Source organism: Macaca fascicularis, chromosome 4 (assembly GCF_037993035.2).
Source record: "Macaca fascicularis isolate 582-1 chromosome 4, T2T-MFA8v1.1".
In the NCBI taxonomy this organism is placed as follows: Eukaryota; Metazoa; Chordata; class Mammalia; order Primates; family Cercopithecidae; genus Macaca; species Macaca fascicularis.
Window position 1 is genome coordinate 158,602,569 of NC_088378.1, and position 72,089 is coordinate 158,674,657.

A 72,089-nucleotide genomic window follows, 5' to 3' on the forward strand; every position below is an offset into this window, starting at 1 on the left:
CTCTAGACAAAGCCTCATAACAATGTGCCCAGACTTCCAAGTTGTAGGAAAAGAAAGGTGACAATCCCAGCTTTCTTTGTTTGCTATAGAAAAACCATAACCAGGTGGCCAAGTGCGGTGGCTCAAGCCTGTAATCCCAGCACTTTGGGAGGCCGAGACAGGCGGATCATGAGGTCAGGAGATCGAGACCATCCTGGCTAACACGGTGAAACCCCGTCTCTACTAAAAAATACAAAAAACTAGCCAGGCGAGGTGGCGGGTGCCTGTAGTCCCAGCTACTCGGGAGGCTGAGGCAGGAGAATGGCGTAAACCCGGGAGGCGGAGCTTGCAGTGAGCTGAGATCCGGCCACTGCACTCCAGCCTGGGTGACAGAGCGAGACTCCGTCTCAACCAAAAAAAAAAAAAAAAAAAAAAAAAAGAAAAACCATAACCAGGTCAGGGAAGGAACAAAGATAATAACCAGCAAGATGGCACGGTGGGCTCAAGAGGCAGCTGCGGTAGGGAGAAAAGGTGAAACATCTCTTGGCCATAGTGGGCTTGGAAAGAAGGGGCTGTCGATGGGTAGTAGCCAACAGTCTACCACCATATCGAGTCAACTCTGACACTTTGAACAACCACACCTCCCTCCCGAATTAGCTTCCACTGACTCACTTGTCCATGGCTAAAGAAAGCTGCCGAGGAACAGAGTCCAAAATCAATACAGTAAAATCTTACTATTTTGAGAGATGGGAGATTGTAAGTCCCAATTGAATTAATTTTTATAAAACATTCAAACTCTAGGATGTGTTAAAAGAAACACCGATAATTATGTTACATGTTACAGATGCTATAAACTCAGAAATAAATGGGGTGCTAATAAGAAAAATTGGCTAAACGAACCTGAGATTACAATTTATAAAAACCCTGTGGCTTATGTATAGTGCTCATAAAAGTACAGATTTCTAAATTACAACTCTTCTTTCAAACTTCTCACCCAATACAATCTTTGTGTTGTAATTAATACAAATTCCAAAATGCTGGGCCCAATTAGGGAAATTTTACTATACAGCAAAGAATGAGGTGAGTCGTTGTAACGTTGTACTAATATGAAGAAAGACCTCTTAAAATAGTGGTATCAAAAAAAATTTTAAATCAGTAGGGGAAATTTTGTGCATATGCTGTATTGTGTCAGAAGTCCCTAATTGCCCTGGGACTACTTAACATTTTATTTACTGGCCCCTGAGTGCCTACCATGTAATCAAGTCTGTACATATGTGTATGGCCTAATCATTAAGGTGCTAGAGTCTCACATGCCTCTCACACACATAAATGTTGAACGCATATACAACACACAATCCACATTTTTCTATGGCCCCATTTTCCCTGGAGAGTGAGTTCTGGACTTGGACAGAGAGATAAACTATCCTACTGAAAGAAAGTGTAGGGAAGGAAGAAAGAATTTTCTCTCTACCCTTAGTTTTTAGTTGGAATGGACCCCTGTAACAAAAGACAAATTAACAAGAGAAAAACAAACAGAAGTTTATTAACATGTCTTTCAACTATGCATGGGAGATACCCAAGGAATGAATCATTTTCACAGAGAGCTTTGATTTTAGGCTTATATAGCCTCTTCGGCAAAGAATAGTCGACTTTTAAAGAAGTGGCAAGACAAAGGAAAAGAACCTTGAGTCTCTAGGGGCAGCAAATTGTGAGAAGGCAAATACAGTCATGCAGCATTTAGCGACAGAGATACATTCTGAGAAATGTGTCACTAGGCAATTCCCTGACTGTGCGAACATCATAGAAGGTACTTAATGCAGGCCGGGTGCGGTGGCTCAAGCCTGTAATCCCAGCACTTTGGGAGGCCGAGACAGGCGGATCACGAGGTCAGGAGATCGAGACCATCCTGGCTAACACGGTGAAACCCCGTCTCTACTAAAAAGTACAAAAAACTAGCCAGGCGAGGTGGCGGGCGCCTGTAGTCCCAGCTACTAGGGAGGCTGAGGCAGGAGAATGACGTAAACCCGAGAGGTGGAGCTTGCAGTGAGCCGAGGTTGCACCACTGCACTCCAGCCTGGGTGACAGAGCGAGACTCCGTCTCAAAAAAAGAGAAGGTACTCAATGCAAATGTAGATGGTAGAGCCTACTATGCACCCAGGCTGTACGATAGAGCCTATTGCTCCAGGCTACAAACCTGTACTGCTTGCTGCTGTACTGAATACTGTAGGCAACTGGAACACAACAGGCAGTATTTATGCATCTAAACATAGAAATGGTACAGTAAAAACACCATGTGAAAGATAAGAAATGGTACACCTGTATAAGGCAGCTCTATTATAATCTTATGGGATCACCATTATGTATGTGTTGACCAAGTATCATTATGGGGAGCATTACTATATATGGTAGCTGAAGGCTAGTTAGTGAAGTTTGTCATGTAGATTCCTCTAGTGGTGGTCTCCAGATAAGTGATCCTTATTTTTATCCTCTCATTGGTAAGGATCCAAAGTTGTCTTCAGTGATCAACCTTTATTCTTACTGGCAGTGAGGGCAGAAGGGACACTGTTGTCTTTATAAATGGATGTCCTGCTTTTAGGCAAATGGGGGAGGCAGAGAGATGTTCGTCTGCTTCTTCTCAATTGCTTTCAGCTCAAAATAATCCTTATGCCAAAGAGGCATCTTTTGGAGTGATCTTGTCTGCTATAGAAAGTAACAATGGGCCGGGCGCGGTGGCTCAAGCCTGTAATCCCAGCACTTTGGGAGGCCGAGACGGGCGGATTACGAGGTCAGGAGATCGAGACCATACTGGCTAATATGGTGAAACCCCGTCTCTACTAAAAACACAAAAAACTTAGCCGGGCGAGGTGGCCGGCGCCTGTAGTCCCAGCTACTTGGGAGGCTGAGGCAGGAGAATGGCGTAAACCTGGGAGGCGGAGCTTGCAGTGAGCTGAGATCAGGCCACTGCACTCCAGCCTGGGTGACAGAGCGAGACTCCGTCTCAAAAAAACAAACAAACAAAAAAGACAAAAGAAAGAAAGTAACAATGGCTTAGAATTCCCCCACCATCTCTCCAGGACCCAGTTTCTAGGAGAAATATCAAGGATGGGAAAATCAGGCTTTTGTAAACAGATAGATAGAACCTGAAGTATGCATCCATCAAGAAAGGCTCCAGCTTTGGCTGAAACAGCACACTGGGATCACAGATAATGGGAAAGAAAGGAATACAAGGGAGGAGGAGTATGAGGGTGAGAAAGAGAAAGAGAGAAAGGAAGGTGGAGAGAAAAACAGAGAAAGAGAGAGAAAAAACCAATGCTTTCCACGCTGGAACTTGCTTTTTAAAGTACCTTATTTTAATCATGTTAATTCTTTTAAACCAGTCTCAATTCCCAGCTTAATGATAAGGAAAGTTGAAGGATGGAGAAGGAGGACCCTCCTTGTATCCCCACTCCCAGGCCTGTGTCCTCCCGCACAGTTTATTTGCCCAGCGATCTGACCCACAAACCTCCTACGTAAGAAGGTGAGGCCCTTTCTACTGGGAACTGAAGGGAAGGAACAAATTGCTTAGTGTCCTCCAAACTACTTATGGAATTTTTCTAACAGTGATCAGAACTGTGCCTCCATCTCAGCCACAACTCTAACCCAGTGTTCTTGATAGGTTTTTCCACATATCTCAATTTGATGCCAAAAGTTTCTGATTATTTCCTATCTCTTACTTACAGGAGGCACTTTCTGCAGCTGGACAGATGAGCTAATTTCCCCTGTAGGTTTCATGGCTCCCAATTTCCCCTTCCTCTCCCCATAACCCTTTTCCTGCTTGTTGGCACCCACACAACTATTCTTCCCCATATTTGCAATACAATTTATTTGTTTTTTTCAGTGCATGACTTTATTCACCTATTCCTTAAACACACACCTATGAAACACCTATGGATGCCAAATTCTGCACGGGGTCCTATCCCCAAGTTGCTAAAACTCTGCAAGTGGATGGGTAGAGGTGTCATCAGCCTCAATACTGGGTGGGCTGACTGCAGATTCCTGTCTCTCCAGCTGTGCACAGTTGAAGCCATCCTCATGGAAGCCATCCTCAAGAATTCCGTACAGAAATATAGTAATAATTAAGCATTAATCTGGCTGCACTTTGACACACTTCCTTGTAACTGAAAGTCACAAGACACTAGATGCTGTCCATTTGCATCCCCATTGTTCCTATAGTTAGGATTTCTGACATGAGGATTATAGAGCTTTTGCTTAAGAATTGCTTAAACAGATTGTGAATTCCCACGGAACAGCTGACCCCAACCTGTTTGAAGATCCCTACAGAGAAACTGAATCAGCAAGAGGATATAGTTTCTTCATCTCCCATCCCAAGATGTCATCTTGCACTCTTCGGCCAATCAATGATACCACTCTTCAGCCCACTCCAAAACCCTTAAAATCCTTAGCTTCAAACTCTTCTGGGAGACAGTTTTGAGGTTTCCTCTTGTCTCCTCGTTTGGCAGCCCTACAATTAAATCTCTATCTCTGCTGCAACTTAGTGTCTCATTGTATTGATTTGCCATGCACACTGGACAACAGACCTATTATTAGAGAAAGGAAGGTAGAGAGAGAGACAGAGAAAGAGAGAGAGAGAACCAATACTTCAACTTTATATGGTAGAGGAAATCTCATAGTCTCCCTGAATTCTCTTTCCTCCTCTACTCATTGCACTTGGAATCAGAACACTTGAGTGTAAACCTGGATACCAGGTGACTTGAGCAAGTTATTTAACCCCGCTAATCTCAGTTTGCACCTCTGTAAAATGGGCATCTGCTAACACGTATCTGACAAGGCTGTTCTTACTAGTACATGTGATAACATGTGCCAAATTTGAGTTTTCTTTGAAGTTCAAAGATGCCTCCTTCTCTTTGTGAAAACACCTTTCTCTACCAAAACAGATATATAGACATGTAGACCAATGGAACAGAACAGAGGCCTCAGAAATAACACAACCCATCTACAGCCATCTGATCTTTGACAAACCTGACAGAAACAAGAAATGGGGAAAGGATTCCCTGTTTAATAAATGGTGCTGGAAAAACTGGCTAGCCATATGTAGAAAGCTGAAACTGGATCCCTTCCTTACACCTTAGACAAAAATTAATTCAAGATGGATTAAAGACTTAACCTAAAAGCGTAAAAATCCTAGAAGAAAACCTAGGCAGTACCATTCAGGACATAGGCATGGGCAAGGATTTCATGACTAAAACACCAAAAGCAATGGCAACAAAAGCCAAAATAGACAAACAGGATCTAATTAAACTAAAGAGCTTCTGCACGGCAAAAGAAACTACCATCAGAGTGAATAGGCAACCTACAGAATGGGAGGAAAATTTTGCAATCTACCCATCTGACAAAGGGGTAATATCCAGAATCTACAAAGAACTCAAACAAATTTACAAGAAAAAAACAACCCCATCAAAAAGTGGGCAAAGGATATGAAAAGGCACTTCTCAAAAGAACACATCTATGCAGGCAACAGACACATGACAAAATGCTCATCACCACTGGTCATCAGAGAAATGCAAATCAAAACCACAATGAGATACCGTCTCACACCAGTTAGAGTGGTGATCATTAAAAAGTCAGGAAACAACAGATGCTGGAGAGAATGTGGAGAAATAGGAACACTTTTACACTGTTGGTGGGACTGTAAATTAGTTCAACCATTGTGGAAGACAGTGTGGCAATTCCTCAAGGATCTAGAACTAGAAATACCATTTGATCCAGCAATCCCATATATAAAGACACATGCACACGTATGTTTATTGCGGCACTATTCACAATAGCAAAGACTTGCAACCAACCCAAAAGTCCATCAATGACAGACTGGAATAAGAAAATGTGGCACATATACACCATGGAATACTATGCAGCCATAAAAATAGGATTAGTTCATGTCCTTTGCAGGGACATGGATGAAGTTCGAAACCATTGTTCTCAGCAAACTATCACAAGGACAGAAAACCAAACATGCATGTTCTCACCCATAGGTGGGAATTGAACAATGAGATCACTTCGACACAGGGCGAGGAACATCACACACCGGGGCCTGTTGGGGGATAGGGGCCTGGGGGAGGGATAGCGTTAGGAGATATACCTAATGTAAATGACAAGTTGATGGGTGCAGCAAACCAACATGGCACACGTATACCTATGTATCAAACCTGCACATTGTGCACACGTACCCTAGAACTTAAAGTATAATAATAAAAAAATTAAAAATTAAAAATTAAAAAAATCTTTCCTAGCACTCCCTACTCTCTTCTTTCATCCCCCCATTTGTAATGGAGTTATTTATTTTAGTGCAAATGATTTTGTTTCCTTCCTCTATTCCTCCTCCTTCTTCATCTTCATCTTTATATTATTATTATTATTACTATTAACCAATGTCCAACATCACAGGTTAATTAATTTAAATAGAGACCTGGAAGAGGAAAAAGCAGTGGAGGACGTGAAGAAACAGAGAATCAGCAGCCAGTCAAAGGTGCAAATCAAATTGGTGCCAAGTTATTAGAAGTGAATACTGTTAAGATAAGTCAGCTTGAACCTTCTTTGGGACAAGTTAGTCACAATAAGAATGATGCATTACTTCTGCACTGGCTCTCAGCCAGGCCAGTCCTGGGAAGTGCGGTCAGTCTCTCTAACCGAACTTGGCTCCAGAAATAGAGTTAAACCTCTTTGACAGTAGGAAGTGTTTCCCCTGCCTATTACACTATTTGCAAAAGAAAAGAGAATGAGAAGTATAAATACTGGAAGATCATAAATACTACTAATAATAAATAATGCAGTCCTCTTCTGGTCTGCACACACATCCAGGTTCTTGAGCCTCCTTTCCTCCAGGCGTGGGGTAGCTGTGTGCAATTCGTTCCCTATGTCAGGGTGTGGCTGGGTGAGGGGTGGTAGAGTCAGCCCCTTCTGCACTCATCAAGCTGTTTGCATGTTGGGCTGCACCTACTAGGAAGAGGTACCATTTTCTAATTCATACAAAGGCATCATGGTGTGAGCTGGTGTTAGCCTACTCTTCCTCCATGTTTCGTGAAGGAAGCCTTTCAGAAACCACTTTCTCCTTGTGTATCCCTGGCATGCTTTAACCCATCTGGATATCAGTCCATCCTTTTTTCTTCCTTTCATACAGTGTTTGTGGTGGAGAAAGTGTGACTATTTGAAGTCAGACTAAACTCAGATTGAATCTCACATCTGGCCGGGCGCGGTGGCTCATGCCTGTAATCCCAGCACTTTGGGAGGCCAAGGCAGGAGGATCACGAGGTCAGGAAATCGAGACCATCCTGGCTAACCCGGTGAAACCCAGTCTCTACCAAAAATACAAAAAATTAGCTGGGCGTGGTGGCGGGCACCTGTAGTCCCAGCTACTCAAGAGGCTGAGGCAGGAGAATGGGGTGAACCCGGGAGGCGGAGCTTGCAGTGAGCCAAGATTGCGCCACTGCACTCCAGCCTGGGCGACAGAGCGACTCCGTCTCAAAAAAAAAAAAAAAAAAAGAAGAAGAAGAAGAATCTCACATCTGCTGCTTTCCATCCAAATGACCATGTTTGTATGCTGTACCTTCCCTAAGTTCCTATTTCCTCATCCATAAAATGGGTGCAACAATAGCTGTTCCTGAAGGATTTGTTTAAGAATTAGAAATGGTCTAATTTATATACTTGGCACAGAGTGAGTATAGACATGTAGTCAGTAAATCAACCAAGAAGAGAGAAATGCCTTCCTTCAAGTTTCTAGGAAAACAAAACAAAACAAAACTTTTGGGCCTGGCCCCTATCTTAAACAAACCATACCAACTGGAGTAGGTTTTGAAAAACTGTCTGCAGCTCATGCTAAAGTAATCTGAATGTATAAAAATACAGATTTACCAAACAGAAATATGTTGCATCCATTTTTTAATTCTCTCCTTGTAAAAATACAAGCTGCCTATTACATTGAAAGAAGGATTCAATTTGCAGTTCCTTGATTTGTTTATCGTTTTCCAAGGGAAACATATAGTTTGTAATTAAGTATACCTGTAGATTTTGGATGTGGGCATGTCTCTTACAGAATTGAATATAACTAATAATGACAAAGGTAAAGTGTCTGCAAATGACAAATGAATCAGGGGCAGAGAAACAAGCACAACAGATTAAGCAGTATATCACCGGGAGAACCTAGGACCTAGGATGAGAAACACAACTCAACACCTGAAACTTTCAAAATGGGTCTCAGGATTCACTTGTCTGGAAACAGGACTGAAATAAGGAACTCAAATGCATTGATGAAGTGCTGGAGATCAGAAGGACCTATACATGATACAGCCTAAACTTCCGGTGGCACAGATGGGGAACTAGGCCCAGGGAGTCATATCACTTATTTACTGGCAAAGTTAGTGCCACTACCCAGGTTTTCTGGCATGGCCACTGGAGAATTCTGTATTTCATCTGTAGTGATATCAAATAGTTTCCTAAAAGGCCCATCAATATTCTGATGGTATAGGAAAGAAATTTAGGTTTAATCTTCTCGGCCTACACTTGTCCAGGTTATGTGCTTCAGGAGGCAGCCCTAACAGAAGAGGAAATGCATGTAATGGGGAAGGGGGCTCACCCTCTAGTTTTCTGTGTGGCTCACCATGTCTCCATGCTAGCACGGTGCCTGACATACAGAAAGAATTTAGTGATTCTCGACTGAACCAATTTTGAGTGCACACTTTCAAATCTTGTTAGTGTAAACAAAGCAATGATCATGACCTTTTGCTAACTTTCAAAGAAAGAAAGCAAGGAAGTGGGGGAGGGTGGCTGATATAGCATTAAGTAGAAAGCTCAGGGTCTAGGCAGCCAGGAAGAATGGGTTCCCTATCGTGGCTTCACCACCTACCTATCCAATGACTCAGGACAAGCAGTTACTTGTCTTTTTTGAACTTTGTTTTTCTCAACTGTGAAATGGAATAAAATGTCTATTTCATGGAGTTTTATGCAGATTACATGATAATATTTATTAATTGCTTGGCATTGTACCCAGCATAGGCTAAGAGCTCAATAAATATAACTGAGACCAAAAAGAAAGGAGATACTGTGTAAACAGGGTCCTGTTGGGTTTTAAGTGCATGCGGAGAAGTAGCTTCATCTTACATTATATTCTGGCAAACTGTGGATGCCTCCCCACATCAATTCAAATCCAGCACATTTGCCCTTAGACCTAACAGGAGATGGTCTCCAGTCTCCACCATTTCTCCCTTTCTTTTGCTTCTTCTCAATTTTTGTTTTTTTTCAGGTTTTGGGTGCTCCATTGGCTCAGGTCTCTGAAAATCCATACAATCAGCAAAACTGAGAGTTGGTGGAGCCAAGGACCAGCCCTCTAGTCCCAAAGGGACAGCCATGGCTCTATCCTTTCAGCCCAGTGTGGATCTAGAAGCAAGGCCCTGAAGCTAGTTGTCTCCAGTAGGGACCCAGGCCAGGAAAGGCTCAGGGGGAAGGCTACAGTGCTGGAGCTCTGCTCGGAAGGCAGGCCCACTGGGGCAAACCTCTCAGCAGCTTGGTACTCCTTTCCCAGTGACCAGCGTAATACTTGAGGCACCAACCCCACCACAACTCTATCCCACCCACACCCCCAAGTGCCATCTTCTGCAACTGCTTGAACCATTTCCCTGTTTGCAAACATGGGTTCAAACAAGCAATTTAAAATCAAAACAGAGGGAACAGTTTGCAGCAGTGAGTGAGTCCACAGGGAAAGCCTGTCAGAAGAGTTATACCTGTGTAGCTCCTAGAAGGCAGAAGCCCGCTGCTTAACATGCATGCTTAGGGACGGTGCAAACTCAGGCTGCAAATGCACCCACCTGACCCTAGAAACCATGCGGCCTCCATGCTCCCATGTCTCCTTGGCACTTACAGTTTGACAAGCACTTTCACGGCCCCATTTGCACCTGAAGGAAGTATGATTCTTTCAGGCATTATTACTTCAATTTTACCATGAAAAAACCTGATGCTCAGAGAGGTAATGTGACTTGTCCACAGTCACGAATGACAGAGTGGCAAAATTTGACCTAGAACCAAGGTCTGTTAACTGCTAATTAGTCCAGAGCTCTTGACTCTACCCCTGTCAGTTCACGGAGGCTCCTCTGGAGTGCATAACCATGAGATTTGAAAAGGGGTGTTTACATTGCTGGACTGTTTTCAGTGAGATGGACCCAGAAAATTCCCTTCTAGCCAGCCTCTTTCTGAAATCTCACCTGTGGCTCCTAGAGTTCCTTGGTTGGTTTCATTTGTCTCTGTGGCCTCTCTTGGGAAGGAGGACATTGACAAGCAGGAGCAAGTGCACTTGATTCTCTTCCCTGTGAAGCTGGAAGACAGTCCCTGCCTTCTGACAGAATGACCATAGCAGGTGCTATTGCCTAAATATCTGTGGTCCTCCCAACATTCATATGTGGAAACCTAACCTTAAAGGTGATATTATCAAGAGGTGGGGCCTTTGGGAAGTGATTAGACACACGAAGGTGGAGGCCCCATAAATGGGATTAGTGCTCTTATAAAAGAGGCCCAAGAGATACTCATCAGCCCTTCCATCATGTGAGGACATAGCCAAAAGGCCATCTATGAACCAGGAAGAGGACTCTCACCAGACACCAAATACGCTGGTGCCTTGATTTTGGACTTCCCAGCCTCCAGAACCATGAGAAATACACTTTTGTTGATTACAAGCCACCTATGTATGGTATTTGCTTATAGCAGCACAAATGGATGATGACAGCAGGGTTCCCCACATTTTCTCTATGAGAAAATCCTTCCTTGCCTCTTCTAGTTGTCTGGTGGCTCCAGGCTTGCCTTGACTAGTGGCTTCACCACTCCAATCTTTGCTCTTAAGTGTCCTTATAAGAGGAAGGCAGAGAGTGTTGAGAGAACCATGGAAGAGACACACACACACACATAATGTGATGTGAAGATGGAGGCAAAGATTGGAGTGACATATCTACAAGTCAAGGCAACCTTGGAGCCATCAGACACTGGGAGAGGCAAGGAAGGATTTTCTCCTAGAGGCTCTAAGAGGGAGTATGGCCCTGTGGACACCTTGATTTTAGACTTCTAGCTTCCAGAACTAGAACCAGAGAATAGAATAGCTTCCAGATCTAGAGAATAAGTGACTGTTGTTTAAGCCACCCAGTTTGGTGTAATTTGTTACAGCAGCCTCAGGACACTAATGCCTCTGGGAAAGCTCATGGTTTCCATTCCTGTTTCCTATATGCTCTGGCCATGCTTGGCTTTCTCAGCCAGAGTCCAGGAATCATTGGGCTTCTAGTCTCAGCCAGATCCCTGGGGCCCCACTGTGCTGTCATTGGCTATGCTGCCTGCAAAGAAAGCTCCTGACAGCTGGTGCTGGCCCTGGCCCATCCATGAGGGCTGCTCTGGGATGCTGAGACCATACAGTCCTGGATTATATGTAGTTCACAGACTCCTCAGAGCCAACAGACCAGAAGAAAGGAGTCAATGGAGCCCAGAGGACAGGGACAGCATAGGATGGCTAGTGAGACCCTTCTGGATCCTTCAGGACTTGCAGAGCCTTTCCCTTCCTAGGGATGTGCACTTGGATGGGCTCCTGCTCTTTATTGCTTGGTGAGGTCACAGCAACAGAGTGAGGATTTTTCTGCAGGACAACACCCCAGAATCCAAGAGCTGCCTTGGGTTGCCAGTGGAATCCTTGCTGAAAGGATCCACAGCTCTTGGCAGATAAGTGCTGGAAACCTCAAAGGGAATGAGGCCCCTCAAAGCCAGAGCATTGTTATTTCTCAAAATCCACAAGGGAGCCCTGTTTTCAGACATGGGACTCAAGTGCCGGCTGCAGCTGAGCGTGGCCCAGTTCCCCAGCAACCCCATCAATCCCAGCCCTTGGGTCTGCGTTTCTTTGTGATGTGTATGCTTTATATGACCTTAGTTATAAGCATTTCTGTGCATTGGTAGGCAGAGGCTCTCCTTCCCTGATTTGGACTCATCTTTCCTCTTTAAAGCTTTCCCCTCCGCCCTGTGTGTTCTTCATTCAGACTAACAATAGCCCTGGCAATATCGAGGTGGCAGCAGGGAAGAGCTACAGTTTAATAAAGCCAGGGCCCAGCGGCCTCCCCCTACCCACACTAGGGCTCTAATAAAGCCCTTTCATCGTTCCAGGCTGCATTTCCACCCCAGTGTCTGCAAATGGCTTTCTCAACTGAAAGGATGCTTTGTTTGTACTTAGGATGCAGTTGAGAGTGGTCACAGATTTCAGCCACCCTTCGTGGGATGGAAAAGAGAGTCAGGTGTGGGACTGCATCCTGAGAACCCAGCTCCCATCTAATCAACTGACAGCACATCCAGGGACTTTTGCAGCATCTGGAAGGTTCTAGAAATGTCTAGCATAGATCATGTCCAAGTTCTCCTTTAGTCAAAAGTCCAGCTGGGCTACTTCCCTGCCTTAAAACATCGCTAACTTGTTCTCCAGACTTTCTTGTGTAGAGAAGCTGTCTTTTCACTCTCCTTTCTGAAATCATGCAATCAAACAGAAATGAAACCCTATTAGCTGTCTGCCCTTTTCCAAATTCCACCATTTGATAGCACTTTATAGAATGTGAGCCAAGAGCTTTCATCACCCTGGTATATTTACTCAGTGAATCCTTGTGCTATTACTACACTTGTGCTGTTGTTATAAAGTGTTACCTTTTTTTAAATCACAAAATCATACTTGACATTGGTGAAAAATTCAAGCATTCATGAAATGTATGATTTAGGAACTGAAAGACCACTGTAATCCTACCTTCCCAACACCTGTGTAATGTATGTGTGTGAGATTTTATTTTAGTTTTCCATCTTAGTCATGGGGAAAACAAAATGGTGGCTGCCTGGATGGGAAATCAACAGGAAATCCACAAATGGAATCAGGTACTTCTCCTCAGCACACCACACCGAGCCTCCTTCCCTGCAAATGGGGACAGTTTTAACCTCTGTAACAACTTTCTAAACTCAGAAAAATACCTACTTTCAGCAAGCAGCGTACCTAGGAATCTTGGCTGCTGTGGAAAAAGGACAAATGGGTCAGTGTGGGTCAGGGTATGTTCTGAAATGGGGTGCTATGGGCTGAACTGTGACTCTCACAAATTCCTGTGTTAAAGCATTGACTCTCCTACATTTTGAAATGGCTCCTTTATGGAAATAACTGAGGTTAACTAAGGTTATAAAGGTGGGGCTCTGATTCAATAGGATTAGTGTCCTTTTAAGGAGAGACAGGAGAGAGCTCACTCACTCGACCATATGAGGACACAGCAGGAAGGTGCATGTGAGGATACAGCAGGAAGGCGGCCATCTGAAAGCCAGGAAGAGAGCCCTCACCAGAAACTGACCATGCTGGCACCTTGATCTTGGACTTCCAGTTCCTAGAACTGTGCAAAAAATAAATTTCTATTGTTTAAACCATCCAGCCTGAGGTATTTTGTTATGGTAACACGAGCTGACTAATGAAGTGGTGAAGGAGTGGGGAGTATTGTACCAGGTCTAGCTGCCCCCCACCAATCCTTGCCTCTGCCCAATATTGATATATTCACATTTCTTTCCCTACTGTCACCCTACCGTCCCTACTGCCCTTAGAACTCTGAAAATGAAGGATGGGGTGGGGGTAATAGGAGTGTCCTCTTAGAGACATATGTGGCTGGACCTAGCCTCTTTCCTCACACTGGGACCTTTGCTTCTCCTTTCTCCTCTGCAGCTGGGGGCCAGTGCTGCTAAATTTGACAACAGTAGGAGAGAGAACTTTGGGCATACACTGGGCACCCTTGAATCACATTGACAGTGGATTTTGAGCTCTCAGTCATCTTACCTCAGAAACAAATCTGCTCACCAAAGCCAAATACCTCTGATGTCCTCAATTTAAAAGTTTGAAAGTTCTCCTTCCATTCTTGCAAGTTCCTAGCCTTCTCTAAGTGAAAATAATTGCATTACTGATGCTTTAGCTTCTTGCTCTCCCTGTTTTGCCCACGGACCCTACGTGTGGTCTCCAGGTTTGCCTCCTCAACTTCAGGACACAGAGACCCTACAAGCAGCTCCAACGACACAAGGCCACATGCAACCCCCAAAAATGAAATAAACAAAATCTCAGGAAGCATGTGGAATTGAAAGGAACATTTTTTCATTTTTGCTGTCATCTTTAGGAAAAATGTCACCAATACCACCTAGGTGTATCCCAAGATGCAGGGTGTCTTTTTGAAGTGACTGTGAATGGGGAGAAGGCAAACTCGAGGAAACAGAGTGATAGAGGAGTGGTCCCTTAAATCAGTGCTTCTCAGGCTTTTCTGTTGTGACCTGCAGTAAATACACTTTACATCACCACCCAGTAGTCTGTGTACATACACATGTTTCAAAAAATAACAACTACACTTATTACCTGGGGTGCACTGATACTGTCTAGTCTAGCCTGGTCTGTTTCATTTTAAATGTTGGTTGGAAACTAAATTGATTTCATTCATAGACAGCAGCATTTGTTAGTATTCCCAAAGGTATAGAGAAGGATGCATGTTTACATTTTAGCAACACACTGATCAGAGAGAGCACAGGACAGTGGTTGAGACGCTTGTCTTTGGAGTTCAGCAACAGCTCTAGGTTTGAGTCTCAGCATTGCTGTTTAAGCAGCTGCACAGACGTGGATAAGTTCTCTAAGGTCCCTGTTCAATGGAGATAATGAGGCTTTCTTCATAAGGTTGTGATAAGAGCTTTGAAAAGTAAATTACATGCGATGCTTAGCACAGCTCCCCAGGAACAGTAAGTTCCTAAGGAAATAGTTATTATTATTAATGGGCATTCAGGCATTTGAGGTGCCCTCCCTGGAGGGCCTGTCTCATCTGCTTTTGCTGGGAGCTGGTGCTATGCTGTAGGGTGAGCAGTGAAGTTGGTCTTAGAGAAACCTCTGCGACGGAGACACGAAGTTTATTAATAATTATAAATGGAACATCATTCATTTTAGCTGCTAAACACGCTCATCCCCAAACAGACAGGGTCTTAGACCTTCGTTTCTGCTCTGCCATTTTGTGTCATTTTGCAGCACCATGATCTTTCCAGGGATGGGCACCAGGAGGCTGGAGTTCTAGTCTCTCTCAGAGGCTAATGTGTTCTGTGAGCTTACACAAGGCATTTCATTTTTTTCTGTGTCTGTTCTTGTAATAATGAGGATTATAATAACTGCCCACCCTGTCTCACAGGCCGGTTGAGAGGCACAAGCACATTTAAAAATATAGAAAGAGGTTTAGAACCACTCACGGAGAGGCATAATATCGATACAAAGGCTTAACTATTTATTATTACTATCTATCTTTCCTTAGTATTCCATTGTGAAGATTTGTGGTTAGTACTTCATCTTTTTTTCTTCCTTTTTAAAGGATAAAATTCATTTCTAACTACCTTTTGAAAGTCAATTTATGCTCTGGTCATTTGATTTATAGGAGTGGGGAGAACAGCTTCCCAATCAAAGTGCTTTTGAATAATGCAATACCCGATATTAAAAGAGGAGCTTCGCTGCCTGACGTGGTTTACTTTCTCCATCGCAGAGAAAATCAGAGCTGCCCTATAGCATGGAGGACATCTCAGTGCAGCCACCTGGCATCCGTGTTCTCCCTCTCCCTGCTCAAATGAGTACTACCAGTCCCACAAATGGCTGTGCAATTTGTGCATAAATATAAAAGCCCAGTGAGGACTACTCCAGCCCTGTGCCCTGCCTGGGGCTGAGGGCCCAGACTCCGAGGAAGCGACGTCTTTCCTAACTGGTCTACCCCCAGCAGCTGCCATTTTTAAATTTACACAAAGTCACTGTCTAGACTAGCAAAGGTCTTGCTACTAAGTAAAAAAGTTTGGGAAAATATGAGGCCTGGCAATGTCCCTGCATAGACTCTGTGGGTCATAGCTGCAAAGGTCTTGCAAATACCTGAATGCAACTGACATCTGGACTGCAGAGCTCCAGTCCGCAGGTAGCCCCCAAGCTGTGTTAGCATAAAGCAGGGAAGATAGGAGCCGCTCTCCTCTCCCCTTCCAGGGGGCAGTGCCTGCAGTCCTTAAGACTGTGGCCTCGGGTATTGAGCACACTTGAGGTGAATCCTGGCTTGGCCTCCCAGGGGACTTGGCAGCTTAGAGTAGTCAAGCTTCAATGTTCTCATTTCAAAGACTGACATGTGTATTAAGTGAGATGTGAGGAAGTTATGACCATACTGCTCAAGAAGTGCCAGCTATTACTTTCTTCCCTCCACCATTCATCAGCCACCTCCAACTCTTTCCACGCCAGCCCCTTTGCCCTGTTTCTTCCTTCCTCCTCCTCTCTCTCCTCTTTTCTGTTCCTGAATCCAGGCCTTTGAACGGTTCCCATAGACTCCAGCTGTGTCGTGGATCTAAAATTATCCCCTGACATCAATATTCTAACTTGCTTCCTCTTTCCTTAGTTTTCTGGCTTTCTTTCTTGTTTACCAACTTCCTTCCATTTTAAGGGCAAGATAAATGAGAGTACAGATGGTGGATTTTTTTCCTCCTTCCTTCTGGAAGCTCTATGCTAACTGCTTCAGAAGCAAAGGTCCTAGTGTGTGCAGTGTACTCTCCCAAAATGAGGCTGGGGTCCCTGAAGCCACACACGTGTTGATGTTGGTCATAGTGCCACCAGGCGCTCTATGGCCATGGGATCCCAAATCTGTCTGGGCAATGGGGGCAGCTGGCAGTGAAGTTCAGATAGCATGAGACCAATTTGGAAACAGTTGTTTCCAAGGGCTGGCATTAGGCATAGTCAAAATCTTAGTGCTCAATATAGTATGTTTTGAGGAGTATCTAAAAGTCTACTCTTGGAATTGAGTCCTTCTATATTAAACACTGTTCTGGAGGGGTCTTATTTTACAATTAAAATAACTTACCACACTTTACTGTGACTTCATTTATCAGATTATAGAGGCTGAAGAGACAATTCAGTCCAACTAACAATGACCTGTTTTACCAGAGTATAAACTTCTAAGGGCAGAGACTGTTAGAAAACTGTCTTCTCAATACTTCCTGAATGCCCAGCGGGTGAGAGTCTCTCAAAAAATGCTTGTAGAATGAATAAATAAGAGAATAATGTGTGCTTTATATGAGGCCAAACTCCATGGTTTACTAAGATGAGAAGGCTGGTAATGGAGGCTCACATACCCACACACCTACAATCTGTTATAGTACCTATCATAATAGTGGATGGGTAAAGACTTTTGGAGACGCAAATGAGGAGCAATGAATTGACTGGTGTGCGGACTGGACTGAGGAGGGTGGGAAAGACCATTTATGTAATTCAGAAAGAGGTTGGAATTTATCTCCTGGACAGACAGACCTGATGTCAAAATAGGCCATCTTTTCAAGTCTCACATACAAATTTTAACGGAAAGGAAAACATTTTAGCTTAGGGTAATACAAATTCCCTAAAGACAGCTAAAAACCACAGGACGACTGTACACCAAATGATAGTAATGGGTAGTGAGGGCGGCTGCCTCCTGTCCTGGTGGCTTCTTGGGGCTGCTCCCCTGAGTCCAGTCTTACACTAGGGCTTAGGTTTTTCTGGACCAGCCATCCCAGAGTGGAAACAGGCTCCTCACCACTGCTGCCCCTTCCTTCCTTCTCCATCAGAACTGGGAAGAGACTTTAGTAATCAGCTGTGTTAACCAAATGCGTGTGGTTGCATTTTCTTTGATTCTTTCCTTGCCTGTGGTAACCCAAAACAATGAACCACCTTGGGAGGCTTAATAAGAATGAAAATGACTGGGCTTCACCCCAGATCTATTGAGTTAGAATCTCTGGAGACAAGGCCCAGGGATCTACATCATATTAACTCAGCTGATCTAGATGAATTTTTTTTTAATGAATAGACTTTACTTTGTGGAACAATTTTGGATATTACAAAAACACTGAAAAGCTAGTGCTGAATTCTCACATACTCCTTGTGCAGTTTCCCCTATTATGAACATCTTGCCTTAGTATGGTACATTTGTTACAAGTAATGAACTAATAATGATACATTATTATTAATTAAAATTCATAGTTTATTCAGATTTTCTTAGTTTTCACCTAATGTCTCTTTCTGTTCCAGAATTCCCTCCAGGATCACATGTTACAGTCCCTAGATGATTTTTGTTTATTTTTTAAATTAATTTTTAATTATAAAATAAATACACGAATATATTCTCTTGTTAAAATTTAAATATTACTCTGTGTGTGTGTGTGTGTGTGTGTGTGTGTGTGTGTGTGTGTGTTGAGACAAAATCTTGCTTAGTTGCCCAGGCTAGAGTGCAATGGTGCAGTCTCAGCTCACTACAACCTCTGAGTCCCAGGTTCAAGCAATCCTCCTGTCTCAGCCTCCCAAGTAGCTGGGATTCCAGGCGCCCGCCAACACGCCCAGCTAATTTTTGTATTTTTAATAGAGACAGGGTTTCACCATGTTGGCCAGGCTGGTCTCAAACTCTTGACTTTGTGATCCGCCTACCTCAACCTCCCAAAGTGCTGGGATTACAGCTGTGAGCCACCATACCTGGCCAAAAATTTAAATATCACTATTGAAGAAAGAACTCCTTTAACAACCCTCCAGTTTCTAACCCTTTCCCCAGAGGCAAACAATGCCCCAGGTTTAGAGCACATCCTTCCAGTTGTTTTTCTATATATTCATATTCACAGACAAATGTATTGAAGGATATAGTATTCTTTTGCGTTCTTCGACGTAAGTTAAATGATATTGTTCTATGCTTGTCATTCAGCACTTTCCTTTTTTAATCCTGTAAATTAGTGGTGAATGTTCAGCGTCAATATAATGGGATCTACCACATTTTTTTTAAACTAAGTATTTGTAATATGAATATGTGATGTTTTATTTTGCTTCTGATAAACATTTACCTTGTTTAAAACTTTATTCTGCTGTTACACGTTTGCAAAGAACATATCCCTGCGCATATTTGTGAGTTGCTCTCAGGCACTGTACTTGTTTGCTAGGGCTGCTGTAACAAAGCACCACAAACCGAGGGGCTTAAATCTGTTTTCTCACAATTCTGGAAGCTGAAGTTCAAGGCCAAGCTGTCACCAGGACAGTGCTCCCTCTGAACCTACTTGTAAAGGGTCATTTACAAGCCTCTCTCCTAGCTTCCAGTAAGTCCTTGACTGTGGCAGCGTAACTCCAACATCCACATGACATTCCCATTCCCCCAATGCGTGTGTCTATGCCCAAGTTTCCCCTTTTTTAATGAGGACACCAATCATATTGGATGAGGAGTCCACCTTACTCCAGTAGGATGTCATCTTCACTTCACTAATTAAGTCTGCAATGACCCTATTCCCAAATAAAGTCACATTCTGAGATACTGGGGTTTAGGACTTCAACATATGAATTGCGGGGAGGCACAATTCAACCTTTGACAGACATTGGTCTCTAAACTTCTCTGATCCCACCACCCTATCAGTAAAAAATATGTTTGCCAATGCACCAAAATATATGTGCATTTAAGTATTTGTAAATTATACGTACGTGTTTTTGTATTAATGTGTACATTATGAAACTGCTTTAGGTCAGTTCTCCAGAGCACAGACACTGGGGCGTTGAGATTTGTACGCAGAAATTTTACTGGGGAGAGCGGAATGGGGCGGAGAGGAAGGTGAACTGCAGTACGGATGCCACAGAGAGCTCAGAGGATCCACAGTTCAGGAGCACAGGAGCCAGGATGGCCTTCAGAGCCATCTAGAATTGAGGCCAGTACTGGACTTTCTACCCACACTGACCAGTCATTGCATACACACTGCCCAGGATGGACAGATTCCTTGGCCAAGGGCAATTTCCTAGAGCTGCTCAACCATGAGCCATTGGTGGTCAACTGTCCTGCCAGCTGAGTCCTGAAAGGGCATCTAGATGGTGCTTTATAGCTGACTCCTCAAAAACAGACCCTCAACAAAAAATTCAAAGTGCTGGCATGAAGTTAAACATACACAGAAGTTATCAAATCTTCTCCGATAATCAATATATCTTGCATATCCCCAAGATATACAGAATCTACCTTTTAGACTACTTCTGGGCTAGGCCAATGCTGAGCACATAGAAAATATACATTTTAAGTTTTAATAGAAACTGGGGCTAGGCACGGTGGCTCACACCTGTAATCCCAGAACTTTGGGAGGCCAAGGTGGGCAGATCGCTTGAGATAAGGAGTTCGAGACCAACATGGTAAAACCTTACCTCTACTAAAGTCTGGCCAACATGGTGAAACCCCATCTCTACTAAAAATACACAAATTAGCCAGGCGGTGGTGGCAGGTGCCTGTAATCCCAGCTACTCAGGTGACAGAGGCAGGAGAATTCCTTGAACCCAGGAGGCAGAGGTTGCGATGAGTGGAGATTGTGTCACTGCACTCCAGCCAGGGTGATGGAGTGAAACTCCATTTCAAAAAAAAAAAGTTTTAATAGAAACTGGTAATTGCCTCCTACAAGGCTACACTACATGACACTCCCATCAAGAATGTAGGATGGCACCCATTGCATTTCTGCCCTCTCCCACCAACACTTGATATTATAGAACTTCTTAAATGTTTACCAACCATGGGTTAAGAACATCTCATTCATTTAATTTGTGTTTCCCTAATTCCTAGACAAGCTGAAAATCTTTCTTTTTTTGTGAATTGCATGTTCATACCTTTTGCTCATCATTCTTTTATGTTACGTGTCTTTTTCTTACTAACGGGTAGGCATCATTTATATCTTTGACTACTAAATCTTAATTCATTCTTAAGTATAGTAAAATCTGATAGCCATGCCCCTGCCTTTTCCTCCCTAACTGTATTCTCATTTTCATGTGATGAATTTCTCTATGAGACTAGCCAGACAGCTCTGGTATTGTCTATTTGGAACCGAGATTTGGAGCCTTGGTTCTAATATTGTCACATACGAGTTGGGTAGTTGATTGATCTCCCTGATCCTCCATTTTTTCATAAGAAAAATGGGAATAACCCTACTTCCCAGGGTTGCTATGAGGACTTAATGAGATTATGTGTGAAGAATTATTTATCATTATGTTTTATTTTTTAGCCTTTGTTACAAAACTGTAAAAGTCCAGATATATTCTATCACCTATGAAATCCATTCATTCATTCATTTGTTCATTGTTCACTAAACGGAAATTTATTATTGCCAACCACTAACTCTGTTACGTGTTAGTGGATCCAGGAGGAGAGCCATAGGGGAAAACAGATATAAAACATAATGAAAGTCCAATTTGATGAGGACAATGGAGAGCACTGCATTCCTTCTCATGTTTTACTCTTAGACTCAAAGAAAGGTATTACCATACCTACCAGACACAGGGGATGAAGGACCACAGCTATATTTACAAATTCCCTCTGTGTCCCAATAAATCAGAACTTGTCATTCCTTGAGCAATGCCTTAGCCCTGGGCAGGGTGACTGACCTGTGAAAGTTCTGTAGGTAAGTCCTAACTACTTTTGCACATAAGCCTACCTGCAGCAAATTGTGTAGGCATGCCTGGTCATCTTCCTCGCCTCGGCTCCTCTTCCTGCCGGTGACTAGGTGAAGGATGTTGGCTGTGTCTAGAAAGGCGGCTGCCTTAAAGGGATTTGGCATTGGCTTTGCAGGCCTAGCTATATTCTTCTCTGTCCACAAGTGCCCCCTGAGTATGTAAGTTACCAATCAGATATTTGTAATGAAAATTAAGGGTAGATTCAGCCCCGAAAGGAACCATGTTTTCCAATCATGCTTTTATCAGAGAGCCCTGCTTTTGCAGTGAGCAGGATTTTGTGCATCTATTAACACAGGGTTACATTTCCATTTCTCTGTTGTTCTTAAATTAGTGCTCACCTGGTTATAAAGACACAGTTTGCTTAAGATGTAGAGAGAAATTTCATGTCATTGAAGCTTCAATAAGGTCCAGTGGGTAGAGGTGCTGGAAAGGTAGGTTTAAACTAAATTGTAAATGCCTTTGTATTCCAGACTTTGCAGTGGTGGGAATCAGTGTGTTTAAAATAGGAGACTCCCATGTTCTGATTTCATTTTTAAGAATATGGCATTAGTGTGATAGAGTGACAGGTGGCAGGAAACTTCCATTGTCAGCATGTTCTTCTTCCTTCTCTAGCCCTGTCTCTTCTCTTTATCTTAACAATCCCAGGAATATCTGGAACATAGTGCGAATAAGCCTGCCGACTCTCTTGCCAGCATTCTGACCACAAGGTTAAGAGATAGAAACACACTTAAAAGGAAATCACATAAAACAAACTATAAGGCAGTAAAAGAGGTATAAAAGCTGAAGTTGCCCCTGAAACCTAACTTCCTTTTTTCAAATGTTTTCCTCTTCATTCACGGTGACTGCAACTGAGGCCTGTGTTGTCCAGGCACCTGCCACCTGGCCCCTGGCCCACACTCTCTCCAGCTGCACTGTTAAACTCTTTCTCTCTCCTGAGGTTTCAGTGTCTTGTGTTTTCTTTTCCCTGTGGCCTTTCATAAGCTTCCACTTGGATGTTTAAGATGCAAGTTTTATTATCATTCAGGTATGGTGAGGCCAACTGATCAGGAGACAATTGTCATCGAAAAGATAGTTTATTTTACAGTCAGAGCCCAAGAGGAGGAGAACACTACATCATGGGAGAGGAGGGCACACAGAGAAGCACTAGGTGGGTCGGGGGTGGAGGGAGTGAGGGGAAATGTGACAAATGACAACTTTGATTATGGTTTTGTGGGAGGCGTTGTAAGCAGGATTAGGATTGGCTAGTGTGAATAATTCCCGTGGGCTCTGGCACACAGGGGCTCTCCCTAGTTGTCTGGTGGCTGGTCTTATAGTGATCAGGGCAGGTGGAAAGTGGCCCTGAGTGTGATAGACCAATATGGGGAGCATGGGCTCTGGATCGGTTGGTTTGCATTTGAAAGGTGCACTTACATACAGGCAAGTCCTTTACTCTTTCTAGGAACTGGCTGGCCCTGGAAGGGACAATCTCTTCAGGACAAGCAAGGCCCCAAGATACCAAAGCACGAGAATAAAAGGACATGCTTCATATGCACATATTCTTCATGGAATAGAAAGAGTTTATTGGGCACCATTTTCCCCCATGGGTATCCTTGTCTTTCTCTAATTTTTTTCTTACTAGTCACAAAGTTAATTCTCTTTTAGAGGGTTTCTTTTCTACCAACTCATGACCCCCTTCACTCAGCCACCTCTTGTTGAATGTTCCCTGTAATGAGACATGGGCCCACTGAGTCAATTTGCTTATGGTTGTGTTTAGGCACCATATTTTACGGACCTGCCTCTCCCTAGACTGAGGGCAGAAGCCATGATTTGTTCGTTTTGGTGACCCCAACTCTCTCCACAGTACCTTGCACATAGTCAGGACTTAATATACGTCTGTTAAAATAAGTGTTGACTAAGTAACATATCTATTAGTTTCAGGCCAAGATTCTTTTTTGGCCAATCACCTAGCTTTATCACTGAAAATAAAATCTTTTGGAAAAAAACAATTTACATGAGGCTGCACAGCAAGTAGAAGAGGAAATGTTCGAATCTATGCCTGTTAGAAATTATAGATTGGAGTGACATGAAAAGATCATCATTGTGATTATTCCCTTGGGTGTTTTGATGGTATTTGGGCCAGAAATTTTTAGAATGTGCACATTCTGTCCTCAAGTAGTCTTACCTCCCCACAAGACCCCCAGAAGAAATATATGCATGGAGAAATAATATGCCCAGCCAAGCAACATTTTGTTTTTAGCTGAGACTTCATCCCCTAAAACACAATGCACCTATCTGAGCTGGGCCAGGTCCTATCTGAGTGAGCTCTGCCTAGAATGAAAGCAGACAGTCCTGGTGTCATTTGTTTCTTCCCCCAAACCTAAGCTTTCAACTATATCATCCTGGAGAGACTAAAAGCCAATCCAAACTTCCAGAGAGAGCCAGAGAATAAGTGAGAGCTCTGGCCCAATGCTAGAATGAAGCTGACCTAAATTTTCCACCCCAAGCTTTCTTAGGCCAGCCAGGTTCCCATTCCATGGGGAAAGAAAAAAACATCTAGAATTGTTAGTAAGAGAGGGATTGTTTTAGCCAGGAGGAAGGAAGTGCCAAAACAGTGACAACCCTATCTTTTAATGTACAATGCCTTCATCCATGACACCCACTCCTACATTGGCCAATGAAATATCACAAAATGTGACCAATGATAGCAACACCTCCTTTGGGGAATGAAGATTTTTCCACCCCTCAAAGAAAAGGGGATATCTCTGTTTTCAAAGGAATGGGAGAGCTCTGAGCTTTTTCTGGAGGCAGATGGGATAGAGTGCTCCTTCTAGTTTGCCCCAGTCCCCACCATGTTGCCTCAGGTTAGGCGTTTTAGTGCAATTTTACTTCTGCTCTACCTTTACCATGCACTCTGGTTACCTCCCTTTGTAATCAATCACCTCTGTTGATCAAAGCAGGTGACGGTGTTAAGGTTTCTATCTCCACAGAGAAAGAATGGATTGTGCGTGTAGAAAAGCTGATCACGGCCAGGTGTGGTGGCTCACACCTGCAATCCCAGCATTTTGGGAGGCCGAGGCGGGTGGATCACCTGAGGCCAGGAATTCGTGACCAGCCTGGCCAACATGGTGAAACCCCATCTCTACTGAAAAAAAAAAAAAAAAAAAATAGCCGGGCATGGTGGCAGGTGCCTGTAATCCCAGCTACTCAGGCGGCTAAGGTAGAAGGTTTGTTTGAACCTGGGAAGCAGAGGTTGCAGTGAGCCGAGATCACGCCACTGCACTCCAGCTTGGGTGACAGAGTGAGACTCCGTCTCAAAAAAAAAAGAAAAGCTGATTGCAAAATTAACCATAATGCATACAACATGGTGTTGAAATACTTAAGCAACTGCTCATTCTGTTAGGCAGAAAATGTTCTTAGATCTCGAAGTCTACTCTAGCCTGTATATATGAATCCACACTTCCTGCAAAAACACATCTGCCCCTATTTCCTGGTGGCATTGGGAAGAGCGCATATTGCTTTTCTTCTACAAAACTACCGTTCTGTCATTTCCTTTCGTTGTGAGGTCTCCTACCCTTTTTTCCAGTGATTACCGGGCTTCCCCATAAAAAACCTTTTTTGGCTAACTCTATCAAGCTTCATTCACAGGGTCATGCCCATCTCGTTTCTCTTCTTCTGTGTCCTAAGTCTTCGTATTCATTTATATACTTTTATCCCACTAAGGAAAGTTGGGTAACTGATTCCAGCTTTCTGTACCTTGTATTCATGTCTCACACAATTTGAGTCTCTTCTTGTTTTCTTCTTGGAGTAGATACTTCTTGAGACAGGGATAATTTCTTGAGCTTTAGTTGGAGTCACCCAGGGCCTAGTCAAGAGCAGTTCTCTGTGCAGAATGAGGATTCAATAAATATCAGCTGACTATGGTGACAGAGTAAATGAGGATGTACTCAGGGTTGGTAGAAAAATGAACAAGTAGTCTTCTTGCCTACTTTTGCTAGCTATCGAAGCCCTAGTTGCTTAGGTTATTTTTTCCTATTATAGTTATAATAGTTACTTTCTAGGACTCTTCCCTTAGCTTAGCTAATAATTCTTCCCTTAGCGTCAATACTTTCTCCAGATGTTGGAAGTTATTGAACAGGAAAAAATACATATGACCCTGATCTTATTAAACAGCATATTAATCAGAAGTCCATTATTCTGCCCAATACAAATGTGTATTAATTTTGTATCATGTGCAAATATTTAGGCACAGGTCCATGTACACATATATCCATTCACTAGTCAAATACCTAAATTAAAAATGGCAAGCTGAAAAAAATTCCAAGTGCAAAGGTGTGATTGCTTTGAAAATAGCCAATTTAGGAAAGTTTGGCCTTTAATTGGCCAAGTTAAACAAGGCACAATTACTACTAACTTGGTCCCCAAAGATTGGCTCTAATAACGTCATATTTTACTTGGCTGGTTAAATTGCAAATAGTATTCTCTTTTCCTGATTTGGTTCATTTGGCTGATATAATCTCTTTCTGTGGCTTTTTCTTTCCTGACTTAGCTCTTTCTGTGAATGGAAACTCCATGGATTAGGAAACACGATCTATTTTTTTAAAAACAGCAAAATGTGTGTGTGGTTTTTGTTGCTGTCATAAACAGTCTCTGAGAAAACTTTATGAGCTCATAGTCATAGAAACATGATAGATTCATCACAAAATTAGTATGCATATGTCAAAGGTTTTATAGACCTGATATCTCAAAATATTCTTGCACATTTTTGTTTTGCTTTACATTACAGGTGAGGAAGAATTTTTTGTACTAACTCTAGCGTCTTCTGTTACCGAGAGATGAGGAATCTAACTTAGACATTCAATGTTAAATGAGACAGCCCAAGGAGGCCACACATTTCCATAAGGGTATAGAGAAGGATGGTTGAACATTTATCTCTATTTTTGTCTGACAGCATCAGAATTCAAAGAAGTCTGATTTCTTAGTTCAAAATGGTCAATTGCATGCATATTAGATGAAAAGGGCATCTAATTTCCTATGTACTACCACGGAATACATCAATCTAAGAAACAAGAAATTATTTTCTCTGGTAGAGAAACACATATACACATGTGTGTGTTAAACACTCATTTATTTACTAAAAACAATAAACATTTAAAGAGTAATTACAGTGTGTCAGGTTCTATATCAGGCATTGGATATGCAGAAAGGAGTAAGACAATTTTGCCTTTAAAAACCCGTAGCATATATTATATGTCTGTATTGGGTTATTTGCACTGGATAAGTCAGAAAAATAATGGCTTTAGATTCCAAATTTTAGCTCCCCCTGCTTCTTTTTAGTTCATAACATAGAGCTGGTCTTCAGCATCTTTCCCTTGCATACCACCACGTGATTCTGTTTGTGCCCCCAGTGACATTCCATCTCCCGTGTCAGTTTCCACTGCTCTCATGCTTTCTCCAACCTCAAAATGAACTCTTAGGAAGAGCTAATTAGTCTACCCTGGTTATAAGGAATTTCTAATAAGAAGTTTCTGTATTAACTCTCATGTGGTTATTTGCCTTGAGGCAAAGCCAACAAAACTGTATGCTCATGAAAGAAAGATAATTTTCAGATACCTTCAGGTATATTATTTACTTTTGAGTAAGCCACAGCTACCAAATCATTTCCATCTGAATTTTGCAGCTAAGTCTGAAGTTTAACACTTTCTACGTTTTCTATTCCACCAAATGTCCTGCTTTCAGGACAAAACCTGTATTGTGGATGTGGAAGAGAGGACAGGGGATTCTCCCCACAGTATTTCAGGTCTACATACTAGGCATGGGGATACTACAGTTTGTACATTTATTATCAAAAGTAGTATTCTGATGTGTCTTTATCAGTTGTGCAGATGTCCCCCAACTTACAATGGTTTGACTTTGGTTTTTTGACTTCACAATGGTGTGAAGGCAATACTCCTTCAGTAGAAACTGATTTTCAAATTTTGGATTTTGATCTTTTCTTTGGATAGCAATATGTGGTATGACACTATCTCAAAATACTGGGCAGTGGTAGTGAGCACATCTCCCAGTCAGCCCTGTGAACACGAGGTGAAACCCGTGATACTCTACAGTGGACTGTGTTGTCAGATGATTTTGCCCAACTGTAGGCTAATGTAAGTGTCGGAGCATGCTTAAGGGAGGCTAGGCTAAGCAGTGATGATCAGTAGGTTGGGTATATTAAATGCATTCTCAACTTATAAAGCGATGGGTTTATTGGGACGTAACCCATCATAAGTCAAGGAGTATCTGTATTCTTTTGGAAAGACTCAAGCTTGTAGCCCAAATTGATCAATTTGGTGCATCAGCATATTGCTCTATTGCAAAGTTTTGACTTTCAAGTATGCATATGAAAAAAAATGATACTGCATATAAAATGTCTGCTAGCCATGTTGATCATTAAACAGAAAGCAAGCCAACAAATAAAAACCAGCCAATAAATAATGAATGGAGCATGAAAACCAGAAAGCCCAAAGTGACAAAAGTGTCAACAGTATTGGCCTCTATACTGTAAATGATAATTTTACAATTAAAATAGAATTTTTTTCTTCTGGGACTCAAAGAAAAATAATGATGGGATATGATGATGTGTGTTTCCAGGAACACCTGATATCACAGACACTTTTGTTGTTGTTCCAACAAAATCTTATCAGAGTAAGTGGGTTACAAAGAGGCAATCTTATCAAAGTTGGGGGACAAGATGTTAAGCTTTGCCCCCATTACACATGCACACACATGTGCATATGAGCCACACACATGCACACACTCACATGTGATTATAACCATGCAGTGGCTCCTGAGGAGGCTTTGCAGGGCACAGTCAGAAAATCTTTGCCTTAAATATTTACCCTGACAGAACCTGAAGCAATAATAGTTGGGTTTGGCTCAGTGCCTAAACTCTAAGTTTGTAATTAGTCCCAGGGGGAAAAAAAAAGATATTCATGAAAAATGAGTTTGGGAGGGAAGGTGGGAGAAATCTGGTTTGAAATGTCTATATTTGCTTATGGGGGCATGTGCAATTCACTGGGAATCTTGAGTCTTGGGTTTAACTTTGGCTACTAACTAATCTGATGACCTTGAACAAGTTACTTAAGTTCTCATATTTTTCATATTTGTCCCTATTTCCTCGTACTTGTAACCATACAATTGCAACAAATTATCTCTGTTGACAATCCTTTATGAAGAAGCTGTGTGCTACCATATGTAGGAAAATATATTCCAAAGACAAACATGAGGGCGCCTAAAAATTCTTTCCCATGAACATTCAGTTTACTAGGCAATAAATAAATAGAAGAAAACAAGGTAGTTCTGCAAAATACAGTCTGTCATTTTCAATAACTCTTGTCATCTTTCACCAAGCAGTCCCTGCTGGCAGTGGAACCAATTCTTGGATTTAGAAAAAATTTACAGCATGGTGCTTCAACTTCACCAAATGTCTTTAGCTGCCATCCATCCATGGCAAAAGGAATCCAGCTGTAGGGACCAATCCCAGTGTGATGCTCCAAGGTCTGGCCAACCACTGTATGTGCAGGACCTTGATCCTCTCCCTTTCCTGGATTTCCAAGTGGATCAACCATACAGCATGAAAGGCATTATTAGACAAGAGAAGCATGTCATTGAGATGGACCAAAGCCAAGTGAGGATGATTTAGAGCTCCATGTACATGCTTAAGCATTCACACACAACTATGTGAGACAACTTGGAAGTACAGAACCCCTTGGAAGGTCCGCAAAATATATTCATTATTTTCTGCCCAAAGTTATCTTGTCCAACTCCTGTTGAAGTTCTTTACTCACAGTTTTCCTATTTGTTTAGTTGATGCCTTTCTGCCCATGTCTTCATTTTCCTCCTCCAGTAGAAGCAAGAAGTTTGCTAATTGCACTGTTGTCATTACAGATAATAATGACCACATATTCTGAATGTTGTGGTCAGCCTAATGAAAATGAAACCCATATAAAAGGCACATAGTCAACAGGCATATTGAAATATGCTTCAAGATGACTCCAAATATGTTTACATACCATTCAACTCATGCTCAACTAAACTATTCCCCCTTGTTTTTTGGAGACAGAGTCTCACTCTGTTGCCCAGGCGCTGGCATGATTACGGCTCACTGCAGCCTCAACCTCCCAAACTTAAGTGATCTTCCCCCTTCAGCCTCCCAAATAGCTGGAAGTACAGGTTCATGCCACCACACCTGGCTGATTTTTGTATTTTTTGTAGAGACAGGGTTTTCCCATGTTGCCAAGGCTGGTCTCAAACTCCTGAGCTCAAGCAAAGTACTGGGATCATAGGAGTGAGCCACTGTGCCCAGCCTAAATCATCCCTTTTGGGGAAGATCTTTTGAGACATCCTATTATAACAATTCTGGTACTATTAATTTCTGAAATTATTGGATAATCAGTTCTCCTTAATTAGCTTGGCTAATTGAAATTTTCTTATGTAAGATTAAGAATGTTCACCTCGACATTGGGTTTTACAGGTTGTGTAAGTTCAAGTGAATAAGCAGGGCAGTTTGTGTAATTTAAGATCATGTTCTATGTGAAGAAAGAAGGAAAATAGGGTTTCCCTTCTTTAAAACAATACTAAAACCTAATTTGATCAATACTAAATTCTAAATCTGTACTCTGTATAGTAAAGCTATACAGGATATATATAGAGAGAGAGAAAGAGAGAGAGAGAGAGAGGAAGAGAGTGGGGTGCGTGAGAGAGAAAGGGTGTGAGAGAAAGTGCACAATTTTAAAAAATACTAAAACCAGTCATTTGTTCATTCAACATTTATCAAGCAACTACTACGTGCTAAGCATTGTTCTAGGTGCAGAGTAGACAGAAAGGAGTAAAACAATCTAATCTTGTGAATTTTTTGTAACGATATAGGTAGCACATTGTAGAGAAAAACAGATTTGAGAAGTTACATTCAGTCATGCCTTCTTAAAGTTTTAGTGTAACTATATGTAAAGGAAATGAGAGCTCTGATATTTTATCAGAATTTACCAGTACAATGAAAATGGGCCAAAACATAGAATAGGTAGGGGAAATTGTCGAGATTTAATAAATTCCCATACCATTAGTTATTATTGCACAGCAGATTTTCACCTGAAGTTACATTTGTGTGACAAAGAAGTGTTGCCTAATAATCAAAACTATTTATCATAAGAAATAGGAGACATATGGGAAAAAGCAGTAGCTCTTGCTTGCAGTTCTGGGGATGGGGAATTATCCCTGAATCTCAGTGAGCCTCAGTTTTCTCCCTGGTAAAAAAAAAAAAAAAGGAAAGAAATTGTCATTCTACCTTGGAATTAAGTAACATCTATAAATAGTGTCTTCTTCCAGCACAAGCTAAATTTGTGAGGCCAGAGACCACATCTATGTGTTCCCCCACGATGTCCCAAGTACCTTGCTTTAGTTACAAATTCTACAAGGCACTCAGACATATTGGCTGAAAGACGGTAAATGTTTGTTAAAGATTATCCTGAGGGTGAGATGAGGAAATACATGACAAATTACTCAAACATTGTGAAACATTATTCTTAAGTTAAAGAACTCACTTCGTATCCTGCTGTTTTGAGATTTTGCAGTTTGGGCAAATGCTTGATCTCTCTTCAGGGATAACTAAGTTGCTCACCAGGAAGACCTCTGGGCCTAAACCTTTGTGAACAAAATCTGGCGTAGTCGCTAGCAGCATTAGCATTTCCCAACTTTCCCTTGAGCTGGCTTTTCATTCTCAGGCATTTCAAAGCCAGGTTTCAAAATGAAACTTCATCTAAGCCTCTGAAAGCATCGTCCACTTTTGGCACCAAGTTGGAATTTTATGATGTTCAGGGATGAAGGTGCAGACCCCAGCAGTTTTGCCCAGTCTGTCTTTTTCTTTCTTTCTTTCTTTCTTTTTTTTTTTTCTGAGACGGAGTCTCGCACTGTTCCAGGGCCAGAGTGCAGTGGCGTGATCTGGGCTCACCGCAACCTCTGACTTCCCAGGTTCAAGCGATTCTCCTGCCTCAGCCTTCCAAGTAGCTGGGATTACAGGCACCCATCGCCACGCCCAGCTAATTTTTTGTATTTTTAGTAGAGACAGAGTTTCACTATGTTGGCCAGGCTGGTCTCGAACGTCTGACAGCGTGATTCGCCCGCCTTAGCCTTCCAAATGCCTGCTGGGATTACAGGCATGAGCCACTGCGCCGGACCTGCCGAGTCTGTCTTTGAAACAAACTTTTATGTAATGAATGACCAGGAGGGAAACCTATGCAAACCTAAATTAGGAAAAGATTTGGAAGACCTCCTAAGAACGCAATTGCAGTACGTCATGTAGCTTTAATCAGTAGTCAGTTTCTCCCTGTTGGTCTTCAGAAGAAACCAAATTCGTTCCCAGCTGCCAAGCACAACATTTCTTCATCCGCGTCTACTGTAGTTGGTTTCCTAGGAGGCAGGTTTTTGTCCCAGTTCCCAGCCATCTTCCAGGCAGAAGAGCGCGCTGATTAATCACTCATTCATGGTTCTAGGTGAGCTCAGTGTTTGAGGAAAAGCATTTTCTTCGAAGGTCCCTATAAAACAACCACCCTCACAAATGACCTGTGAGATCTCTGGTCCCCGAGCATCTTCCTCTCACCTCCACCCCAGCAAGCCCCTTATTGCTACGCTTATAGACGACCAAGTCCTCACCAACCAGCAGGCTCCATCTCATGACTGAGCGCGCTCCCAGACATGACCATCTCTCTACCACCCCGCCAATTCCATCTCAAGCCAAACCTCATTCCAGACAGTGACTCGTCGAGGTCCCCTCTGAACTCCAATCCCTCAGTTTCTGAGAGCTGACTCCTGACCGTTCTGCAACACTGCCCCAATTAAACTGTGTGCCACAGCGTGATGACCACATAGTCTGGTATCACATCTGAAGTATTTCATTTATTTCCCTTCAGGGACATCAGTAATATATTTTTTCCTACCTTCAATGAATGCCCTATTGAAATGCCTACGGAAAGACAACTAACTGTTAAGGACATTTACCATCAGCATGGAAGTTCCGAGGTTTTATGATGTGCCTGACAGAACCAGACACAGATATCTTATACTGGGCATTTAGGGCATTTATAATTTCCTGGAAAGCCAGCGTTGCCCTGCTTACACCTGGAGCCCTGCTGAGTGTTCCTGACTGGCGATTGTACCCAGATGTCATACTTAACTGTTGATGATCAGTTTCTGGGTACTGGGTAATGTAAGAGCAAGACAGGCCCAGCGAAATCTTGTGTAAGGAGATGGTCTCCGTTAGTGTTTGTGCATATGTGTGTGTTGTGTGTGTGCAGATACAGATGCGTGTGTGTGTGTGTGTGTGAGCGAGCATGTGTGTGTGTGTGAAGGGGTGGTATTCTAGCAGGGAAGGATTAATTCTTCAGAAGGGCTAGGGAACCCAGGAGAAGACAGATCTGATAATAATGATTAGGGAAAAAAACTCTTTAAAAGGTTCTAAAGGTCAGCACGCTGTTCCTGGAGAGGAGGGTGAAAGCAGAGATGTCCTCTCACTTCTATCACATCTCCTTCCCTCAGTGTCACACTCAGCTCCATACTGGAAGGGAGTGCTCTTTGCACCCATCAGTTCAGGACAGCCGCTTGTCACCAAAGTGCTGGGAAGATGAAAGGAGACAGCCTGTCTTCCTGAGCCACTTCCCAGCTTCCTGCAGACGCGCCCAGCCCCATGCACACCAGCCATAGCTGTGTCCCGGGTGACCTTCTACATAGACGCAGCAGAAAGGCCCCTGGGCCCATTCACAACCCAAGACAAGGCCAGCGGCGACAAACACCAAGCAGCTGTAAGAGAAGAAAGGGACTTGGGGAAGGACCTGTGTAACTCCCATGAAGAAGCTGAAGTCAAAACTTTGCTGGGAGAAAAACGATAGTTTATCAACTATTGGAAAAATAAGCCACTACTGCTTGGTGCTAAGAAAAATGAGTGGTATTTATTTATTATTTATTATTTTGAAATAATTCCAGACTTAGAAAAAAGTTGCAACAGAACAAAATATTTCCAAAATAACTACATCACATCCCCAAATGTTAATATTTTGCCTTTACCACATTTTCTTTGTCATATTCTGTGTGTGTGTGTGCACATACGTATATATAAATAATTTTAATATATCTAAGATATGTAATTTTCTTTTCTGCACTTGATCTTAGCCAAAAGGCCAAGAAGCCGTATATAATTTTCTTTTCTGAATTGTTTAAGATTAAGTTGCAGGCTGACATGGTTTGGCTGTGTCCCCACCCAAATCTCATCCTGAATTGTAGCTCCCACAATTCCCACGTGTCATGGGAGGGACAAAGTGTGAGGTGACTGAATCATGGGGGTGGGTCTTTTCCATGCTGTCCTTGTGATAGTGAATGAGTCTCATAAGATCTGATGGTTTTATAAAAAGGAGTTCCCCTGCACAAGTTCTCTCTTCCCTGCTGCCATGGAGAATGTGACTTGCTCCTCCTTGCCTTTAGCCATGATTGTGAGACCTCCCCAGCTCTGAGCCAATTAACTGTGAGACCTCTCCAACTGTGAGCCAATTAAACCTCTTTTCTTCATAAATTACCCAATCTCGGGTACGTCTTTATCAGCAGCGTGAAAACGGACTAACACACAGGCATTATGTCCTTTTACTCCTAAATTCTTCAGTTAATATCATGTAATTCATAGACTTCGTCCAAAGTTTTAAATTCTCCTAATCATATACTTTATAGCAAAATAATTTTTTTTTTCTGGCTCAGGATTCAGTCCAGGATTGTGTGTTGCATGTAATTGTTTTGTCTTTTTAGTCTCCTCTAAACTAGAACAGTTCTGGAGTCTTTTATAGTCTTTGTCTCTCATGATCTTGAAATTTTTGTAGAATGTCCCTCAAATTGGATTTGTTTGCTGTTTTCCCTGTGATTAGATTAAGATAATGTGCTTTGGGCAGGGATGCCACTGCACAAGATGTGACTTCCTCATGCATTGGGTCAGGAGGACAGGACACCTGTTTGCTGGGTAAGTGATGAGGTTGACTTTGATCATTTGGTTAAAGCTCAGCCTGTAGGGTTTCTCCACTATAAAGTTACAATTGGGCCTTCATAATTAATAACAATCTTGTGGCAAGATACTTCACAACTAGGTCAATATCCTGTTTGTCATCAAACTTTCATTCACCAATTTTAGCACCCACTGATGATTCTTCCCTGAATCCACTGTAACCATGATGTTTGTCAAATGATAATTTCCTAATTTTATTATTCCTGCAACACTTATTAGTTGGCATTCCACTTCCTTTTCTCTTATTTTTTATTTTTATTTGTGTCAATGTGGACTCATAGATTCTGATTTTATTCAATAGATAATAATCTGTTAATGTGGTGCTGATTTTTAAACAGTGACAGTAAAACATTGGGATCTGGAAGACCTGATTGTTTAAGAGTCCTGGGATATAGTTTCCTTAGAGATAACTGGGAAATGGATCTTGGGAGATGTTGAGATGTCGTGAGACGAGTGAGATGTTGGTTTGGATTGTGGTCAGTGAAGGAAACTGAGTCCATGTGCCCAGCCTGGAGCTGTCCATACTAAGTGGAATTAGGAGAAAACATTTCCTCCAGAAACCCAGTATTTGGGCCTTTAAAAGGCTACTGTACCTAATGGAAGTCAGAAAGCAGGAGCTGGAGGGTATGCCAGTCAACCTAATGGCCATGAAGATCAAGTCAGTAAAGGCTTCTTTAATTTTGGAACTAATCTGACCTTCATAAAAGGCAAGCTGAACAGTGACCTAATCTGAATGAAATATGGCCCAGGGTCGGGAGTGCCTTTTGAAGGAATTTCTATTGGCGTTGTAGATTCTAGGGCCCTCTCATCCTCTAGGCTTCCTTTCCCCTCTACTGGCTTCCTCTTTCATCTGCCTCCTGCTCACCTCTTCCTTCTCATCATTAGCTTATTTTTATGACTTTTTCTTTATTCATTGGCTTGTGCCTTAGGCACTCAAGGGCATAGCTCTCTCAAGAAAGTTGGTCCTCATATCTGAGGATTTCGCTTACTGAACTCTCCTTAGAACTGGAAATACCTGTCTGTTATGCTCGCATAACTTGCGAGTTATGCTTTGCAGAAACTGCGAAGGGTCTCGTATTGGTCAAAACACTTTGGTCGTAAGAAAGATAAATCAAATCAAGCTCATGTAAACACAAAAAGACATTTGTTATCAACATAAAGAAGTGTTGGAATGAACCCAGGAGCAGAAATATCAAGAGATCTGGAAAGGGATTAAATCGTATCTGAACAGTTGTCCAGACCCTCTGTGGTTGTCTTTGTACCTCTTTTGACGTCAGTTTTATTATCATTTCTCTTCTCTGCAGATTGAGTTTCCCTGCATCCCTGGTCCACATGGTGGAATATGCCTACCCCTTTGAATCCAGAGTTTATAGGAGATAGTGCCATTGAAATTCAGGGAAAGAGAAATATTTGTGCATTAGACAATCCCATAAATATCCCCTATGGTACTACCTCCAAATTTACCTAATTTATGTCTTAAATTTTACTCTTGGTAAGTCACTATTTTGTGTTAGAAATCCTTTATCAAATATAATTAAAATAATTTTAAATGGGATTTAAAAGTAAATTGGTGGGGAAAAAAACAAAAAAATTAAAGCCTATGCATAATCTATCATCTAGTGATAGTACTATAAATTTTCTAGTGTACATTCTTCTATCCCTAACTCTGTGTGTGTGTGTGTGTGTGTGCATATTAGCCACATGGGAATAATATACATATATTGTCTTATAACTTGCTTGTCTCACTTAATTATCAGTATGTTACCTTGACATTTGCATTTCTTCTGCAAAACAATTTTTTTTTGAGATGGAGTCTCACTCTGTCACCAGGCTGGAGTGCAGCAGTGCAATTTCGGCTCACTGCAACCTCCGCCTCCTGGGTTCAAGCGATTCTCCTGCCTCAGCCTCCTGAGTAGCTGGGACTATAGGCGTGCACCACCATGCCCAGTTAATTTTTATATTTTTAGTAGAAACAGGGTTTCACCATGTTAGCCAGGATGGTCTCCATCTCTTGACCTCATGATCCACCTGCCTCGGCCTCTCAAAGTGCTGGGATTACAGGTGTGAGTCACCACACCTGGCCTGCAAAATAATTTTTGATGGTATTCCTTTATATGACTGTACCATAATTTAACCCATTCTCTGTGTATAAGATATTCTTTGGATGTCCGCTTAGCTCACAAGCCAACCAGAGAATTAATAGCCTTTGCTCCAAAGATATGATAGCACGGTGGCTCGATTCTTCTGGTCAAAATATATTGGCCTGGAATGAACCCATAAACTAAGCTCAGCAAAGAAGATTCTCCTTCCTAGAAAATGAAATTTGGAGCCTATAGACTCCCAGTTTCTTGTGGAATTATAAACAATTTTGGGGAGGTGTGGAACAGCCATATCTTCCCATAAGAAAGAAGCAGCAGAAGATGTGGATAATTGGAGAAGATTTTTAGAGAGAAGCAGGGACAAGAGATGGAAAGAAAGAAACTCCTTAGACTCCCTATAATTTTTCAGTTTCCAATTTCAGTCCTGTGTTGGGTTGAGTGTTGCCTCCCCAGAATTTGTGTCCCCCTGGAACCTCAGACTGTGGCCTTGTTTTCAAAGAGAGTGTTAACAGACGTAATTAGCTAAGGATCTCAAGACGAAATTGTTCTGAGTTTAAGGTGGGCTCTAAATCCAATGACCTGTGTTCTTATATTAAGAAGAACAGACACAATAGGTTATTTTCAGTTTGTGGACATTATAGATTATACTACAGTGAACATTCAAGTGCATACATTTTAGTGCACATTTCCAATTATTCCCTTAAGATAAGGTCCTAGAAAGGGAATTACTGAATCAATGGGTGGACTGATTTTTAAGACTTTTGTAGACCAAATTCTCCCCCACAAAGTAGTATAAAAGAGAATGCCTATTCTCTTCATCCTTGCCAACAATTACAAAATATCTTTCAGGGTTTTTTCCTTAACTTCAAATGCATGAAATTATTCGTGTAAATGAGTTAATCAGATCACTTTCCTGCTCCATGGAATATTCTAGAAAATATTAGGCCCTGAGTTTGGGGACCACACAGGACTTGCTACAAGGATTAAGGAGGTATACACATGGAGGAAGGTGAAGACAAACATCCCTTATCTCAGCTGTGCCTATGGCCATGCTGACCCTTCCACCTTGAGGATGTGGGTGTTCGCATATCTCTTTAATACGTCACTTAAGGTGACTTTCAAACAGTGATTTGGAGGAAGAATCCCACGTGACCTTGTACATCTTATTATTATTTCTTTTTTCTGGAGAGGTGGAAGTGATATTAGTGGTAAAATGACGGAAGAGCATCCATATGTTCCTGCTTCTGAAGATCAGTGTGGCCTTTCTCGCCACTCCGTTAAGGACAAAGATGAAAGTGTGAGGCTGGAACAGCAGAGTATAGAGCTGAAGGGTGATGTCACAGTCACCAGTGCTGGGGAGATAGCGGGGACTTTTTAAAAAGAGTTGACAAAGGCTATAAAAGCATACAGGTTAGGGTGAAAGAAGATAGGCATTATTTCAATACTAAGAAGAATTGAAAGCCAAAGATATTAGTCATCAAGTTCTTTCTGGGCAGTTAAGTTAAATTAAAACTCACCCTCATAATCTGCCCAGGTTCTCTGACACACACACACACCCATACACACACACTCATACACCCAAATGGGCGGCACACAATTCTTCAGCCTCTGCCTGCAGAAATAAAATCAATATCATGTTGTACATAAAACACCTATTTAATCTAAAATTGCATTTTATAGTCCATTTACCCCAGCACAGTAGCCCAAAGTCAGTCACTTCTTTCTGTTCATTTCTCAGCTGCGGCTCACTTTTCATTGTTCTCCCTGTCAGTGTCAAACTTGCGAAGAGGCTTTGAAATAGACAAGAAAAGCTCCAAGAGGGAAACTGCAGCTCGGAGACCCTGGGTGGAAAAGGCACGGTGCACACACACACACTCGCACACATGCCTCTAAGCGGGCATGTATTTCTTTAGCTTTACTTTTTGTTCTCCCAGTTCACTGTAGCATGAAGAAAAAAGAAAGAAAAAGAAAGAAAAGCCTCAGAAGACAGTGTCCGTGTGTGTGGTGTGGTGTGTGTGTGTGCGCGCGCGCCCCTGAGGTTCTATGTGTTGGGCACATGGGTTATGATGTCAAAACCGCAGACGTAGAATCAAAGTGATGTCTATAGAGTATATTCTCTTCCTTAGGGGCCTGGGTTTTACTTGCGTAATCTATCCCTCGGTCAGTCGATTCAGTCCTGGCACAGTGTATCAGAGTCTAATTCATTCTTTATGTAAGAAAGAGAAAATTTCAACAAAGCAGTACTTATGCTGAGCTAAAACAGGCCGAGTTAACACCTGTCATCGGAAGCATCGTGTATATAGTTCAGAAGTTTTCACAAGACCTTGTTAATAGTTACTACCTATGGCAGTGGCAAACTCATTCCATAAATGCATGTGGATGAGAAATGTAGCTTTCTTTAGTTTCCTTGAACTCAATTTCTATTCTCAGCCTCCATCTGTACAGGTGACTGAACGTGTTCTTGGTCAGTTCAGGGTCCCCTCATCTCCCATATGAATTCAGGGGTAATGATGTCCTCTACCAAGATGCCAGGCAGGAGATGGGTCGCTCTGTGTTCACATTGGCATCCACTGCGTGCCATTGCCTGGCCTGATCCTCAGAGATCCATGCACACAGATGACTGCACTCTCCCCTGTGGCTCTAATGTTCTGTCCTCCTCCAGTCACAGGACTGTCCCGCTGCTCCTATCCACCCTAGGACACTCAGAACTCTAGGACACCCCAGCCACCTCCCTTCCTCTCCCAGGCACATGGGAATCTTTGGGTATGCCCCTCTCTGACAAGCTCCACAAGGCCCCATGTAGACCCCACACAGCCCTCTTGCCTCTGGAGTCCACCTCCCCCACAAGGCTCTCCCTGAGAGGGAGGGTGAGAGTCCCCTCTGCTCTCCTGTCCCTCAAGCCCGCCTGGGACCCAGTGCTCTCTTAGCAGATGTATGCCTTTTCTCAGCGACTCATCTCTCTCCTCCGATTCACTGCTTACCTCTGGCTCAGGGAATGCTCTCGGGTCTATAGAAGCTGTAGCAGGTGATCACGTGGACTCTTTCAACTGCCCCGTTGTGCCAGTCCCCTGGCCTCTGTGTACATTTGCTTTTAATGGTGTGCACCTGTGACTCTCCTCTGAGATCTACGCTTGGACACGCACATGCAGAGAGCCTGAAGCGTCTGGGAGTTTAGATCCCAATCTCCCCACTCCCGGGGTGGTGTCTAGCCTTAGACTAATGGGTGAGGGAGTTTAAAAGCTCAGATCTCTTATCTCGGGTTGGCACACACTCTGAGGCATCATTTATACTCAGATCCCCTTGAGGGATGAGGCTGAAGCGAGGAATTGCACCCCCACTTGGCTGCTCCCCTTTCTGTAGTACTAGGACACTGGTGTGCCCTCCAGATCAGGGCTGGGGACTGAAGGACTTCTCCCCCAGCTACTGGGAGTGCTGCTGGAAGACAGCCCTCTGCTGGGCGCCCACAAGGGAATTCCCACAACTGAAGAGAGTAGCCTCTATCCAAAGCCGTACCTGTCTCAGGGCAGCCTGCATCCAATGACTGATCCATGCAGGAATATGAAGACCCAAATGGGTTGCCCCAGTTTGAGATGGCTCTGAAGGGTCCCTGCAGCCTCAGATCTCTCCTCTGGTCAGCCAAAGGCTTTCTTGACGTAACCCCAGAGCCCAACTTCTTCTCCTATCCAATGCTGCTAAAGTCCCTTCCTTTTCACAGGTGGAAATACTGAGTACATTCCCAAGAACTTCCTGCACATTAACAAGGAGCTTGGTGCAGTGGTTTGAAACGTGAGCACTGGAGACACACTACTGGAATAGTGAGCCAATTCTGCTACTCCCCGGAGAGGCTATGATGGGCAAAATACTCCATTTCTCTCTACCTCAGTTTTCTCATCTGTAAAATAGGGGTATTAACAGTACCTAACTTACTGAGTTGTAGAGAAAAGCAAACACACACACATAAAAACATGCTTTAAATGGTGCATAGAACACAGAAAGTTCTCAGGAAATGCTAGCTATTTTATAATGCTTACAAGTTCTTTGCATTTTTTCTCAGGGCAAGACTTTTGAAATTCAAAAGCCAGGAAAAAACTCCAGGCTTCCCCTAGGTCACTGCTTCCTGAGATAATGAATTTGGAACAGTCTAGCTTGAAAGGGGAGAACAGGTAAAAGGAAGAACAGGCAGGAGGAAAGGGGGAAAATTGGTTAATATTTTAAAATATTATCCTGCTGTGTGTACTTAGACCCTTTCATCTCGGAATAAGCTTACGCATGTAACACGGAAAAAATCATCTCATTATCTTGATATAAGATTTTTTTTTTTGATTGGAAATCACGGTGTTTGGTCACCATCTTCGGATCCTTAAAGTGCTGTTTAGCCAAACTTCAAGCTATAAGTTTTCAATTAAACCTTTTCTATTCTGAACAGGATCATAGAGAAAAAGAGATAATCAAATTCGTCAAAACCGTGTAGAAATAGCCTCATTTGGTGGGAGGGGAAGAGAAAGGTTAGTTCTCCGTTAACTTGACAATGAATTCTCCCCAAAACGAGGAACAAGGTCATTTCACATTGAAGGGCTATTTTGGACTCTGCAGATGTAAAAACTAGGGCCTTATTTGTAACAGGTGTGCATACGATGTTTAGCTCTTGACTTGCAAGAGACCTTTCCTCTCTGGTATAAAACAACGGCTTTAGGCATTGCCCGCTAATTAAAAAACAAGTGTAAAAGGCTCCCCCCTTCTAACCTTCATAACTGTGAGCATCATCCAGTTCTAAAGCCAGCAATGCTGGGGTGGGGGGACACCTTATGGACAACAATGTCAGAAGCACAGCTCGGATTTGGAATCAATATTTCTAATCCCTCTCTGGGGGAAGTGAGCTTAGCACAATGAATCCGCAGGCTTGGGCTCTCCTGAGGTATTTTTCTCTTTCTCCCTGGCACGGATAAAATCTAAACTGTACTTAAGAAACGGTGTTAAATGTGTTAGTTGACTGAATCTGGCATTTATAATGCAATTTAGCAAAGTTTTATATTGACAGCATGACATTTTTAAAGGGCCCTTTCTGATTAACAAGGTTCAGAATCACTCCCTTGATTATGCTTGCAGAGTGAGTATAAAACGCTGCAGGCTCTGGAAGCCATGAATCGGGGCTCTGTTAGCATTACACACATTTTGCTTTCTTAGTGACCATTCTGAGGGAGGATCAGGCTGGAACTACATTTTTTAGGACAGAAGAAAATCTGCTTTCTCACTTCGCAGGACCTTTTTTTGTGAGAAAAAGACCTCTGCAGGCCGAGGAGAGGCCATAGATTCCAAGCCAAGGCCGAGTAACTTGTCCTCCTGGAGGTCCCAATGTTACTTACTGTTTTCTTAAAGTAAGTCTAAGAAATCCAGCTTGGGGCAGACGGAAGAGGGGCAGAAATTTCTCTTTCCAAAGAGCAAATTGACAAAGTTTTAAATTGATCTTAGCTCCGTTGCTTTCAATGTTTCTATTAAACTAAATATTTCCTGAATATCCCGTAAAGATTCAACAATCTCATTTGGAGGTCACAAGGGAAAGATGCGAGAAATGTCAGCATCTTTTGACAAATGGCGCAAGGGCAACACGGAGAATCACATAAATGGTTCCAGCTGGTTCACAGTGGACTCAGACCTGTGTCCAATCTCCTGCAAATGATGATCGTAGCAACCATCTCTTGAGCTTCCAAACATGTGCCAGACACTCTCAGTGTGCCACCTACAGAGATTTTCAGTGTATGGGTATATGTGCAGTAAGCTGTCCATAACTAATTTACAATTGTAGCCATTTTTTCAGTTACAATTCAGTGGCATTAAATACATTCACATTGCTATGCAACCATCACCAACATCCATCTCCAGAACTTTTTCATTATTCTAAACTGAAACTCTGTGCCTATTAAACTCTAACTCTCTCTTCCCCAAGCTCAGTCCCCCGGTAGTCACCATCCTACTTTCTGTCTCTATGAATTTGACTATTTTAAGTCAAATTCATAAGGCACCTTATGCAAGTGGAATCATACAATATTCATCCTTTTGACTGGCTTATTCTACAGAGCATAGTTCTTCATTCACCCATGTTGCAGCGCATGTCAGAATTTCCTTCCTTTTTAAGGCTGAATCATATTCCATTGTGTGTACGGACCACACATTTTGTTTATCCTTCATCTGTCAGTGGGCACTTGGGTTGTTTCTACCTTTTGGCTGTTGTGAATGATGCTACCGTGAACATGAATATAGAAATGTGTGGACATGGGTGTATGTGAGTGTATAAATCTAGCTTACCTCTGATTTCTGCGATAACGCTGGAGCAGAGGTTTCCATTTTACAGGTAAGGAAATTGGCACTCAGAGAAATGACCTGCCTAAGATCATACTCCCGGATAAGTGGTGATTCCGGGATGTGAAGCCATGTCTATCGGCCATATTCTCTCCCTCTGTCCCTTAGTTCAGTGCAATCCACGTGCTCTGTCCATTCAGCATTTGTACTTCTGTAGATATCAAGTAATGTTTGGGACAATCTCTTTTTCATCATCAGTTGTGATGTTTTCTATTGAGGGATTAAATCAGAAACTCACAAGAATTCAATAACAAATGCCCAGAGACTTCCAAGATGTTGAATGCCCCTTCCTCAGCATGCAGGGAAAAGGTGAGGAACCCGGGAACTTAGGAAATCGGTCCCGTCCATGCATGTACACTGGCATCTACCTTGAAGGAGGAGGGAAAGAGGTTTCACTCTCAAAGCCATGTGTCAACCTGGGATCAGAGGGGAGAGACCAGACCCAAGGGGGTGCACAGGTGTCTAATTCTCACCTCCTGCATCGCAGGCCACCAGGGGCTTAGGGAAAGGGATATTGAGACCAGTCCAAAGAAAAAAAAACTTGATGTTCCTGATACTTAAGATTACATTTCAACCTCTCTGGGCCTTGGACTCCTTACAGATGTTTCAGGAATACTATTGTGAACCCAAAGGAGAATTTAGTGTGTCTGATCACTTATGAGCAAGTCCAAAATAATTCTATTTGCAGAATCTTACTCGCATAGGTTTTGCTTTGAACTAAGGGGGAAGAAGAAGTAGGGGATAGAGCACTCAAGTGAGGGTATACGTGGGCGCACAACTGTGTCAGTGTGGCCGTGAGTTGGTAGAGGTTAGTTGTATAAAGGCACAGGGCACACACCCTGCAGTCCATGTCCCCAGTAGAAGGCAAGGGAGGAAGCTCTCCTCAGGCATCTTAAACCCCCAGGCCTCAGGGAGCACTGGGCGATGTGGCATTCTCCAGGGAGCAGGGGGCAGTGAAAGTGGGAAGGTATCTTCAGGAAACTTAGGGAGCAGAGGCTGTCACCACCTAGGAGCAACTAGAGAGGAAGACAGTGACAAGTGCTAGTGACAAGCTGCTGCCGATGGGAGCCCTCCAGACCTAACAGGGGTGAGACCTTGACAGCGATCCTACATGCATGAGAGGGGCAAGAGCTGAGACACCAGGCTATTGTGCTGTTTCTCTGGACCATTCTATCCCCACAGGCTGATGCTTTTAGAAATCATATAGTACCTCCCACCCCTATCATCCTATGACTCGAAGCAGCAATATTAACAATGTTCCACAGAGTACAAGAAAGACCGAGAAACCCACCTGGGGGGCAGGGGATCAGTCAGCACACACACCTCAAACGCCACGACAATGTCAGTTCCTTGAAAACAAGTTGTACATGTTGTTTCTGATGAGCCTGGGACCCACAGCTCCGTGCTGCTGATTCCAGCACTAATGTCAGACTCCTGGGCCCAGGCACAGCGTCTGAGCTCTGTGGCCCCCCCAACCCCGTGGTCCTGATGCATGCCATCCAATCCCCCAGGCACACTGCAGCGCTCCATGTCAAAGCAGCGCCTGGCAGCATGTCACAATTAAAGGACCTATCAGCATTTCCATTCTAAATACCCCCTTTGGAAGGATTTATTATTTGTCCATTAAAATAAATTGAAGGCTTGCTGGAACACAGAGCCTCAGCATGTAAGCAATTTGTTGGAAGGGCTTTATTTTGTGTGTGTGGGGTGTGTGTGTGTGTGTGTGTGTGTGAATGTGAGACTAGATTCAAACCCAATTTATTTGTAAGCTAACAGAAAACACCATCAAAGGAACACTTCACAATCAGTATATTTTTTTTCTAGAAACAATAGCAAAGGACAGTCAAGGAGTGCAAATGTAACCTGGAAAGGAGCTGTCAGGCATCTTTTCTCTTCCTAAATATCAAAGTCAAGCTCTGTTTGTGGCTCAGCCCCAGTGGATTGATCTATTGACTATCTAAATGACAGAGCTGCAGACAGATGGCGCCTGTCCCAGGCAGTTTCTCTGGGTGGTTTCCTGAGATGGGCGGACATCCCCCAGTTCTGGTGAACGGGCAGCACCCTAACAGTAAGGCCACTGTTAGCAGAAACTTCTCCAACAGAAACTCCTGCCAGCCATCACCCCTTCCTCTCCTGTGCTTATTACTGGGGGAGGAGAGCCCTAGGCCCAAATCATAAATCACCTCCAACACCAGAGTACACGCTCTCACTGTTTGTGTTTCCAAGTGACTTTGGGGGCGGGGGAGGTTTGGGCTGGCCGCTTTTGTTTGTTTTAGAGACTGAAATGTGATTTTACTAATGCAGAGCTGGAAGAGGCTTTTGCTAGGAAATTTCAAAGATTGTTGTCAGTACATTTCTTAGCCTAAGTTGGCAGTACCAAGAGCTGAGATGAAAAGGAAAGAAATCTCAGCAGAAAAAAAAAGTCAGAGGTTTACCCAAAGATGGCTTGGTGAGGTAATGAGAGCCAACAACATCACTCTGTCTGCTGGTAGGTGCCGAGTCCTGTTCTAGGAGCTTCCAATGTATGGACACCAGCAATCCTAACGAAAGTCTTGCGAGGCAGGAGCTGCTGCTACCCGGCTTTTACTGCAGAGGATGCTGAGGCCCTTGGAGAGTGGCTTGCTAAAGGACACACGCAGGGAGTGTGGCGTGGAGGAAGGGATTGGGCCAGGCACTGAAGCTGCACCCACACAGCCAACAAGCCCGGCCTGCTCTCCTTTCACTGCTGCAGATGTGCCCAAAGAGAGGGCAGCCTGGATGAATTTGAAGCAAAGGATAGTCTCAGCCTTTATTTTTCACCTTGAAGATAGGTTTGTCCTCTTACTTGGGCACTGAAAGGAAGTGTGTGTGTGCATGTGTCTGTGTGTGTGTGTCTGTGTGTGTGTGTGTGTGTCTGTGTGTGTGTATTGGAGTGTGTGAGTGTGTGTCCGTGTGATGGCACAAGGCTATGCATTGTATGTCTGCTCTTTATGCTTGATGCCATAGCCATAAGAACTGAAGAGAAAGGACTTTAGGGAGAAGGCATTTGGTCCAGAAGCGTGAGGTGACCGTCCACAGCCCATCTCACACACAGCCTCTGTGGGCCCTGCATCCCAGGCCTCCTCCTGCTCAGTCCAGAGCTCTTCTGACTACAGAGGGTCCTTTGACAAAAGGAAAGGTAGGGGCAGAGTTTGCTCCGGGTGTCAGAAAAGACCAAATTAGACCAGTCCAGGAGAGAATTCATGTTAGCTGGACAGTCTCTGGTGCTGGGGCTTTCCACAGTCTTCCAGCAAATTCTAATCCTTGTGTAGGAAACACACTTGTTACTCTTGGCAGAGGGAAGGAACATGAAGGGAGTGTCATGCTTCACAGACTGGAGCGCCCCATCATTACATAGGATGATGGACCACCCACCCTTCTGGATAGATCCTTGTTCCTCACTTACAATTCTGCTTGTTTTTAAGGGGTCTAATTAGCAGAAAATGTCGTTGACAAATATTGCATAGGCAGTGCCCCAGTGGTGCTTGGAAGTCCCAGTCTTCCCAGCTCTTTGAAGTCCAAGAATGAATGTTGCTTGTCATCTGCCTTCCCACCCCCACCCCAGGGATTACTCAGAATCCTTGGAGAGGGGACAGAGAACCTTCTCAGCCTCAGCACCCAGGATCTCTAGTAATGAATAGTACTAGCCCTCTCTCTCAGATACTGCTGGTTTGGGTAAATTCTTTCTCTCTCCCTTCCTTCCTTCCTTCCTTCCTTCCTTCCTTCCTTCCTTCCTTCCTTCCTTCCTTCCTTCCTTCCTTCCTTCCTTCCTTCCTTTCTTTCTTTCTTTCTTTCTTTCTTTCTTTCTTTCTTTCTTTCTTTCTTTCTTTCTTTCTTTCTTTCTTTCTTTCTTTCATCTCACTTTATAGTCGAGGCTGGAATGCAATGGTATGAGCATGGATCACTGTTACTTTGAACTCCAGGACTCAGGTAATCCTCCCACCCTAGCCACACAAGTAGCCAGGACCACTATGCCGGGCTAATTTTTATTTATTTATCTATTTTTGTAGAGACAGGATCTCACTATGTTGCCCAGGGTGCTCTCAGACTCCTGAGCTCAAGCAATCCTCCCACCTAGACCTCCCAAAATGGTGGGATTATAGATGTGAGCCACTGTGCATGGCCAGTTTGGGTAAAGCTTAAAATGTTAGGAGTATATATCTTCCCCTACCTAATTATTGTAGTTATTCTTGCACATCTGCAGCTGTTCTTCTTAACCTCCTTTGTCTGGATGATGGAAAACTTTCCTTATCACTTTAGAGGTCACTGGCACCCCACACAATTTTTCAAAAGCATAAAAGGGACCTTCCCTTCTGCAGATTTCACTGGTCTGGTTTTTCTTTGCTTCTCATGGACAGTCTAGTCATCTGGGTCCCTCTGAGGGGAGCCACCTCCTCCTCCCCAGGACTTCCTGCTTGCATCCTGAGGGAGCATGGTGGAGAAGGACAGATGGGCTGCTGACTTTCTTCCTCTGAGTGCCCCCCGCCTAGGTGAAGGGTGTTAGCAGGCACCTTAGTGGTGGCAGGGGATGGGCCAGGGTCTGAAACCCAGCTCAGTGACTAAAATCTATGTGGACAGGTTATTTAACTAGTTGTTCCTCAGTTTCTTCATTTATAAAATTGGAAAAATAGTTCCCACTTCATTAGGCCTGCTGCGATGATTAAATGAGATGACATAAATAACTTGTGCGGCAACTAATAGGTCCTCAGGAAATGTCAGTTCTCTTAGTAACTGTTATGGACTAAATGTTTGTGTCCCTGTAAACTGGGAAATGAGGAGCCCTCACCAGACACCAGATCCATCAGTACCTAGATCTTGGACTTCCCAGCCTCTAGAACTGTGTGAAATACATGTCTGTTGTTTAAGCCACCCAGTCTATGGTATCCATTATAGCAGTCCAAGCAGGCCAAGGTAGTCACCTAGAGCTGGCAAGACTGAATGCAGGGTTGGAGATGCCAGTTATTTCTCTTCCCATCTTAAGCACAACAAATAACTTTCCCTGTGCAAAGAAGATACTGAAGGCTAGTTGCTGCCATCATTTCCTATTTCCCTTAGTTTGCAAAAGCTACCAACTTCTTTCTTTTTTGTATTCAAAGTGCTAAGTTGCCGGACATTTTGCAGCTAGAGAGAGACATCAGCAGCTAGAGTGAACCCTCTAGAGAGCATGTTAACCCAAGCAGCCCTGCAGGTGAGGGCTTTGAGCAAGCATGTAATGAGCATTCTAGGATTCCTCCCTAGATCACACACTTCCAGAGTGCGGCCTGAAATACAGACTTCCAGAGGACACAGGTTTTTTGCCTATTCAGTTCACTGAGAGATACACACACACACACACACACACACACACATAGACATATATATATATATATACATATATATATCTTATAGAAAAGTGCCTGGCAGATGGCAGGCCCTCAAAAAATATGTGTTGAATAAATACATATTTGCTGACTGAATGAATGCTTCCGGGGCAAAATGGCTCCAAAACCAGCCAGCCTCAGGCCACCTGACCACCTTCTCTACCACTTATTCACTGTGGGGCTTCTTAAAAGTCATTTATCTTTCCCCTACTCTATTCCCTTATCCCTAAAGTAGAGAGAATCCCACCCATGATGGGGATAGTTTTATGGATTAGGGACTGTACCTGCAAAGTATGTGACATGAAGAAGAAATCAGAGTGACTTGGCACCATTAGATACTGTACTGAGGACCTGGAGTCGGGAGGATCTGGCCCGACTCCAGGAAAGAACTGTCATCTGATTCTGGTGACCTCAAAAGTGTAAAGTGTTGCTACAACCTTCAACCACTTAGGGCAGAGAAGGAAGACTATGGGTTCACAATTCTTGGCCCCAAATGCAGTTTCTCAAGAAAGCTCATGTAATAAATTCATGGCCAGGTGCTTTTAATGAGACCTCCCGATCCTCCTAGCTGGTTTCCCTTGTGACAAATGATACTGGCTGGCAAGACCCTGTCTTTGTCACTGTGGGCTTGTGCTCACAACCAGTTACCTAGGCATCCCATGCCTTCTCACTTCCTCCTCCCTCTCTCCCTCTCTCATTCCAGGTTCAGTGTTTCAAGGCCAAAACGACCAAGATGCATCTTACTTATCCTCAGTGGGGATCGCTGAACCAAGTTATAGATTCTGAATTTGTGAAGCAATTTGGTCAAGTTTATACTTTCTGTTTTTGGCTAGGAGTGGGAGGGGCAACTGTATACCAATAGGCTATCTCAATTCTAGAAACATCCCCTCTTGCAAGATGAAATTATCCCCACTATATCAACATTCACAGCCTGTTTGCACTGGTATGGCTTTGATAGAACTTGTATCAGTATAAATATTACTTTAGCTTTTAACTGCTAATTATATCAACATAAACTTAATTTATAGTGATAATCACCATCATAATGTGCTGCTGCCAAACATCCCCACTGATGCTTTGAGGCATCGTGTAAACTCAGCCATTAGCAATCATGTAAATGTTCCCATTACTCATTATGATACTGGCTAAAGAACTTCTCTAATTGACTTCTTCCCAAAGTCCATAATAAGCAAGAACAACAGAAGACCAGATAGTGTTGATCAATTTATGACAACCATCTTGTTTCTTACAATAGCCCATGCTGATAAATATAAAGTTGCAAAAGAGGACCTCAATATGGCACGAACAGATTCTCAATTCCGAATTTAGCTTTGGTCACATCAATCGAATCACAACACTATCACTGAGACAAATGCCAAGTAACACTTAGTTTGTATAGCGTGCCACTTCTATCTCCCTGTGTCAGCATGGAAAAAAAAGGGGGGGTTTTGCATCTTGTAAATTCATATTGCTTTTTAATTCAAGAGATTCAAAGTGCTTTACTGTTTTCAATTATTGCTCTTTTTTCTGTGGTAGTTTAGAGAATATTTGCCGTTTATACCACCTACTATCCACTCTCCCATCTAGAGGCAGCAGTGCCCTAATATTATTGGACATATACCCACCCAACTGTTAGCCTATGTTGTTTTCATTCAGCCAACTCCATCCCCCACGCTCGGGAGTGAAACATGTAATCTAGGACAATCCAATCACCACACTACCTGCCCCCTGTCCACAGTGATTGGTTCATGAGTGTGCATGTGACCCAAAGTCTGACCAGTCAAGGTCAATGAGATTCAAGTCTAGGAATCACAATTTCTGTTTCTCATTGGGTATGGGGCTCAGAGAAAGGCACTATGGGGCTACAGTCCCAATCCTGATGAGGAGAGTGGAGCTAAACCCAGGGTAGTAGAGAAACAAGCCATCATGATATCTAAGCTTCTAAATCACAGTGCATCTGAAACCAGCCCCTTTCCTGGACTTTTCAATTATATGTGTGTCAAGAATCCCATTTTACTTAACCCAGTTGGGCTGTTTACTGTCACTCACAACCAAAATAATCCTAATTCATACAGGCAGCCAGCAGACTTTGGGTATGAGTATGTCTGTTTCTAAGATAAAGAAATGTGAGCATAAAGAAATGATCTCTAGTCAGTAAAAGAGCTGTGTGAATTAAATACAGAGGCTGAAGATACCAAATATTCTAAAACTAAAGTGCCCAATAAATGCGTGAGTTTTAACAAAATTTAAAACTAAAAAGCCAGAGTTTCTGAACACATCCAATCTCAAATATTTCTGATTCTTCAATTGATTCAGTGCCAGAGAAACCAAATCTCTGAGTAGACAAACAGAAGCTTCAGGAAGGCAGCAGAGAATTCAGGGTGAGGCGGAAGGGGTAGCTATAGGGAGTCTATGAAATGATCAGTTCCAAATTCAGAAAAGCCAGCAAGGGTCTAAAGTAAAATCTAAGAAGCTACATCTGTAAGATTCTCTGATACTTGGGAAATCTAGTTTACTGTGCACAGCTCAGTAAGTAAGTGCGAGGAAAACCAAATCTTGGGGGCTTGGAAAATGCCATTTTTCTTCTCTGCACCCATAGTCCCAGCACCCCACCTGCTGCTCTCTGCAGTGCCGGGGCATGTTATCTGTCACGGTCCCCCCAATTAGCACTTTGAATGCAATCACAACAATAGGGACCATGCCCTCATCTGCCATGGGCGGGCTAGTTTCTGCAATTAAGCTATAGTTCAGGTTTTGGCTAATAACAGGCAAGGAATGTGACAGGGAAGGGAATGCTTACTCATTAACTCATGCTAATGGGTGCTAGAACCAACCAGCCACCAGCCCACTAGCGTGAGAGTGAGGCACGCTGTGTCACTCTGATCGTGGAGTGTTTGCAGGTTTATTTCACAACATTACTGGAATCTGGCAGTTATCTAATCAGGAGAGGTTTTAAGGGAAAAGAAAAGGATAATTTTGTTTTAAGTGCCAGTCTTAGGTCTCAATATTTTATGAAATAGTCATTAATTTTCAATACAAGGCTGATGGTGATATGATGAGGCCTTCATGTTTATGCAGAAAACGTTCCTTGGATATGTCTAAGAGTTTGGTGCATGTAGGGGAAACAATTATCTCTTATTTTTGTAAGGCAAATGGTAATTATCACACCAGTCTCAGTTGTCTGAGAAGATAGGTTACTGCAAAGACAGAGGTGGACTGACAGTGGGTGTAACACTGGGTAACATGGTAAGTGGGAGAATGAAGCTATTTTGCTTGTGGCAGAAACCATAGAATCCATTCATTCAATCAATCATTCCTTCAACACAAATGTATTGAGTACCTACTAAGTGCCAGGAACTCCACTAGGGGCTGTGCCATTCAATACTAAATGAGGCAGAGGCTGTTCCTGCCCTCTGGGAGTTGACATTCTTTTGGCCACGAGGACTTAGGTCTCAGGAGACCCAATTAGGTCTCTTGTATGCAGGAAAAATTTTAAAGCAGCAATTTCTGCCACCCAAGTCTGACTACTTCTCACACTTGGGTCACCCAATTTTAGGCACCGGTGACCTAGAAAAGTATTGACTTTCATGTAAACATTATGTTTGAGTATTGGGGATCTTAGGGATTAACCTACAGGCATTGATGGAGACTTTGTTCTTTCTAGGTCAGTTGGATAAAGCAGGCACGTGGCCCCTGATCCTCTCCGTCCCAGTTAAACTATTATTCTCTATCTCACCGTCACAGACAGTACTTAGTCCCAGCCCCAGTTAGCTGCCTTGCATGTCCGCAGTTCAGAACACTTTATAAAGGTAGGGCGTGGATAAGGCTCTATTTGTCATGACTATAGGATAAACAGCTTAAAACACATATTGGAGACATAATGGGTCATTTTTCAAAACTGATAATGTCTTCGAAAACCCACTGAACAGTTTTAAGGACCACGCAAATCCACAGCACAATCAGGGTCACCTATTGTGGGGGTCATTTTGTTGGACTCTGTATTACAACAGCTGCAGATGTGTTCCTAAATTGATGCTTCCATTTTAACTATTAATAACATGAAGGCAAGTCCCAACCTCCCTCCAGAGTCCCATTTATTCAAAATTAATTTATTAAAAATGCATTCCAGTCATTAGTGCTAAGCAGATTGATGAAAAGCAGATTGACTAGGATACAGAGATGTGCAAGCCCTTAAGTTTAGATCTGTGCCATGTTTGCTATCATTTATCTGTGATTCTGGTCATGTGTGTCAATATTTGCAGACTACCACTTTGCAGGTTATTTGTTTCCACTGGTCCATTTCTCATGGTGACACGGCTTTTCAGCCTTGTGTGACAGGTGGTAGTTGACGCCAATCTATATTAACTTCAGTTTATGCTGAAAATATTCCACTAAGTGAAGACAGTGTTCAGATTATGGTCTGGGCATATGTCAAATGCTAGGAGGAGTCTTAAAATGTCTCCTTATTTTAAAATGGTGAGCAATTTGGCTTTAATTTTTTGACTGGCAGTTTTACTATTCTTTTGGTAGGTTGTCAGCTGATTTAGTGACAGCTGGTAACACCAGCTACAAAATATATTTTTAAACGAAGATATTTAATAAGAACTCAGGTAAGCTGTTGTCTTGTGTGGGGTTTCTATATTAACTATTTCATCAGTGGAGGAACAGATTATGTAGGGCAAAAGCAGATTAAAAAAAAAAATCAAAGACCTTTTTGTTTTTAAATAGTAACCATAAAAAGAGTTAATTTAGGGGCCAGCTGTCTATGCTGGAATTCTGCTTTCCTTGAAATTGTATTAAGTATTTTTAAAAATATAAGCCAGTTTAGAATTTTAGAAAGAAAATTGTTTGGGTCTATTCTGCATTGAATTTTGGAGCTAAAAAGGATCAGAGAGACCCTGTGGTCTATTTAACTATTGAGCACACTGAAGTAAGGAGGTAAGTGGGTGGCTCCTGGGCACACAGCTGTAGCAGTACAACCTGTGCTGGAACGCAGCTCTTTCTATGTCATCACAGACTATTAGCTCTCTGCTTATCATTCTGTGTGCATCTACACTTTCTATTACTTTATCTTACTGCTTACCAATGGGAAGGAGCAAAATGCAGAATTTTCGAGTTGGAAAAGATCCATTTACTGATATACATTGCATAAGTATTTATTTGGCTACCCTCTATTATGTGCCAGGCATTATGTTAGTTATTATGGAAACTCACATAAATCATTTCCCTGACTAAAGTTTTTATAATTTGGGGTGTGCAAATGCACACGTGTGTGTGTGTGTGTTGGTGCAGGGATGGGCATGGGGGTTGAGAAAGACAATTGCCAAGGGAGAAAAGCAATTCAGGAAGTACGCTGAAGTGTTATAGGGGATATAATATGAAGTCTATCCTAAGGAAGGAGGGTGCCCAGAAGAAGGTGGGCTTCAGGCTTCAGAATCATCCAGGGAGTTTTAGTTCTTAAATCAAAATACACCTTCCAGGGCATATCCCAGAACCACAACATTAGAATTTCCAGAGCAGGTGGAGAACCAAATTTACATTTTAAAAATGCTTCTACATTGTTCTGCTTTTCAGCCAAGCTTGCCATCCACTGTCTATTCTACCCAGGGCTAAGGTGGCTGGCAGATCAGGAAGAATTTATAAGAGCAGACGCCTCTTGCATGAAAATTTGGAAGCTAAAGAAAGCATTTCCAGGCAGTCAGAGACGACCTTTGTATTAAGTCATTCTCACATTGCTGTTAAGAAATACCCGATACTGGGTAATTTGTAAAGAAAAGAGGCTTAATTGGCTCGCAGTTCTGCAAGCTGTACAGGAAGCATAGGGCAACTGCTTCTGGGGAGACTTCAAGAAGCTCCCAATCATGGCAGAAGATGAAGGGGGAGCAGGTGTCTTATGATGAAAGCAAGAGCCAGAGAGAGAGGGTGGAGCCCGAGAGAGATCTTTTAAACCACACACGTTTAAAAGATTAGCTCTCATGAGAACTCACTGACTATTGTGAGGACAGGACCGAGCAGACGGCGCTAAACCATTCATGAGAAATCTGCCCCCATGATCCAATAACCTCCCACCAGGCCCCAACTCCAACACTGAGGATTACATTTCAACATGAGATTTGGGTGGGGACACAGATCCCAAACATATCAACGTTAGACCTAGTTAAGTCCAGAGTTCCTCGCCCAGTCATTGTCCCCACCAGGCCATCTCTGACAATCCCTGGCAGAACAAAAGCTAATGGGTGACCATACCCAACACCCTAGCTGAATGTTTTTCTCTGATCGGGAACCTGAGTAGTCAGCAGACAAAAGTACCCGGGGAGAGCTCACAGGACCAAGGTGTGGGGGTGGGAGAAACCTCTTCCTAAAATATTGAAGACCTCACTGGCATTAAAAATAGGTCTCCCTGGAACCTGCACAATTCCTAAACAGTTGTCTGCGTTCCATTGCAAAGTCATGGCAAAATGAGAAAATAAAGGATGATAAGGTGAATTTTCCCTAAAGTTTAACTGATTTCGTTTTTAAAACTCGAAGAATGCAAAATGATAGTTAATAACATTTTTTATGTCCTTTATTTGGAAAAATTAAAAGCTATCAACCATATGTCAGTCTCTAAAATTTTACTGGTCTTTGAAACCCAGATGTCTGGGGACAGTCAGTCCAGAACTTCTAAACAGAACGCTTCTTTCCCTCCACTCTTATCTTGTCACTCTTTGTCCTTACATACACTAAAATCCCACTGCAGATAACCCCTGAACCTTTATAAATTGCTTCTTTTTTTGTACCATCTTAACAAACTTTGATTTCTTTTCGATTTATCTTATTCACCGTTACTATACTTGCTGAAATCAATCTGAATGCAAGCACAGTTGAAACGACTTATTTAAACTTTCATTAGAACATGACCACTTATTTGAACCCCTAAAATTGCTAGACAGAATTTCAGAGATATTAACATTTTTTTCTTGACAACAAAAGTAGAAAGATGATTATTCCTTCTCCCCAAACCAGTTTCCCCGGGAGAGCTTTCTTTTTTTGCAATCATAGTATTTGATGTCATCCACTGCTCCAGAATCTTATATCAGTGAGTAGAAGTACTTGTTTCCCTCGTGGTTAGGGGCTCAATTTATGTGGATATGAATAAGATTTACGGTGTGTAATAAACATTACTAAAACGTGACAAAAGAGTGAAGATTTAAAGACACTTACTAATTTAAGATGACATTTTAAACATTCACAGTCTTTAGAGCAATACATATTTCAGGTCTTTATACAGGTTTCCAGGCACAATGCCTATTAGGAAATGAAAATCAGCTGTGTACTTTCTCTCTCTTCACACAACTCCCCACCCCCATTTATTGCTACTCAGTAGTGACACTATCCATCAGTGTTTAGTGTTGCCTTTTTGCTCAGCACCTAGATGTTAAACAAATTAGAATCTCAATATATGAGGTGTGACCGTGAGGTCTAAAAGGAAATAGAGAAGAAAAAACATATTAAAAAAAAAAAAAAAAAAGACTGGCCACAACTTCATTATGGACGCCTGCTAGACCTCTAAGTTTTCAAGGACTGAAATTGACTTAGTGCCAGTCTTCTGGAAAATGCTGCCCAAGCTATTTTTCCTCTTACATAGGAAATTATACAAGTCAATCTACCAAGAAAACATGCCATGGAAAGTTGATTCTCGGCCAATTTTCACACATCTGGTTCGATGGGCAGTCTTTGCTCATCAGCTAATAAGGACTTAGGTGAACCCAGCTTGGTCCGGGCCAGCCCCCCATTCTGCGTTTGATCTCACCTGGATGCCGCCCTCAGCTCTGGCCTGGCACTCTTCATTCAGGGCCTCTTTTATTTCCAACACAAAATGGTCTCTTGTTGTTAAATGGTTTCTAATTTTTCTAATAGTAGACAGTAGAGTTTCTTGCTGGTTTTCAGTAAGTGTGCTTTATTTTGCCTCCCTAATTTGTTCCCAGTTGAATCTGATTGCATTTACTTGGGCAAAAAGGAGGGGCTGTGGCAACCCTGAAAGCCATGTGCTTGAAGTAGCCCTAATGATCTCATGGGGTGTTGTGTGTAATGCAAACCCCAGGTCTCCTCCACTCTGAGTATATGCCAGTCTCGGTGACTGACATCTACTTAAGCACTCAGGGCTGTTTTTCAGTGTGTGATTTACTCTCTCCCCTTTAATTACCCTGGAGATGGCAAGCAATGAATACTTGAGGCTTGGCTTTCAGGGTACAGAGTATTCCCTGGCACAGGTCACAGATAGCACCTGGTCCCTTCGGGGCCTGAGCTGATTCAGGGAGGAACCCCATTAGAGGTTCCAGGGTGGACTTATCTCTGCATGTCTAGGAATTTCAAAAATATATATCTAGGAGAGGAGTCTCTGTGGTGAATTATGGTCAGCCACAGAAGAGAATTTAACTCATTCTGAGAAGCCCATAATGTTCAACAACCCATATTATAGAGAGCTATTTTTCTCTCTTCTCACACAGCAGCACCCCATGCCCCGCACATGGAGGGCTTAATAAGGATGGTTCCTCTTCCTCCATGGGTAGCACTCACCCTAGGGGCTGCCCACATCCCTGCCACACCTTTATGAGTAAATGAGAGTTAAATCTTGACATCATTTCTAGTTCCTGTCATCAACCTGGGCACTGTTCGAACTTGGAAGAACAAGAAATGAGTCAGGGCAACACAGGTTGCAAAGACAGCTTCTTACACCTACGGGCTTTTGCATGGCCCTTCCCTTGAATGTTAGTGAGTGAGCCTGTTTCCTCTCACCTTTCTGGATGCTGCACCTTACCTACCACTGTGCAGATACATGCCTTGAGTGAGTTTTCTACCGCTGAGGGAGTTGTGGCTTGTCAGGCCTGCCTTCTTCCCAGTGCAGAGAGATGCTCGGGTCTTCCCAGTTCATCCTGGCCTCACTCTCCCATCTGAGCTAACCATGCCACTGGGAGGGCCTTTTCCTTAAAAAATGGTAATTTTCTTATATCATGGGCCATTCTATGCTATGATCTAGTATATATCTAGCACTCATCTAATATGTGTTGGTTACAAATAAAGCAAACGACTTCTTTGAAGAAAATGTCAACTCTTAAAGATACTTAGGGCTAGGCTCACCCCTTACCATGGTCTCAGACAGTCACCCTTCCTCACTCTTCCATGCCTTGGTACTTTCACCAGTACCTGGAGGCTGTGGAGCACTGTGGTTTAAGGGCTTAGCCTTTAGTATCAGAAAGCAAGTGGTGTGACCTCAAATAAACTTCTTAGTATATCTGGATCCATAAAATGAGGGTGTTACAGCCAAACAGTTGCTAAATTCCTTGGGGCACTAAAACTCTGTGATTTCACACTACCAGTGGATGTGCAGTTTGGGAAATTTGCCTCTGTTTTTCACATTGTGCTCATCTTTACCCAGTGTCTTGCAGTTAGGCACATTGACTGTTTTTCTCTTCAATTCATTCATAAGGTTGACTGGCTCCACTTGCTTTTCTCTCAAAGCAAATGAAGCTATTCAGGCTTGTGCTTAAGCGGAGGTGCGAAAGCTAGATTTTCAAAGCAAACATAAGAACTATCAAGAAGGAATTGTAAAAGTCAACTCAGATTAATAGACGTAATTTAACTAAGCTAGCTGGGCCATCGTGAAAACTTTGTAGGAACCAGGGCCCCCAAAGTGTAGGCAGAACCAGCACTAACACTTAGTGAACCCAGCACGTACAGGGTAAGGTCCCCATGTCAAACTGCTGCCTGAAAAGGTTATCCCTCCCAAGCAGGGAGGAGTGAAATTACATCATATTAAACAAACAAACAAAAACACCAATGTGGAGGGAAAAGATAAATGAAATAAAACTGGTATAATAATAATTGTTGACACTGGGTGGCAGATGATGGGTACACGGGGTCATTATTCTCTTCCCTTTACTTATGTGCATATTTAAAATTTTTCAATATAGAAAGTTAAAAAGGGATCACAGATTTAAATGTAAAACTATAAAACTTTTACAAGACAATATAGGAGAAAATCTAGATGACCTTGGGCTTAGCCATGACTTTTTATATAATGACACCAAAGGCACAAGGAAAAAAATAATATACTTGACATTATTAAAATTAAACATTTCTGCTCTGCAAAAGATATTGTCAAGAGAATGAAAAGACAAGCTACAGACTGGGGGAAAATATTTGCAAAAGACATATCTGAAAAAGGACTGTTATCCAAAATATACATAACAATGCTTTGAACTCAACAGTAAGAACACAAACCATCAAATTTTTAAAATAGACCAAAGTCCTTAACAGGCACCTCTCCAAAGAAGATATAGAGATGGTAAATAAGCATATGAAAAGATGCTCCACATCATATGGGATCAAGGAAATGCAAATTGAAACAATAATGAGATACCACTATACACCTATTCAAATAGCCAAAAAACACTGACAACACCAAATACTGGTGAGAATGTGGAGCAACAGGAACTCTCATTTATCAGTGGTGGAAATGCAAAAATGTACAGCCACTTTAGAGGACTATTTGACAGTTTCTTACAAAACTAAACATGCTCTTACTACATGATCCAGCAATCACACTCCTTGGTATGTACCCACATGAGTTGGAAATATATGTCCACATGAAAACCCACACAGCATGTTTATAATGGGCTGTCTATAGTTGCCAAAGCATGGAGACAACCAAGATGTCCTTCATTAGGTGAATGGACAAACAAACTGCGGCACATTCAGACAAAGGAATATCATCCAGCACTAAAACAAAATGGGCTATCAAGCCATGAAAAGACATGGTGGAAGTTTAAATGCATATTACTAAGTGAAACAAGCCAATCTGAAAAGGTTACATACTTTATGACTCTAACTGTGACATCCTGGGAAAGCAAAATTATGGAAACAGGAAAAAGATCAATGATTGCCAGAGGTTAGAGGGGAGGGAGGGATGAATGGGCAGAGTACAGAGGATTTTCAGGCAGTAAAACTACTCTGCAGGATACTATAATGGTGGATATACACCATCATGCATTTGTCCAAACCCATTGGATATCCAACACCAAGAGTGAATCCTAATATAAACTGTGGACTGTGAGTGATGATGACATGTCAATGTAGACTTATCAATTGTGACAACTGCACTGCTGTAGTTGGGGGTGGGTGTTGATAATGGAGGAGGCTGTGCATCTGTGGGGGCAGGAGACACATGGAAAATCTCTGTACCTTCTGCTCAATTTTGCTGTGAACCTTAAACTGCTCTAAAAAATGAAGTCTTAGCTGGGGGCGGTGGTTCACACCTGTAATCCCAGCATTTTGGGAGGCCAGGGCGGGCGAATCATGAAGTCAGGAGTTTGAGACCAGCCTGGCCAACATGGTGAAACCCTGTCTCTACTAAAAACACAAAAAGTAGCCAGGCGTGGTGGATCATGCCTGTAATCCTAGCTACTCAGGAGACTGAGACAGGAGAATTACTTGAACCCAGGAGGCGGAGGTTGCAGTGAGCTAAGATCACGCCACTGCACTACAGCCTGGGTGACAGAGTGAGACTCCATCTCAGGAAAAAAAAAAAATGAAGTCTTTTTTTAAGTTAAAAAGATTCAGCCCTGTAGCAGGTCCCACTCAAGGACTAAGTAATAGGCTACAGAAGATAGGGTGGAAGGCTGCGGAATTGATCTGGCTGAAGTCCCTGAAGGCACTAATGAGAGAGGAGGCTGGGTGTCCATCCTTCTTCCATTAACTGCTTTGGGAATACCAGAAGAGCCCCATAATGATTTTACTAACGTCAGAGGTCCTCCTAGGAGAGATGGAATTATTGCACATCATATCTAAAGGTGGACCACAAACCTTGAAATCAATTAGACAAGGTCCAGGAAATTATTTTCTTTTGCTTCATATAAGTTTACTTGACCTCATCTTCCCCCAGTGGGCAATAGTTGGTGTACGTGCCTGTGCATGTGTGAGTGCGTGCGTGCGTGTGTGTGTGTGTATTTGTGCATGTGTGTGTTTTGTGGGTTTTTCCATGGATGTTTTTAATATGGGCTCTGGAGGTTTGCTGCAAAGCTAAATTGGGTGAAGAATGAAGACTCGTGGTAAATATTTCTTTATGTGCCTGTTTCCTTGAATAGACTGTGACCTACTGATTTCTATATCCCCTGACTTAGCTAGCACAGGGCCTGCTGTCTACTAAGGGCAGAGGGAATGCTGGTTGAATGGGGTTAGAATGATACTAAACAATGGGGTTTACCAGATGTGCCTAGAGGAAACCAAACCCTCGATGCAACCATGCTGACGAGAGCACACATTTTAGATTCAGACACACTCAGGTTCAAATCCTGCTTCATACAAGGAAACCAGGTGGCACTAGTTCTGTGATCTTGTCTCTGTGTCTCAGTGATGGGGTGGGTACCTCTGCTGAGCTACATCGTAGCATTGCGGTGTGACCATGAACCAGAATATAAACGTGCTTTGGGAATAAAGTTACATTTAAATGTATCATATAATTGTAAACATTTTAGAGATAAGTGTAAGAATTATGTGCAGTTTTTAAAAAATGGAAGCAATTTGTTTCAAAATAATAAATGTCCTAAGGTAATTTTTAACCAAAAGTCATAGCTATTTAAGTCAGAAAGTCTCACAATTGCTTAAAATTAATGATTAATTAATCATTTCTTGCCTTCTCAATTGAAAATAGAAAGGTTAAAAATCTACACTGGAAAACACACTGGTGAATAGGCAAGAGGACTGCACAGGAGAGCCTGATAGCAGGAGCTGAGCAGCTTTGAGGTCTGTGGCCAGCATCAGCTGCAAAAGTAGTGCCGTATTTCTTCACTCTTTTTTCTGGCTAAATATGTATTTTTTTCAACTATCTCTCTAATACCATAGGAAAGCTCTAAATGTCATTCTGTTTTTCTTAAGAGAGAAAAATAAAGCACATCTGAGCTCCTATCCCAGCCCCTTGCCAGGATTTTGGGGTCAAGGTAATCTCTCCCCAAGGCAGGAAATGGTATTCCAACCCTTAAGAGCAGCCTAAGCTTTCAAATCCTTGCCCTACTGTGCCCACCTGGAGGCTCCCAGACCTCCCATGCATCAACCAGCCATGGCCAAGATCAAGGCTGGCATATTGTGTTCCACTAGTCATCAGTGTATCTGACTTGCATTTTAGGTACCAGCTCAGCCACAGGTGGGAAGAGCATCAGGTGGGCTCTTGGGGCCCTGATTCCAGGCCTTGGCTCTTGGATGGCATTTCCGGACCTGGCCTGGGCCAGACGGGAGCCTGCTGCTCTGAAGGGGTGAGTCCCAGGTTTGGCAACGTCCACACAATCTGACTGAAGAGCCCTTGGTCCTTAAGCAAACACCGGTGGAAGCCTGCAGTACTCCCTGTGGGCCTGTGGTGGTTCCTGTGCCTGTGGGAAGTAGAGGGAAAAGCAGGAAGAGTGGGCCCTAGAGACAATGAGCCTCTTGCTTTCTGTTGTCATCACTGAAAGGAAGGAGGGATATCTAGGGCCATGTCATCCATACACAAGGTGCTAAATGTGACCTCTTCATTGGACAAACATTAAGATAAATGGAGGGCTATCCTCATAGCTATAACTTGTGGATCAACCTTGGACACAGCTTGATGACTGGAGCCCAAAGCTGCTGCATGTACCAGGCTGTATCCGTTTGCTTTAGGGGTGGGCTCTCCCTCTTTCAGCCTCATACTATAGATCCTGGGGGAGGGCAGAGGAATTATGACTCACGCTGGCAGCTCTAAGGTATTTGGAGAAAGGCACACAGGGTTATGAATGACCTTTTCACACCTTTTCAGCCTCCCAGCCAAGCCCCACTTCCAGGCTCCAGGAAGTCCTGCAGACACAGAAGGAAGTCCTAGACCAGTATCAGTTGTTCCCAGGCAGTCAGAGACTCCCTGGAGTGAGCAGTAGAACCCTGTCTCAAGTCCTTCCTCTTCAATGCTTTATCACTCATCATGTTTGTCTATAGTGTGAATAGAATATTCAATCATTTATTTACCCACTGATTTATCAATTATCTATTAAACTCTTTCTGTGTTCAGGTGTCAGACTCTGGGGGAAGGATAGTGAATGAGATATCTCTTTACCTTCAAGATCTTTTTCAGGTCAGGGTGTGTGTGTGTGTGTGTGTGTGTGTGTGTACTGGTTTTGTTTGGTTTAGTCTGGTTTGGTTCGGTTTGGTTTGGTTTCAATTCTTTGTCTCAGTGCCCAGTGAGATAGATGCTTCTTTGCCTTCATGGTCCTTCCAGGTCAGGAATTTTGTTTGTGAGTTGGTTTGTTTATTTGTTTGGTTCAGTTCTTTGTTGCAGTTCCCAGGATGGTGGCTGATCCTGAGTAGTTGTGCAGTGCATCTCTGTTATTACTAATGAAAATGGCCAGGCCCACCCGCATGGAGCGGTGGACCCAGGACACTTCACGCCTTATGAGACTCATTCTCTGCCCCCTTCACTTTCCCTAGAAGGTAACATCTAACCAAAATGAACAACAAGAAAACCTTAGGATAGAAACAGAAGGACATTATCCAAAGGGGCAGCTTGTACCCAAAGTGCAGGTGAGGGAGCATGCGGTGTGGGGACAAGCAAGGAGAAGAGGTTGTTGTAGACCAGCAGTAATGATGTTCTTGGTATGTTAACTTTTCTTGGTATGGGAACTTTAAAACCCTTTCCACAGGTTTTAATTAGTACCTCCCACCTCCTTTCCTCAGTCCCCTCGCCCCAAAGTGGTTTTAACTGCCTGGTTTTAAAACATCACAGGGCACCAGAAAACCCTTAGACCAGGATTGAACATTCCTTTTTCTCAGCCGTAAGAGAGGACCCAGGAGCCAAAAGAAGCCAGGAAGCCCCATCTCCTCTCTCTGCCATCGGCAGCAGCGCTGCTACCCAGGCAAATCCTTTTCCTCCTGTTCCCCAAGTGAGGGCTCCTGACAGAAAGCCAGAGCTGAAGATTAAAACAATGGCATGGAATCCTACACCTCTAATTGGACGAAACCAGAGAAAAGCATCGGAATGGGGCAAGAGGACATCCACAGAGCAAGAAGGCACAGAGGCTGGCTTCGTAGCTGAGCGCCCTTGAGTTGTCTCCTAACTTTTCTGTCTTGTTTCACAGTTCCCCACCCTCACCCCATAGGCGAGTCATGAGGATCAAAGGAATAATCCATGCAAAAGGCATTTCCAAAGTTCCTGCCTTAATTTTTTAATCTATAAAATGGGTAGAGTAACAGCATCTACCTCATAGGGTTATTGCAAAGGTTAAATATACATAAAGCATTTAGAATAGGGGCAGAGTTAAGAGTAAGCATCTATGGCCAGGCACGGTGGCTCAGGCCTGTGATCTCAACACTTTGGAAGGCCGAGGTAGGTGGATCACGAGGTCAGGAGTTCGAGACCACCCTGGCCAATATGGTGAAACCCCATCTCTACAAAAGATACAAAAAAATTAGCCGGGCATTGTGGTGGGTGCCAGTAATTCTAGCTACTCAGGAGGCTGAGGCAGGAGAATCGCTTGAACCGGGGAGGCGGAGGTTGCAGTGAACCGAGATCATGCCACTGCACTCCAGCCTGGACGACAGAGGGAGACTCCATCACAAAAATAAATAAATAAATAAATAAATAGTAAGCATTTATATAAGATTTATATAAGCGTTCACTATTGTAACAATCAGGTCTGGGCAGGGCACACATAGTGCAGAGAAGAGTTTAACTGAAGAGTTATTTAATGTTGATACTATTTACACAGGTGGTAGCAGGTTTCAGGAATCAACGAAGCATGGTGAAAGGACTAAGAACTAGCCTGAGGCTGGAGCTGTGCAAGAGGCCAGGCAGGGACTGGAGGAATGAACACACCAACCTTTCTCTCCTCCCACCTTCTGATCTCCTCTCTGTGTCTCCTTTGCCACACCAGCCAGAAGCAGAGGGCAAGTGAGCCCACATGAAGCAGTCCATGGGGTCAGTATTGTGGGGCATAGAGCTTGGATCTGATGGAGGAGAAAAAACAAGATAACTAGCACAGCTATTCTTAGGAGTGAAGTTGGCATTAGTATTAATATTAGTATTAACCATTGCAAATTAATATTATTGCTATTACCATTGTGTATCTCTAGTAATAGGACCTGTTTCTTCTATTATAGATTTGAGTTTTCTGCTTTGTGTATATTTTATTTAATGGGGCCTGACTTTCTGTTTGAAGGATTTGTTGATGTGGCTCTTTTCATTTGAGCAGCTGTTGTTGCCAATGAATTAAAGAGTAACCAGGGCTCAAAGCGACTGGAGTCTGGTCCTGATTTGGAATCCACTGTGTGGAGCCCATCCATCCTCAGGAACCTCAATTTCCTCTATTATAAAAAGGAAAAAAAGAGTTATAACTCTTACAGCAGAGTTGTAAGAAAGACTACCCTGCCAGAACTGTTCAAATATGAGGAACTGGCAAATATAAAATTCTAAAATATTTCTTAATAATATGCACAAGTTCTGACTTAACAAGCATGGCATATTGTGACTACCCTGTTAAAAAAATCCGCTGATCATTTTTCACAACTTATTTATTCTTGGTGCCTATTTCCTTTCCAAGAAAGGAAAAGGGATAAAAGAACTTTAACATCTTTTTTCGTTACCCAGTGCTTTTTACATTATTCCTGAAATTCACTTCTACACGCAGAATATATTTAGGAGTCTGCCTTCTGATTTAAAATATATATTTATACATATCTAAATCATTTCCTATAGACTTTTTAAGCATTTTGTTCATCTAAATGTGTATGTTTCTGCTGTAATTGAAATTCCTAAATAGTCACTTTCTGAACTGTCAAAATTGTAAAGCTGTTGATGGGTGCAGCTCTGGGGTTTCCATGGCAACTACTTTCATTGCCTAGGAGATGCTGGTCTGCTGATACTATCACTGAACTGGCTCAAATCTCAAAAACTTGGCGGTGCCCAAAAATGTGCAAGCATGTACTGAAAGTTTAACGGGCTTTTATTTTTAATGGCTGGCACCAAGCGTGGCCTCATCAGGGCTTGGGAAGAGGCAGCTCTGTTTCGAGGTTCTTCATTGTGTAGGGGATGGGAGATTTGACAAGCATGCTAATACTACCAGATCCTCTTTGGATGGTAAGCTTTTATGTGAATAGCTCCCAAATAACACTACCATCACTCACTAATACTGGGACAGAAATTGAGTTAGGATAACAGAACCTGAGTTCCCCCATGAGATAACAAGATGCTTCTGAATATAAGTCAAAATTGGAGTGTAGACTGTCTCACAACTCTACTGTTTTTTGTTTCTTTTCGTCTTTCTTTCTGTTTTCTCTTTTTGTCCCTCTCTTTCTTGTCTGAGAGGCTGGGATGCTGAGGGCTGTAAACATCATGCTTTGTTACACACTTTCGACGTCTGCTCAAATGTGGTGCACCATTTCTAAACCACCTCCTGTTAAACCGTTTGTGGGAAAGTTACATTAAAAATAAATCATTTCATGATCAGCAGTTTTATTGGTGCGTGGTCAAAAATTACCCAGGGAGAGAGAAATCATTTAGTTCACCCTTTTTTTCCTGTCTAAGGAACTCGAGTTTCTTCTAATTACATCCGGAGGATCATTTAAACAGGGTGGTCCATTTTAAAGCAGTCACATTTAAATCTACTTTGCATTAAATGAGCTTGCTTTTAGATGAGTTTGGCTGGCTCAAGAATACATCACAAAATGCAAATCTGATGATAAATAAAGCTTTGGCTACATCGTAGAAATGGGGAGCATTTCAAAAAATGATGTTAGCACTGACTGCTAAGTGAAATGGCATTCCCTGAACACTCCTCATATTTTAAACATTTAAATGTATGCTACTAAATCAAATATGTCCATTTAATATGTGGCAATTTGTAAGCCACACAAAATAAGATGAGGTGCTAGTTTTTCCTCACAAGTTAACACGGGTGAAAATACAAGGGTGGAATAGGGCTGTGAGAAGTCAAAAATAGGAGGAAATGGTTCTGCATACTTATTTGAGGAGTGTTTTCAAGTAGCTAGCAGGCAGAATGTGAACTGCTGTGTGCCAATTATACCACATCTCCCTGGGACCTGAAGCTGTTGAGTTGATGCCTTCTTAGTCTTGGCTCCTAGAAGAAGCTAGAAGTCACGAAGGGGTAGAATATTAGTTATGACTAAAAATACTTTAATGAACTGTTGAAACAAACATCTCAGACTTTATACATGCATAAAACAAAAGATTCGTCCCTTTGAAGGATTAGCCTTGTTAATACTTTAAAGTATTACCCTTGTTAGCCAAAGCGATTATTACAATGATCCCGCTGCCATTGTTCAGATGTTTGAATGCCAGTTTCCATTTTTTTAAAAGACTGCTTTCAAAGACTGCGACGTGTCTGTGGCACATATTTCTTTCTTTTATTTGTATTGTACTTTAAGTTCTAGGGTACATGTGCACAACGTGCAGGTTTGTTACATAGGTATACATCTGCCATGTTGGTTTGCTGCACCCATTAACTGGTCATTTACATTAGGTGTTTCTCCTAATGCTATCTCCCCCCTGCCCCCCCTACCCCACGACAGACCCCAGGGTGTGATGTTCCCCACCCTATGTCCATGTGTTCTCATTGTTCAATTCCCACCTATGAGTGAGAACATGCGATGTTTGGTTTTCTGTCTTTGTGATAGTTTGCTGAGAATGATGGTTTCAGCTTCATCCATGTCCCGGCAAAGGACATGAACTTATCCTTTTTTATGGCTGCATAGTATTCCATGGCGTGTATGGTCTGTGGCACATATTTTTAATTATTTACCAAAACTTATTCTTTCTTCTTTTGTATTATGTGGAAGCTGAGTATGTGGCTTCTATAATAGTAAAATGGCATTTGTGCACATGGCTACCCAGCTGGTGACTACCAGGCATGGCCACGTGACTAGGTTCTTAACAGAAAATAGAAGTGCTGTGGGTCATTTCCAGACCTGGGTACAAAATATTGCACATGAGCTCTCCATGACTGTTTCCATCTCCCAGGAACCATAGGAACCCAGCATTGACCTAGAGGATGGCAGCTACTTTGATTATTATGCTGATAATACAAGAAGCCTGGGTCCCTGGATGACGGCATGAAGTAGATCCACCCTGCCAACCGGGTTCTCTCTTTTTGAACTGGTTACAAGAATGTAAGTTTCCTTTTTCTGTAAATACCACTGCACTGTTGGGTCTTTGGGTGCAGAGTTCCAAAAAACATGTAGGTAATGAAAATGATATCTTTAATGAGAAACAAAACCTAGTTGGAAAAGTAAGTCCTCGTGTAGATGTTTAGGAAGGAGTTTCATTAATTTATAGTTAGTTATTGTACTAGGCTCGCCAAGTGAGTGAATCAGAAGGGCACAGAAAAGTACCTGGAAAGGGCTGACAGGAAGACAGGCAAAAGAAACATTGGAGAAAACACGATCAAAATTAATCTGGTCCAATATTGTAATTTTTTAATACAGGATATGTTGCTCTAAACTTTCTATGTTCAGCCTCACTTCTACATTCTTCTGCATATAATAGAATCCTACCTAACTGACGTGCATCTGGGAAGGACAGTTTGTGAGAATTTGTTGCCAAAATACTCAACTTTCAGAAGGATCTTGATGGGTCCATGTTTCAGTTAACTGCTGCTGTGCAACAAACCGTCCTAAACTTAAAGTTTAGGCTTAAAACTGTAATTTATGGCATATCAGAATGCTGCAAGTTGACTTAGGGCAGCAAGGATGGTCTTCTACTCCATATGGTATAGCTGGCATCACTGGTCTGGCTGCATTCAGCTGGGAGCTTGGCAGAGATTGGAACTTCCAAGATGGTCTTTCATCCCTCAGGCTCTCTCTCAATACAGTTCCTCATCTTCCAAACATCTGAATTTCCTAAAAGCATGACAGCTGACTCCCAAAAGGAAGCATTCTAAGAGAGAAAAATTAGAAGCTGCCAGTTCTTGAAAGGCTTGGGCTCAGAAGTTTTAGAATGTCACTTTTGGGAGTCAAAGCAAGTCGCATTCAAGAGAGGGAAAAATAAACCCACCTCTTGAGGTGGCGGACAGCTTACACCTACAAAAAAGGAAGGTGGTGTTGTTGGCCCTAGTTGGAATGCCTACTACAGACATTATACAGAAAATAACTGGTCATTATCTCCAGTTCCTGGCACACAGTTTCAACAACCCTTGGACTTTCCTGAATGATAGAACTGTCTCGTTATTCATAACAAGCCTCTTTCTACCATACCTGAGTTTATGCTAATAAGGTAACTTATTACAGGGCTCCTAGATAGCTTCAGGATGGGAGCTGGTCCCCAGATAAACCAACCACATGACTGAAGAGTTAGAATTTCAACCCCACTCTGAACCTCTGGGGAAGGTAGAAGGACTAGAGGTTGGGTTCAGTCACCAAGACCCGTATTTACATCAATCATGTGTATATAATGAAACCTTAATAAAATGCTGAAACAGGGAGGCTCCGAGAATTTCCTGGTTTGTGAACACATCATGTGCTGGGAAGGCAACACACCTGGATTCCGAAAGGAGTCCACAGAAGCATGGAAGCTCTGCACCCCGCCTCTACCCCCAAGGCCTTGCCCTGTGTATCTCTTTCTCTTGCTATTCATCTGTATCCTTTATAATAAAAGGGTAACAGTAAGCATAGTGCTTACTTGAGTTTCATAAGCCATTCTATTGAATTCTTAAGCCAGAGGGAGTTGTGGGAACCCCCAAATTTGTTGCCAAGTCAGACTGAAGTGAGGGTAGCCTGGGGACCCTCTTTGTAGCTAGAATGTGAGTAAGGGCAGTATTGTTAGGGATCCTGCCCTTTAACTTGTGGGTTCTGATGTTACATCGGGGTAGTTAATGTCAAAATGTATTGAATTGAATTGTAGGACACCCAGTTGGTGTCAGAATTGCTGTTGAAATGCAGCCACCAAATGGAATCACCTTGTGGCTGAAACGAAGGTTGCAGAATGCAGAGGGCTTGGATTAATTTACTTACACTGGTATTATCCATGTGGCTCTCACAAAGATTTAGTTTTCTCATTGTAAAAGAAAAAATACCTATATTCAGGTCTAATATGCAATTTAAATACACAGGGAAAAAAAACACCTTATAAACTGAGCAACACAAAGCAAATATTAGCAACTATTATGGGCCAGATGCTAATATAAAAACAGAAATTTTCTTTATAACCCAACAAGAGCACTGTGGCCAGATTTTTACCCATTTTCAAGTCAAGTTAGAGAAATAATGAATGTAGATTCCCAAAGCTGAAGATATAAATTTGGTCCTATGTATCTTCTGTGTGCATGTCTGGGATTTTTTTCAACCAAGTTTTTTCCATTCAGTTCCAGGCAGAAACTTGACAATTTCTTCTCATGAATCATCTTTCTATGGCACTATTCCACACCCGGCAGAAAAATTATGTGAGGCCACGGTCTTTGCTGGCCGGCACTCAAAGAAAACATGCAAAACCGAACTCCATGTGGTCTTTGAGCCATCCCTCAGATCCTGAATTCCCTCAGCCCTTGAACCTGAGTCGGGTTAGTGGGAATCCCAGCTGGGTGCCAGGGAGAAGGCTGCTCTCAGGACCCAGCAGAAAGGGATGGGATGGAGCAATGTGAGTAAATGAGGGACATCTGCTCCTGGGATTTTGCTGCACCCACTCATCGGAGGTAAAATGAGCCTGTAACATTTTTAACAATTCAAGGATCTGGTGGACAGGAAGCTGATCTCTCAGGTCCAGTATGCGTCGGTCCAAAGGCAGTTGAAGATAGGTAAGATTTTATAAAACAGCACAACAAGGCAACAAGAATATATTGTAGACAAACTGTGTGCCTAGGATCCTAGGGATTAGAAAATATGTGGAAAACATCCAACAACTTAATTCCAGCATATATTAAGTACTTCCTTTTCACCAGCACAGAGGATGCATGACATATAGTTTCATATAGTCAAGGCACAGTCACTGATAATACGGTTTCAAATGTTCTACGTACACACACACACACGCGCATACATACACGTTAGAAGAGATGATCTACAATGAGTATAGCATGTTTACATGCTTATCATGAAGACCTTACAAAGAAAACCAAGAACAGTTCCTCAAAACTCCATGCACAGCTTCCTCTTTGTGGATCCTGACTTCAAATGCTAGGACTAACTAGCCAAACACTCAGCGAGTCAGAGCTGGTGTGCAGAGAAAACCATTTCTCTCTTGTTAAATGACCTCGCCTCATCATAAAACCTTAAAAAGAAAGCTTCCAGATCATTTGTCTCCATCACAAAACTTATAAAAGTGAGATGGAAAAAAAAGTTAAATTATTTTGGCTCATAAGTTTCAGATGGAGTTGTATATTTCCCTAAAGGGTCAAAAATAGAACATTTATTAAACGACGAGTTATTCAAAAACCGGCACAGGCCCCAGTTGTCTTTCAAAAGCTCTGATTTACTGCATATTTCTCCCTTGAGAAAGGCCTTTTTTAAATGTTCATTTCCATTTTAAGAGACTGTGGGCTTTGATCTGTTGGGAGCATTCTTTTTCTTTCCCTGACTGGGGCCTGTCGGCTACTCAGGCCTGTGTTTTTCCACGGCCTTCCCCAGCATTCACACAGCATCTCCTGCATCTGCGTTCACCCTGGTTAATTTGGAGGTCAGAACTGGTGAGTCCCTGTAGCAGGTGACACCAAGAACCAATGAGCCACATTTGCTCTTCACAACTCAATAAAGATCCTGCTTCCAGGAGGCAAGAGAAAGGTGAGATGGGCTTGGGCATTCCTGCATCCTGCAAAAGCTGTCAAGTTCTACTTTAAAGTTCATTTGAAATTTCATAATAAATTTAATCTTGTTACTCCAGGAAAGTCAAGGCACAGTCACAGTGATATTAAAATGTCTTTTGCTTTTGAAAGAATCATGCCCTTCTTTTTTTATTTTTTGAGACAGAATCTTGCTCTGCTGCCGAAGCTGGAGTACAGTGGGACGATCACAGCTCACAGCAACCTCAAACTTGCCATCCTCCTGCCTCCGCCTCCTGAGTCACTGGGACTACAGCTGCACACCACCACTATACCTCACTACTTCATGTATTTTTTTTTTAACTTTGTGTGGGTAATATCAATATGTACTTGGAGTCTGCTGGCTACGAGTTTTTCTATTCCAGACAAGTTGGAAGATCAGGGTGACATGGGTCATTTTTAATATCAAAGCTGTTGCCCTGCTTTGTTTTCACATCACACCACTCTTCACCCTCTGGCCCCACGAGGCCTTAGTGCAAATTAGTAAAATCCTCCCCCTTGAGGGACATATACAGGGCCCTGCCACTGTGTCCATCTTGGTGAGACACCAAAGGCTGGGTTTTAGTTCCTACTTGCCTTATACACACTGTTGTACCTATACTCCCACTTTGATCCCCCTGCCCACAAGTGCCCAAAATACACACACACACACACACCCTTTGAAATCACTGGAGTAGCACTAGATGATTCTTCCAGTGCTAAACAATTTACTGTTTACCCACCTCTTCCCTTCCTCCTCTCTTTCCTCTTCTCATCCTCTTCCTCTTCCTTTCTCTCTCCCATTCTCTCTCTCTTCTGTAATAATACAGTGAGTGTTTATGTAAGTTTCAAATCCAGCAACCTGAAGATTCACCTCCAATGGCACAGGGCTGGACTGCACTCAGAGGTGGCTGCCAC

General features: G+C 42.7%; 1 long non-coding RNA gene across 1 annotated transcript; it reads right to left on the bottom strand.

The window, feature by feature from the left end:
* Nucleotides 1-26,595: 26,595 nt before the first annotated feature.
* LOC135970699 (uncharacterized) lies at nt 26,596-44,443 on the bottom strand. Its single transcript, XR_010586535.2, has 2 exons — nt 44,307-44,443; nt 26,596-30,768 (listed from the first exon to the last, which is right to left on the bottom strand). It is a non-coding gene; the product is annotated as an uncharacterized lncRNA (long non-coding RNA).
* Nucleotides 44,444-72,089: the final 27,646 nt, after the last annotated feature.